The sequence below is a fragment of the Cervus elaphus genome, chromosome 5, assembly GCF_910594005.1.
Source record: "Cervus elaphus chromosome 5, mCerEla1.1, whole genome shotgun sequence".
NCBI classification, from domain to species: domain Eukaryota; kingdom Metazoa; phylum Chordata; class Mammalia; order Artiodactyla; family Cervidae; genus Cervus; species Cervus elaphus.
Genome location: NC_057819.1, coordinates 64,516,047 through 64,576,994, shown reverse-complemented (window position 1 = coordinate 64,576,994; position 60,948 = coordinate 64,516,047). Strand labels below are relative to the sequence as shown.

At 43.8% G+C, this 60,948-nt stretch overlaps 1 protein-coding gene across 1 annotated transcript; it reads left to right on the top strand.

The window, feature by feature from the left end:
• The first annotated feature begins 2,030 nt into the window (after window positions 1–2,030).
• TMEM154 (transmembrane protein 154) lies at window positions 2,031–51,622 on the top strand. Its single transcript, XM_043902613.1, has 7 exons — window positions 2,031–2,217; window positions 26,060–26,317; window positions 26,408–26,446; window positions 34,916–34,943; window positions 36,083–36,168; window positions 38,166–38,226; window positions 48,992–51,622. The coding sequence occupies exons 1-7, from the start codon at window positions 2,130–2,132 to the stop codon at window positions 49,005–49,007; spliced, it is 576 nt and encodes a 191-aa protein (XP_043758548.1). The 5' UTR covers window positions 2,031–2,129; the 3' UTR covers window positions 49,008–51,622.
• The last annotated feature ends 9,326 nt before the right edge of the window (window positions 51,623–60,948 follow it).

Below are 60,948 nucleotides of genomic sequence, written 5' to 3'. Positions count from 1 at the left end.
CTATCTTGTTCTGTTAGGTAGTTAGAATAGGAGAAAGGAGGCCAAAATGGCGGTGGCTAAAAGACAAAGAAAGGGAAAACCCACCTCACACCTGAAGAGTGAGACCCTCCGGTGAAAAACCACGCCCCCTTCCTGGCTGGCCCTGCTTTGCATAGGGAGTGCTAGACAAAGCATGTAAAAAGAGGGAGCCAAATGGGCTGAGGCCTCTCCTTTGGGGTTGGCTGACCCTCACGCCTCAAGGGTGTACTATCTTTTGTTTGCCAAATAAAACTCAGCTGTAACACTAGTCCACCATTTCAAATCTTTGCTGTGGCAAGACAGAACCAAGGAAATTACATCCCCAAGAGTTTGCTGTTAACGACATCTAAGAAAACTGTCATTCAAGTAGGAGGAAAGGTAAAATACAGATTTTTCCCCTCCTGAGAGCATATTCTACTTTGGAAATGGGCCCTTTAAAAGACTGTTTCTCTTTGACTATCAATCCAGCAATCAAGCTGCTTGGTATTCTCCCCAAGGAGTTGAAAATTGATGTCCATGCAAACAGCTGCACAGGGATGTTTCTAGCAGCCTTATGCCTAACTGCCAAAACTTGGAAGCAACCTCAATATCCTTCAGTAGTGTGTGTATGCGTGCTAAGTCGCTTCAGTAGTGCCTGACTGTGCGACCCTGTGGACTGTAGCCTGCCAGCCTCCTCTGCCCATAGGGTTCTTCAGGCAAGAATACTGGAGTGGGCTGCCATGCCCTCCTCCAGGTCCTTTTAGTAGATAAATGGATGAATAAAGTGCAGTACATGCAGCCAATGGAATAGTATTCAGCACTAAAAGGAAATGAGTTATCAAGTTATGAAAAGACATGGAGGAAGCGTAAATGCATATTACTAAATGAAAGAAGCCAATCTGAAAAGGCTATATACTTTGTGAGTCCAACTATCTGTCATTTTGGGAAAGGCAAAACTATGCCAACAATAAAAAGATCAATAGTTATCAGGGGTTGGGAGGGATGAACGAGTGGAGCACAGAGGATTTTTAGGGCAGAGAAACTACCCAATATGATACTATAATGATAATACATGCCATTATTATATATCTGTCCAAACCAATAGAATATATGGCACCGAGAGTGAACCCTAAAGTGAACAATGGGGCTTGGTGTGGTTATGATGTGTCAATGTAAATTTATCAGTTGAAACAAATGTACCACTCTGCGGGGGTATTGATAGTGGAGGAGGCGTTGCAGGTGTTGGGACTTGGGGTTTAGGGATAATCTCTGTCCTTTCCTCTTAACGTTGCTGTGGACTTAAAACTGCTCTAAAAAATAATCTTTATAAAGAAAAAAACCAAACATGAAAAGATAATTTCTCTCTGGAGAAGCAGAGCATGCCCTTCAGGCATGGGTAGAGCTTGGGTATAGTATGCCTTTTCCTTCTGATGAGCTATGGGGGGTGGGGCATGCAGGACCCAGGACCCAGGGAGAAGGGTGTGCCTGACCCAAGAGAAGGGTTGGCCTGTTCCTGGCTGGGCACAGTGCCTGATGGCACAGGTGTCCCTGCTGTCTGGGGTCCAATGTGGTAGCCACTAGCCACCGAGTTACTTAAATTTACATTAATAAAAGTAAAAACTGACAATTAAGTTCTCGCCAGCCCTATTTCGAGTGCTTAGCAACCTATGTAGCTAATGGCTACCGTACTGGACCACACAGATTCAGAACATTCCCATCATTTCATAAAGTTCTGCTGGAGAGCGCTGCTCTAGACTCTAGGCAGAACAGGACGCTGACCTGGGGATGGAGTAAAGTCACAAACCGAGAAGGCGTGTGGTCCACGCCCCCAGCCCCAGATCCTGAGTGACATCAGAGCGCTGGACACTGCTCCCACGGGGGCGATGTCAAAAGATGGGGGCCCACGCGGGCCGGGGTGGGGAAGGCCTTGAGAGGCGTGTTAACTGAATCAGTGCTTGAAGAGCAACTTCTCTTTTGCAATTCTTGCTGGTCTGACAGGCTCCTGCAGAATTACATCACTTCCTAAAAAACAGGCAAACACCTCTCCTTCAAGTTAGCACCGACCCAAACAAGCAGGAAACAGGAAATGTTCACGTTTCAGCGGGACTGAAGCTGCGCGCAGCAGCATCACCATGCCGGGGCGCGCGCCCCCCGAGGCCCCGTGCGCCGCCCTTTTCCTCGCCGTGGTCCTCGCTTCCCTCCCCACCCGCCCGGCGCAGGGTAAGCACCCCTCGGCTTTCCACTCCCGGCGAGGGGGATGAGGAAGGCTTGTCTGGTACCCGAGGCTACAGAACTCTGCCCGGGAGCGTAGCACTTAGAAAAACCTAAGTCTTCCTGTGAAAAAGGGGAGAAAAGTCTAGCTGTCTTTTTGTGGGGGGAAGGAGGGAGGAGGGACCTGGCTTCCTTCGCCGCCGGCTGATCCAGCTGCAATTCGCTCCTTGAATTTAAGCTTCCCGAAGCCTTTGTTTTCTAAGATGTAATTTACCGGTCCCAGTCATTTACCGGCTTTAATGGGCATATTAAGAAAATGATCAACTCTCTGGCAGTTCCTGGAAAAGACCGTTTCAATCAGCTGAAACAGAGAAATCATGAACTAACTTTTAGTAATGTGGGCTGAGAAGTCTGCTGGTTCCAAAAAGTCCTGGAAACACTGGGCTATGGAAATTTAGGACTGGAAAGTAGACTAAAGAAACACCACAAGTTAAAAAAAAAAAAAAAAGAGTAAGCAGGAAATTGTCTGAGGAATCCCCAGGCATCCATTCCAACTTGTAAGGTCTTTCATCAGCTTTCCTTTGATCTTGTTACTTAGGGAGAGATTTTCTTTGCGTTGATTGTGACTAATGAAGCTTTGTTTCTAAAAAGTTATGTGGTTGTAGTGAATCAAAGGTATCAGAAAAGACAAAGTATTAAATCTCATAAGGTTGAGCTAAGAGCCGCAATTGACAGTTGCTACAACCAGCACAGTCTCTCTCCATTACTTCTTACCCTTGTGTGGATTCGCTCTTGGGTAAATAAACTAGGAGCCGTGGTTCCTGTCAGCGGACACCTCCTCCTGCTATTGTAGAACAGTATTGAACCCACACCGAAGGTTCTCAAGATGCGGTTCTTTAAGTAGGATGTGGGGAGGGGCATCAGACACTACCTAACAGAGAAGTAACCTCCTGGAGATTAGTAGTCAGCACACAACCACCCCACCCTACCAATCTCCCTTTCCCTGGGTGTTCTCCACGTGGTTTCTCCAGGGTCCCAGGTGGAGACTGGAAAGGCCGACCATTCCAACTGGAGAGATATTTGGTTGAAATTGAGGTTCATGTTCAACATGAGTTTGGGGGACACTGTGTTTTTTAATGCACTAAGTTTTGGAGCAGATGTGCTGTGTGCTTAGTCGCTCAGTTGTGTCCAACTCTTTGTGAGCCCACGGACTTAGCCCACCAGGCTCCTCTGTCCATGGGAATTCTCCAGGCAAGAATACTGAAGTGGGTTGCCACGCCCTCCTCTGGGGGATCTTCCCAATCCAGGGATCAAACCCAGGTCTCCTGCATTGCAGGCAGATTCTTTACTGTCTGAGCCACACCCTTCCCCATTTGGAGCAGGAAGGGAGCTTAGAGATGATGCTCAAACTGTACTGCGTAGATAGCTGTGTTGGAGGTGCAGATGAAGGAACTGAGAGGAGAAAGGTGAGACCCACTGCCAGTCAGCTTTCCTGACTGGGACTCCAGGGTCCTTCCTCTCCAGCCAGGGAGGGAATCGACATGCCCCCTGCCAAAGCCTCTGGACCACATTCCTTTCCCTGACTGGCATCCGTCAGCACCCATGCAGCAGGGCCCAGCTATCCTTCTTCCCCGTTTAACTCTCTCTGCTACCACACTTGCCTCAAACAGGCTCCTGAGAGGGATATTTAACCTTAGCTGAGTAGTTTTCTTGAGCACCTGAAAATGATGGAATAAAGTGTCTGCAATTGAGGAGCTGCCGGAGGACGAGTGAAGAGACTCAGTGGAAGGTCTCCCCCGGGGTCTGTATGTGACCGGTGACCCTTCCCTTCTCAGAGGTGGCTCCTCACTCACGGCCCCTGGCCACTCCCTGCGGCCTCCTTTCCGCAGCATCTTCTTCCGTCCCTCCTGCTCCCCCGCTGCAGCCCCTGTCACACGAAATGGAGCGTGTGTTCCAGGCCTCTGTGGCTTTGGCTACGAGCAATGACAGGTTCCTTTTTTTTTCCCTACAAGTTGGATGCCTGTATAGCCTTAAAAGGCTCAGACTGAGCGTTGCCTCCTTACTGGTGTCTGTCTCTGCTCCTCCATGGCAGCCTGCCTGTTCTGTCCCGATAGACCTAAACTTCTGCTCACCCAGCTAACCACTCAGAATCACATCCAGGCCTCTCTCCAGGCTGTGAGCACCTCCAGGGAAAAGAAGATTCCCTTTTGTTCATCTCTGATTTCCTCAAATCTTGTAAGGGGTCAGCATAAATTAGGAACTCGGTGGTTGTTGAGAAATACTGAAATCATCCTAGAGTGGGTGTGAGACTGATTGCTAAAACCGATGCGCTTCTGAAGGCAGGTGATGTTAGGATGTCAGGAAAGCACAAGGTGAAAAGCTGCATTTGAGGGGAGCACCGGGATTGTCTGGGTCATCCCACACACTCACTGGGCTCTGTCTCCATTCTCAGTGCCTGAAAATGCAAAAATGCCCACTTGCAAGCAGCTGGATAATCAAAACTTATTACTTTGAGATTAGCCACGGGAAAGGCTGTTCTTAATTAAGGACTGAATATGCATTGTAAAATTACGTAAGATATACATCCTTTTGAGGGGCTTCCCTGTGGCTCAGCAGTAAAGACTCTGCCTGCCAGTGCAGGAGACCCGGGTTCAATTCCTGGGTGGGGAGGATACCCTGGAGAAGGAAATGGCAACCCATGCCAGTATTCTTGCCTGGAGAATTCCATGGACAGAGGAGCCTGGTGGCTACAGTCTAGGGGGTTGCAGAGAATTGGGCACAACTTAGCGACTAAGCAACAATGTATCCTTTTGAGCTAATGGTGTCCAAGTGTCACCTGCATGCATGCTAAGTTGCTTCAGTTTTGTCCAGGTGATCTTCCTGATCCAAGGATCAAACCTGCATCTCTTGGGTTTCCTGCATTTCAGACACGTTCTTTACCACTAGCACCACCTGGGAAGCCAGGTGTCACAGTTGTATCTAAATATCTCCTTGAATTCTTCGAAAAATATCACGGAGGTGTTTGGTAGAAGAATGCAGTCTACCAAACAGCCTGATTCCCCTTCGCAAGCATAATCCAGGTTTATCTCAAATCAAATGGGCGACATTATCTAATACCAACAGTTACCTGAGACCAGCATCATTACTGCTGAGTCAGCATCTTTTAATCTTTTGCTTTATATAGATACAGAGCCTGGTACAGAATGGATTACTATCTCAAGTGAAGTCACCCACTTAGAAGTCACCAGGGGAGAAGTGAGAAAATAGCTTTTCTGGGATTTTGACCAAACATATGAGAACAGTTACAGTATAGCTCTGGGCCTAGGGATCTTGGCCAGTGTAGGATGCTAAGAAAGTTCAGAATCAAGGCAACATTCTGCCTGTGGAAGGAAGGGCCACCTTGTTCCTTATCCTGTGTCCTGCCAGTGTCAGCTCAACACTATCAGAAAGTTCAAAGCAACTTCCTGGATACCAAAAGCATGGGATTTATTAGCTGCTAAAAGCAGAATGGTCTGTAGAAAGAAAGAAGTGAGAGACATGAGGCAGGAATAAGGCAGCTATAAATGTTTTGATGGCCAGAGTTAAACACTGGGTTTGATGGAGAGGAATGGGAGGTTTTCTGGGCTGTTTCAGAAGAGTAAGGATCATATAAAGATTGGATGAACCTTGAGAAGAAGAGAAGGAATAGAAGAAAATACTAGTTGCGCTTTTTGCTTTGGTGCCATCCCTTCGTTCTTTCTGGAGTTGTTTCTCCACTTCTCTCCAGTAGCATATGGGGCACCTACAGACCTGGGGAGTTCAGCTTTCAGTGTCCTATCTTTTTGCCTTTTCATACTGTTCATGTATCACCGACTCGATGGACATGGGTTTGGGTGGACTCCGGGAGTTGATGATGGACAGGGAGGCCTGGCGTGCTGCGGTTCATGGGGTCGCAAAGAGTCGGACATGACTGAGCAACTGAACTGAACTGAACTGAACTAATTGCATAAATGAAACTAAACTTTCTGAAACTGTTATTATTTCAATGACTGTGACCGCCATGTGCTATTTCCTGGGACAGTCCCAGTTTCAAGTACTAATAATGATGATGGCCAACACAGATAGCGCTCAGTAAGTATATGGCTGTTCTGAACACTGTACACATACCAGCTCATCTGATTCTTTTACCAAATGTTATATAGTGGGTACTATTACTGCTGTTTCTCAGAGGAGAAAACTGAGGCACAGAGGGGTTGAGCAACTTGCCCGAGGCCACACAGCTAAGTAGTGCATCTAAATAAGCTTTAGCCTCTGGAGTCCGTGGTCTAACAATACACCATATAGCCTCTGGGTTTTCAGGCTCTGCCAGGCTCTGTGCATAAGTTTCAGGTTTGGAGAAGTCTGTCTCTGGTGCCTTCCTGACTGTGTAGGTGCCTCAGCAACTGTTGGCTGGGCTCTCAGGCTGTCTCACTTGTGGCTGTGTGTGCTTGGTTGGACTGGAGACGGGCTCACAGGAAAAGGGACAGAGGAGCTGGGTTGAACTTTGGCCTGTGGAGAGGAAGGGAGGGGCCGAAAGGTACAGAGTGAGCAGCGGAGCATCTGAAGTTAGTACAGTTAAGACCAGAAGCAGGAAAAACAGAATGCTGAAGTCACCGGGTAAGGCTGCAGGATGTGGGAAGCAGGGAGTGGATGCACAGCCCTCGGCCAGCAAGTTACCGTGGGAGAACCCTGCTGAGATCTGACCCCCAGGAGTCAACCAGCCTCGGGGGCAAAAAGAGGAAAAGCAAGCGGAGAGAGATTTATTAAGGCTTAAAGTCCTTCTGTGTCTAAACCCAGGAGACCAGAGAGGGCAAGACCTTGGCTGGGCTGGGCTCAGTGCTGTAAGGCAGCAGTGCAGCCTGCGATCTGCCCACCTGGGTATGGTTTGCACCACCCTCCACTGTTGGCAAAGGTGGAGAAGCAGGACCCCTGCACCACCCGTGGGAGGGCAGATTAATGCCGTCCTCCCTCGTCCCTGCTGCTGAAGCTTTTCATTTCAAGAAAATTCGAGAATATAGAATGTTCATAAATATATATGTGTGTATATGTATAGTCTTGATTTTATTTTTCTTTATGTTTTTTATTCCTTCTTCTATGTCTTTTAAACATATTATTGACTATTTGATAATTCTTATCTGAAGTTTATGTAGCTCTAATCTTGTTGTATCTGTCAACTCCCATCATGATGGAAATCTTGGGGGCACTGAGGGCAAAACCTAGCACCCAGAGCTGGGCCCACCCGATTTAATAGGACTTCAAATTTTCTGATCCCATCATCAAGCTACTATAAATACTTTCCCAGTACAGTCACAGTCCTGTCACCTCAAAATAGGGTTTGGAAGAAACTCAGACGGGGTGTGCATGGGGCTTGAGGAGAGTGGGGGCTTGGACCTTAGGCTTAAACCCCAGCCCTGGGGTGTGGAGGGAGCTGGCCCCAGGGGTCGATTTCCAAGAGCTGTGTGAGGTGCCAAAACCTCATTAAAGGGGCAAGCTGGTAACCAGAAGCCTGTGACCAAAGAGACTGCCAAGGAGCACGAAGCAGACAGAGCCAAATTCACAGTCGGGCCTTGGGCCAGGGGTCCACAGTGTCAGGATGATGGTGAGGTCAGACTAGGGGAAGCACACCTGACTTTGACCTTTGCCAGAATCATTGAAGCTGCTTTTCTTTTTTCCTTTATTTTTTTACAACCATGACCTGGTGTTTTAGCTTTAACTTTTGACCCAGTGGGTGGACTGGGACCCCTGAAAGCACTACAGAGCCTCTGATATCCCTGTGGGGTTCTGGGAAGTCCCTGTAGGTAGGTAGGGATGGCTGTGAATTTATATTTCCTCTACCAGCTGTTGTTTTGCTTTCTCTCTGTTTTCTGGGCCCTGGGGATTGCCTTCCTTTTTTGTGATTTCTTTATACATTCAAGAAGCTCCTTATATAGTCAGTCCCCTACGTACACACCTTCAAGTTGCGAACTTTCAAAGGTGCAAACTTGTGTTCGGTCGTCGTCAGGCGTGAGTGAAATTGCAGCTTGCTCTCCGTCTCCTGTTGCTGACAGCCCTTCAGCTCCACCATCTTCCACCTCCTCTCCCTCCTCAAGTCAGTAACTCTTCTTGCCTGTTCACTTGATGCCAGCTCATGTGTGCCAGCTTTTGTACTGTACTGTGAGATTAAAACCATTTTCTTTATTTTATGTTTGTTTTTTATGTATTATTTGTGTGAGAAAATATTATAAACTTATTACAGTAAGTACTATATAGCTGTTCATGTTAGTTGGGTACCTCAGCTAACTTTGTTGGACTTGAGAACAAATAGGAGTTATCAATGTGCTCTCAGAATGCTCTTGTTCATATGTAGGGGACTTACTATATTGCATTTGTATCTCTAGGTGTTGCATATTGGGAGAATTTTTCAGGTTACTTACTATGTGAGATTATTGGAAAAGGAAATGTTGCTATACAACCATTCCAGAGAACAATTTGGAAACATTTAGCCAACTGAAGATGTTCATACCCTTACAGCTTCAATAATCCACTACTAGGCATTTACCCCAGACCACTCACACATGCATAGCAAAGAAGTATGGCTAAGAATGTGGAGTGTAGCATTGTTGGTAAAAATGGAAAAAATAGAAACAATCTCAATATCTATTAACAAAAGAAAAATATAAAGAACTTGATATAGAATGAGATATCATAGAGCAGGTAAATTTAATGAACTATAGCCAAATGTATAAAGATAAATCAGTTTCAAATGTACTGTGGACCAAAAAAAAAAAAAAGTTGCAGATTATTATGCACAGAATAATTATATTTATTTAAAGTTTTAAAAACACTCCAAATTCTGCTTCTATGGCTTAGGGACACAGGCATATTTGAAAAGTGTGGGATTGATACGTGCTGACTTGAGGAGAGCAGTTAATTTGAATGAGATCAGGGAAAGGAGGGCTTCAACTATATCTACAATGTTGTGTTTCTTTCAGACAAAACATGGTGGTCTGGGGTCAGCAAACCAGGCCTCAAGGCCCCAGTTCAGCCATCTTCCTGTTTTTTCCCAACCCTCGAGCTAAGGCTGGTTTTCATATTTTTTAATGGTTATATAAAAACAGATAATAGCCTCTATTTGGCCTCTTGACCCACCAGGTCTAAAATCTTTACTCTCTGGCCCACTAATAAAAAGTTTGCCAACCCCTCTTCTAGTCATTATGGGGAAATAGAAGAGAATTGGGGTGGGTCCCCTGTTATTTGTTATATTCATTTCTACTCTCTTTGGTAGGTTAATGTTCATAAGGAAAAGTGAGTTCTTTTCCAGTTCTCCTGGGTCCCTGCTGGCTGTCCGCCCTCTTTCCTTTCCATGGCTTCCAATCTCTTTGAAAGATAGCCAGCACATCTTCATTTTCTCCCTCTTCATTCATCTTTCAGCCCCCTGTGATCTGGCTGCCGTGTCAAGCACAACACTCAGATTGCTCTACCCGAGTCAGCAGTGCCTCCTGATAGCTGAACCCAAAGGGCCCATTTCTGTCTTTATCTTCTGTTTCTCTCTGTAGCCCTTAACATAATTAATCAATTATTGAAACCCTCCTCTTCCTTGGGTCTTATGAGGTCATTTTCTTCTTGGTCTCCTATGAGTCTGGTTGTTCCTTTCAGGTTTGGGGTTGTGATCTTTCTCTTCCACCTGTTCCTTTCATGTTTTTCTTTTCTCGTCTCACTCCTTCCATCATTTCAGGACCATGTCTTCCAATTCTGTGGCTTCCATCTCAGTCCTTGGCTTATGATTTGCCCCGTATCACTTCTAGTTAGGTCTGAAGGCCCAGCCCTGGTCCTGCACTTTCATCATCTGTCCTCCCTGGGGATGTCCCAGGGGCCTTGGGCTCGGCCTGGCCAAAACAGAACTCTTTCTCTGCTCCCTGCTGGTTTAGGCCCTTCTTAGCTCTCACCTAGGGTACTTCATCAACTTCTTAACTAGTCTTCGTGGCTTTGTCTCCTCTCCAACTCCACTTCATATAACCGCCAGAGTGATGGTTCTCTAACAAAAATGTGATGATTTTTCTCTTGTACTTACCCCTTCAGTGGTTTTTCTTTTCCTTTGGATAGACTCCAATCTCCCTGGCATCATCACAAGGCCCTTTATAAGCTGTGCTGAGCTCCTTTCCTGCTAGACCCTTCCCACCACACATCCTGTGATACATGTACTTGAATGTGCCAAGCTCTGTTGGGCCCGGAGTCTTTCCTTAGCTGTGCTTCAGCTGCGATGCCCTTGCTGCCATCATTGCTGGATGAATCCTGAGGTTCAATTCAGTGATCACTTCCTCTGTGAAGATCTTCTGAATCCCCCACCCCTGATGCAATGAGTGTCCTCCCCTCCCGAGTCCTCATGACACTCTGTACCCAAACCTGTTACAGCTTTGATGAAACTGTCATGTGAGTATTGGTTTGGATGCCATTGTCCCTACTTACCCACCACTTCCCAGGGAAGTGGTCTCATTCGCCTTTATGTCCCAGATAGGGCCTGGTATGTAACAGGGACACTGCTGACAGACTAAAGAAGTGAATGACGTGAAATTTATTCTGTCACCCAAGACATACTCGTGTTTCTGACAAAGTTATAATCATTTCAGTAATACAACGTGGTGAAAACTGGAGGAATGTGATTTTTTTGTTAATCCAGTTTTATTTTATTCTAAAATGTTAACTCTCTCAAATCATTTGGTCCGGGAATAGTTTAGTTGTGGCTCCTCAAATCAAACAGGCCACAGCTATTCCTCCTCCTCCTATGGAGAAAGCTACGTGGCTGCATCAGTGAGTACTTCCGAGAATGCCTTCTGTCCACCTCCCTCTCAGAATATGGAGGGAAGTTCAGGAGATAAGCACTGAGTGGCCTGACAATTTGCAGAAAATCCAAGTAGTTACAGAAGTACTTTGGAAAGAAAAATGGAGAATATAAGTTTCATAGACTTGAAATTTCAAGCCAGTAAGAGCTGATTTGAAAACCTGAAAAAAAAAATTATGTAACATAAAAAGGAGCGAAGAGTCTGCCTCAGGTGCTGAGGACAGCACAGAAGGACTTTCTGAGAAGCTAAAGAGGTGGTTGGAAAGGAGAGCTATCCATCAGAGCAGGGTCTGATGCGTGGTAGTATTTTTTTTTTTTTTTCATAAAACAAAAGCAACTAATCTAGTTTGTTTTTGAAATCTGAATTTTTTCTATATTTCTTTATCTTATATGAATCAAAACCATCTTAATTATTTCCCATTTCCCCATTCCATTGTGGTTTTCAGAAACAGGATCCCAGTAATTAGTAGGGTGTGCTGACTTTTTTTCCCCCTGACATCACTGTTGATCAATTTAAAATCTGTTTATTTTTTTCTAAAAATTATGCTTATTTGTCTATGATTAAGATGACGAGCCTAGTGGTAAAAAAAAATCCACCTGCAATGCAGGAGACCTGGATTCAATCCCTGGGTTGGCAGGATCCCCTGGAGAAGGGAATGGCAACCCACTCCAGGATTCTTGCCTAGAGAATCCCATGGACAGAGGGGACGGGCAGGCTACAGTCCAGGTGGTCGCACAGAATCGGACACGACTGAGGCAACTTAACAAGCACACAGGGTGGCCAGAAGGCTTCCCAGGTGGCGGTAGTGGTGAAGAACCTGCTGCCAACGCAGGAGACAGAAGAGACTCAGGTTTGACCCCTGGGTGGGGAAGATCCCCTGGAGGAGGGCATGGCAACCTTCTCCAGTATTCTTGCCTGGAGAATCCCATGGACAGAGGGGACGGGCGGGCTACAGTCCATGGGGTCACATAGAATTGAACATGACTGAGGCGACTTAGCTTGCATGCACGCAAGATGGCCAGATTTAGCAAATAATATAAAACACTCAGATAGGTATAAATTTTAAATAAAAAATTTTAGTATAACTATACCCCATGTAATTTACTGTAACTATACATATAAATATTACATGGAACATATTTATAAAACATTATTTGTTGTTTACCTCATATTAAAATTTAACAGGTGTCCCATATTTTATCTACTCTGTTTATGATTAGATGATCTTTTGCCAAGCAAAGACTGCTCCTCTTTTGGTGCATCACTAAACCCAGAGACATATTGACTATTTAGCCAGTTAACAAATATTAGAAGAATATTTAAACTGAGTCCTAGATCAATCATTCAAATAACAAGAAATTATCACTAAAAAAAAAAATTAAAACCAACAAAAAAACCTTGGTGATGAGGTAGAAGAAATCAGGAATACAAGGGTGGATCAACTTTAGAGAATATTTTGAGGTAATTTGTCTCATTAAAAACAAAGTGAGAAAAAAGCCATAGGGATATATTAATAAATGCAGAAAAGAGGTGGATAGAAGAGAGTGAGGCTAGCACGTCAGAATTTCAACCAGCAGTATAAAAATTCTGAGGGGGGTTTCTCTGGTGGCTCAGTGTAAAGAACCCATTTGCCATTGTGGGAGACACAGGTTCGATCCCTGGTCTGGGGAGATCCCACATACCACAGAGCTACTAAGCCCGTGTGCCGCAGCTATTGAACCTGTGCTCCAGAGCCCAGGAGTCGCAACTTCTGAAGCCTGCCTGCCCTGGAGCCCATGCTCCAAAACAACAGACGCCACCGCAGTGGACAGCTGCAGCGCTGCAAGAAACAGTAGCCCCTGCTCTCTGCAACCAGAGAAAAGCCCGTGCAACAAAGCCCCAGCACAGCCAAAAATACATAAATAAAAGTCTAAGAAAAGAGAAGTAGAGTTGTAATAAAAATAGTAATGATGACTAACCTGAATACTTTCCCATCACTTAAGAATCTTTTAAAAAAGTTTTAAAATACTTTTCACACTAGTGTATATAAAATAGATCATAAGGACCTACTGTGGAGCACAGGGAAGTCTGCTCAGTGCTTGGTAATAATCTATATGGGAAGGAAATCTGAAAAAGAATAGGTGTATGTATACGGATAACTGACCCACTCTGCCGTACACCTGAAACTAACATGACATTGAAATCAGCCAGACTCCAATATAAAATATTTTTTTAAAAGTACTTTTGTATCTATCATTCCACTGAAGATAGGAAGGAATTTTAAATGTTAGAAGCATATTCTGTGTCATATAAATATATACATTTCTTTAAACTGCCAGGTACTGACAGGCCAGGATAAGATTCCAGTGTATGAAAGGTACTCAGATGGTCACAAATGCAGCTTCCCGGGTGAGCCGCTTCAAGCCAGAGACAGCCTTAAAGTCTGGGCACGTCTGCTTAGATACAAGTAAGCTTTCTTTAAAAAAAAAGACACCAAGTGAAAAGTTTAAAATGGAAAAGACATCTGAGCACTGTGGGCCCTATGGTGGGGCATGTTTTCTGTTTTTTCTCTTTTTTGCATTTTGTGGCTCAGACGGTAAAGAGTCTGCCTGCAATGCAGGAGACCTGGGCTCGATCCCTGGGTGGGGCAGATCCCCTGGAGAAGGAAATGGCAACCCACTCCAGTACTCTTGTCCTGAAAATTCCATGGGTGAAGGAGCCTAGTAGGCTCCAGGCCATGGGATGGCAAAGAGTCGGACACGACTGAGCGACTTCACTGGTTCACGTAGTTGATTTACAGTGTTGTGTTGGTTTCAGGGGTACAGCTAAGCAATTCAGTTATGCGTATGCTCATTCTTTGCCAGACGCTTTTCTCATATAGTTTATCACAGAATATCGAGTAGAGTTCCCTGTGCCATACAGTAGGGCCTTGATTATCTCTCTTATGTATAGTAGTGTGCAGATGTTTATGCCAAGCTCCTGATTTATCTCTCACCCACCCTTACTTTCCCCTTTGGTAACCATGTTTGTCTGTGTCTGTTTCATAAAAAAAAAGTTCATTTGTGATACAAAATTAGATTCCACATATGAGCAGGCATGTTGTATATGTAGTTGTATGATAGGATGTTGTAACCTGAGTGTAGATTGCAGTTGCTTCTCAAAGCAACGGGGTAAAACACAGGCCAGCTTCACAGGTGCTTTCCCACAGCAGACTGTCGTGTGAAGGCCTTCGTCAGATGACCTCCTCAGAATAAGCAAAAGTGTTTCTTTCTTTGACGTGAGGCGCTGTAACCTTTGGTCATCCGATGGCTGGAAAGGGTACAGACACTGCTTTACCCAAACTTCGGTGCTTACAATCTGCCACTAACCTTCGCTGATTTTGCATTGAGTCTGTTCAACCAACTATTTGTTCTTCTTCAAGTATAATGTCAGAAAAAACATCCTGAGTGAATATTTCCACTTATTAAAAGTTGTCCAGTATGTAGTGAACAGAGCTTACAGAGGAATTAATAGTCGCTCCACCCCCTAGTCCTGCTCCCCAGAGAGGGTTCAGTCACTCGGACTTTATGTGGGAAACCCTGACACGCCTGACTCCAAAACCAAAACCAGCCAACAGAAAGAAAACCCAAAAAGCTAGAAACATGAAATCTCATTATTAGAGATTCTTGTCTTTTCACTCAGTTCCTCTCATTTCCCAGTGTTTTCTTGAAGATTCAGATAAGTTTCTGAGAAAACCGCTGTAGATCCCTTTTCTCTCTCTGACTAAGAACACGCTGTGTGTGTTCCTGGAAAGGGGTTGATTGAAGAAGAAGATACCAGACTCTTGATAAAAAGGCGTGATGCCTGTCTAGCACTTTGCCTCCGGCTCATCCGGCCTTTCTCCTAAACACCTGTGTAGTGAACGGCATCCACCCAGCAGACGGGGCCCCCTGTGCTGTGGAGAGATGTGGGCAGAATGGTGGGCAGACGGTAAACGAACAGGTAGAGAAGTCACTTCAGATAATCAGCAGTTCACAGTACTATTTCAAAACTAAGTGAACTAGAGAAGGGACTGTGCTCCCAGGGGGATGGTGTCCCAGGGCAGCCTCCGGTCCATGCTGGAGCCCCGACATCAAGGACGTGGTCCGCCCGCTTGGCATCGGTAACCCCTGCCTCAGCACAGCCATCCTCCCCTGCAGCCCGGCTGGGGCCTGGGGTGTCTGGGAATGTTGTTTGTTCCTGTTTTATTCCCATTTTGCCCCTGACCACATCACAGTCAGATGTCACAGATGCTGAACAACTGATTAGAAGAAAAAGACACCAGAGCTGAGCAGATAGACTGTTTGACAAGTACACGCACAGGTGTTTTTATTGTTAAGGTATAGTCGATTTACATTTATATTAGTTTCAGGGGTACAGCTTAATGGTTCAGTATTTTTATAGATTATACTCCAAGTAATTACAAGATAGTGGGCTTCCCTGATAGCTCAGTTGGGAAAGAGTCCGCCTGCAATGCAGGAGACCCCGGTTGGACTCCTGGGTCAGGAAGATCCACTGGAGAAGGGATATGCTACCCACTCCAGGATTTTTCACCTTCCCTGTGGCTCAGCTGGTAAAGAATCTGCCTGCTGCTGGAAACCTGGGTTTGATCCCTGGTTTGGGAAGATCCCCTGGAGAAGGGAAAGGCTACCCACTCCAGTATTCTGGCCTGGGGAATTCCATGGACTCTACAGTCCATGGGGTCGCAAAGAGTCAGACATGACTGAGCCACTTTCCCTTTCTTCACTTTCAGTGGCTATAATTCCCTGTGTTGTACAATATATCTCTGCTGCTTATCTAGTTTATACAAGTAGTCTGCCTCTCCTAACCCCATATCTCTAATTTGTCCCTCCCCACTACGGTCTCCTCACTTGTAACCACTAGTTTGTCTTCTGTATCTGTAAATCTGTTTCTGTTTAGATCCCGCGTATAAGCGATGTCCTACAGTACTCTCTGACTTGTTTCACTAAGCATCATATTCTCTCGGTCCATCCATGTTGCCACAAAAGGCAGAATTCCATTCTTTTATGGCTGAGTAGTGCTGCGCTGTGTATATGGACCACATCTTCTTCACCTGCTCGTCTGTTGATGGACACTTGGATTGCTTCCACATCTTGGCTGTTGTAAATAGTGCTGCTGGGAAGATTGGGATATGTGTATCTTTTTAAATTAGTATTTTCTGAATATACACCCGGGAGTAGGATTGCTGGATCACACGGTAGTTCTATTTTTAGTTTTTTGAGAAAATTTCATACTTTTTTCCACAGTGGCTGCATCAATGTACGTTCCCACCAACAGTGTAGGAGGGTTCCCTTTTTTCCACACCGTCGTCAACATTTGTTATTTGTAGACTTCTTGATGATGGCTATACTGACAGGTGTGAGATAGTATCTCATTTTGGTTTTGATTAGCATTTACCTAATAATTAGTGATATTGAGCATCCTTTCTTGTGCCTGTTGGTCATTGTATGTCTTCTTTGGAAAAATATCTTTAGGTCCACTGCCCATTTTCTGATTGGGTTATTTGTTTTTTGATATTGAGTTGTGTGAGCTGTTTATATACTTTGGATATTAATCTCTTGTCAGTCATATCATTTGCAAATATTTTTGCACATTCTGTAGATTGTCTTTTTGTTTTGTAGGTGGTTTCCTTTGCTGTGCAAAAACTTTTCAGTAATTAGGTCCTATTTGTTTATTTTTATTTCTTTTGCCTTGGGAGACATAAAAATATGTTGTGGTGTATTCTGAAATCTGGGAGGGTTTGCTTCCAACTTTGTTCTTGTTCTTCAGGATTTCTTTCATGATTCTGGGTCTTTTATGGTTCCATAGGAATTGTAGGCTTAGTTGTTCTAGTTCTGTGAAAAATGTCATGGGTATTTTGATAGGAATTGCATTAAACCTGTAGATTATTTTGGGTAGTATGGCCATTTTAATAGTATTAATTCTTCCAATCCAAGAGTATGGGACATCTTTCCATTTCTTTGTATCATCTTCAATTTCTTTCATTGGTGTTTTATAGTTTTCAGTGTATAGGTCTTTAACCTCCTTGGTTAAGTTTATTCCCAGGTATTTCATTCTTTCTGATGCAATTTTAAACAGGATTTTTAAAAACTTTCTGATATTTCATTATTAGTGTATAGAAATACAACAGTTTTCTGTATATTCATCTTGTATCCTGAAACTTTGCTGAATTAATTTATTAGTTCTAACAGTTTGGAGCTGGAGACTTGAGGGTTTTTTATATAAAGTATCATGTGATCTGCAAGTAGTGACAGTTTTATTCTTTCCTTCCAATTTCAACGCCAGAATATAGCTTATTAATTTTGCTTCCAAAGACGTCTTTCTCTGTAGGGTTCTCCAGTCATCTTTGAAGCGAATAAAGACTGTCTTCATGAATAACAGCAAACTAAAGTTAATTGAATTATGATTTAACTCAGTAATTTTCAACCCAGCATAAATACTTAATGGACTCATCTAGGGAGCTTTAAAACATACCGTTGCCCAGGCCACAACGTCAGATGTCCTCAGGAACTGATCTTGAGTGGACCTTAAACAGCACAGGTGCTGTCAGCGCGCAGTGAGCACCATGAGCAACCATGGGTGTGACTGATAGTTAAACGCACCCCCATGAGGTTGTCTGGGCCACTCAAACCCATGGTTCTCAAGGGATGGCCCCCAGACCAGCAGCATGAGCATTTTATTAGAGGGGAGAGCTCCTGGTCCCATCCCAGGCCTGCTAAATCAAAAGCTCTGGGGACAATGCCTGGCCGTGTGTGTGTGAGCCCTCCTGGTGATTCTGGTACACACTAATGTAGGTGGACTGCTGGGTGGGTAGTCCGGCAGTTACTTTTGCTTGAGGTGAGGTTTTAAGCTCTGGCATGATCTCTCTTGTTAATGCCTCTTATTCACATAATAAGGCATGATTGTCACAGCTCTCTCTAATATATCCAGGCCAGAGGCTCTCAGAGGGTCAAGGCTTCAGTGATGCTTTTTAAACGATCATGTTCTTATGACACAGTGGGCAGCTGCTGGGAGCTGGGAATCCACTCCCTACCTTGATTCTCCTCCAGTTCACCAAGAAGGAACATAGAGAAAGAAGTGTAGACTGGGGAAGGTCAGGAGTGGACAGGGTTTGGAGCCCTGGTCCTCAACCTTGGCTGCACACTGGAGTCTGTAAAACATACTGAGACCTGGGTTCAGACCGAATACCACAGGTATTTGGATGTACTGACTTGGGCTGGGCGGAAAGGTCCCCAGGTGACTCTGATATTCAGCCGAGGCTGAGAAGCTGGAGGATGGCCCAGTTTGGTTTGATCCTTCCTTCCTACAAATCTGGCTCTTTTCTGTAGACAGAGGCACAGGGTTAATGGAAAGTGGGCAGGCTTCTTGGGTTGCGTTTCTTGAGCATCCCGAAATCCTAAATCAGGTTTCTCCACCGAGCAGGACGACATTTGAACATCTGACACCTGCTCTGTGTGTGTATGCGTGTTTCGTTTCACTGCCTGAATTATAAGATGGTTTCAACCATCTGCATGTTGGAATCAACATAACTGAAAGAATGGGGCGTCTGACTGAGGTCCAGTATGCTTCCTGACATTCTGAGTTTAATAATATTCTCTGATCAGTGTTATATTTTACATTATAATATGAGTGTGGCAACCTTTCAGTTGCTATTTAACACTTTTGTTTAAACTTTAAAACTAGAGCTTGATTGTGCGTTTGTTCCACTTTCAAAAAGAGAAGTTAGCGAGTTTGCTTCACCAGGAAGCAGAGTCACTTCCACTTGGGGACGAGGTGTGGGCGGTAACAAGGGGACGAGGTGCCTGCTTGGTTGCCGAGCTACCAGGCTCACCTCGCTTTGCCCACATAGGAGGACCCCTCCCAGGGTCCTCGCCAGATGTCTGAGACACACATCCCAGCTGTGTTTGTTTGGATACTGTCAACAGTCTTTTGTGACTCTGTGCACTGTCCGGTTATCTGGTCATTTTAGGATTAAAAGTAAAATGAATATTGCAGCTTAATTTCATTACTCAAATGGCCATTCCCATCATCTCCTATTAATGCTCCACTTTGTGAGCAGAGAGAGAGATGGTGAAAAGATCGCCCTGGGGAGACTTTGCATGGGGCTACAGGAGAGAACACGACCGAGGTCCCTGTGAGAGCAGAGTCCTAGCAGACCCGCCCTGAGTGCCCCCCCGACCCCCCAGCGCTGGCCAGGTTCAAGGTCACGCCCGCAGCCCTGCCCACAGCGCTTCTGGTTTCAACATCAGGTCCAGTTCTTTCTTCCCCTTTCTCCTCTTCTGCACTTTGCCGGAGGCTGCCTCTCTCCCTTCTCAGGCTTGAACCTCTCTCTTTTTTTCTGCAGCTTCTTCAGTTTTACACTCTGCCCCCACCCCCAGGCCACACCCCCCTTCTCTGAAATATGTCCTCTTGTAGATAGAAAGACAGCAATGAAATAAAGAAGTTATACCGGACAGATGAGTCTCCTGGGGAACAGAGAACAGATCAGTCTAGAATGGGAACACTGACTGGGCGGAGGATGAATAGCGAACTCCCAGGGCCGGTGTGAGGGAGGCCCCTTGCGGGACACACAGCATCTTCACGGCTGGGATGCCTTTACTCTTCATGTGATCACTGTGGGCTGGGCCGCGCTGGTGGCCCCCTTTGGGGCCTTTTAGGAAAGGTAGAATTGGAGGAGAAAGAGGCTCTTTCCAGGCCCCACGATCAAGAAGACATCCATCCAGTCGGCACTCAGCGCGGGAACTGGCCCTGTACGTTATGCAGGTGACTCGCTGCGGACTCACTTCCTGAAAGAGTGTGGGTTCGTCCACAGTGGCGGTGGACCTCCGAGTTTCTACAATGGCGCGCTTTTACCCAAGAAGCACAGGATGGTAGGATGGCTCCCACAGGAACTCACCACTGACAGTTATGGGCCTGACCTAGTGTTTCCTAGAAAAGGCAAGGTGCAGGGGGCTGTCTGGGCCACACAGTGACCCACTGGGTTAGGAGTTGCTCACAGGAGGAACTGCTGTCATGCTCTGGAGAAATTCCCGACCTGCCCTCCTTGGCTCCACTCCCGCCCTGCTCTTGTGACCTCTGGATCCTCTCTGGTTTCCACCTCTGATTTTCATGACTCCACCTCTGTCCCCCGTGTGAGCTACTCCTGGCTGGGGACTTGATAAAGTGGCCCACCCCAGGTTTTCAGCTCCCCCTTTGAGGACGTTTGATGCTCTTGGCACAAACTCTTGGGCTGATCCCCAATGTTTTCAACTTTTCCATCACAGATGCCCTGGGTACCAGCCCTTCCCCAATGTAGTTTCTGCCAGTCCTCATTGTGTGGGCACTGGGCTGGTGTTGTTGTGGAATAGATGTGAGGGCAGACCCCCAAGAGTGGTTTGGCATTGCACGCTCACCCTCTCCCCTCTCTGGAGATAACGATGCACAAGAGCAAGCTGACAGGTGTGCTGGCGTGACTGTGGCCACGGGAAACACAAACATCCAAACACAAAGGAAGGACCTAAGTCCCTGTCAACCGGAATAGATTGTGATACATCCAAATAATGGGAGGAAGAGGCAACTCTCCATAGACAGAGACAGAATAATCCTCAAAACCTAATTTTAAATGAAAAAAAAAGACAAGGGACAGCATACTATATAAATTTTGCTACCATTTGTGTTAAAAAAGGAAATGAAATGATACGTATACCAGTATACGCAGAGAGTTTTCTGGAAGGTGGCAGGAAAGAGTGGTTACTTCTGGGGACAACTGAGTGGCTGAGGAAAGGGTATAGTGAAGAATCCTCTCTGAACTTAGCGCTGTGTTTGTAGTGCCTGTCAAAAAGTCAAATGAAAGATAAGATAAATGCTTCAGAATCAACACAGAGATGCAGAAATAGATAGGACCCTGGGGAGATAGAGACTAGATTAGAACATTTAGCCAATCCTTATTTGTACAAATTAAAACATTTAGCCATTATGGGGACTTGTCCAAATTCCCATAATCGCTAAGTGGCTAGAACCCCCACTCCTATTGGCACCCACACTCAAGGGAGGGCAGCTTCAAAACCCTGTGTATCACCTGCACCTCTGTGTTCATGCTAGCACTGTTTACAGTAACCAAGACAAGGAAACAGCCTCAATGCCTGTCACTAATGAATGGATAAAGAAGACATGGAATATTCAGTTCAGTTCAGTCGCTCAGTCGTGTCCAACTCTTTGTGACCCCATGAATCGTAGCACGTCAGGCCTCCCTGTCCATCACCAACTCCCGGAGTTTACTCAAACTCATGGCCATTGAGTCGGTGATGCTATCCAACCATCTCATCCTCTATCGTCCCCTTCTCCTCCCACCTTCAATCTTGCCCAGCATCAGGGCCTTTTCAAATGAGTCAGTTCTTCACATCAGGTGGCCAAGTATTAGAGTTTCAGCTTCAGCATCAGTCCTCTCAATGAATATTCAGGACTGATTTCCTTTAGAATGGACTGGTTGGATCTCTTTGCAGTCCAAGGGACTCTCAAGAGTTTTCTCCAACACCACAGTTCAAAAGCATCAATTCTTCGGCGCTCAGCTTTCTTTCTAGTCCAACTCTCACATCCATACTTGACCACTGGAAAAACCATAGCCTTGACTAGACAGACCTTTGTTGGCAAAGTAATGTCTCTGGTTTTTAATATGCTGTCTAGGTTGGTCATAGCTTTTCTTCCAAGGAGCAAGTGTGTTTTATTTTCATGGCTGCAGTCACCATCTGCAGTGTTTTTGGAGGCCCCCTGCCCCCGCTGCCCCCAAAAAAAACCAATCTGTCACTGTTTCCACTGTTTCCCCATCTATTTGCCATGAAGTGATGGGACTGGATGCCATGATCTTAGTTTTCTGAATGTTGAGTTTTAAGTCAACTTTTTCACTCTCCTTTTTCACTTTCATCAAGAGGCTCTTTAGTTCTTCTTTGCTTTCTGCCATAAGGGTGGTATCATCTGTGTATCTGAGGTTATTGATATTTCTCCTGGCAATCTTGATTCCAGCTTGCATTTCATCCAGCCCGGCATTTCACATGATGTACTCTGCATATAAGTTAAATAAGCACAGTGACAGTATATAGCCTTGATGTACTCTTTCCCCAATTTAGAACCGGTCTGTTGTTCCATGTCCAGTTCTAACTGTTGCTTCTTGACCTGCATACAGATTTCTCAGGAGGCAGGTCAGATGATCTGGTATTCCCATCTCTTGAAGAATTTTCCAGTTTGTCGTGATCCACACAGTCAAAGGCTTTGGCATAGTTAATAAAGCAGAAGTAGATGTTTTTCTGAAACTCTCTTGCTTTTTCAATGATCCAATGGCAATTTGATCTCTGGCTTCTCTGCCTTTTCTAAATCCAGCTTGAACACAGTTCACATAGTGATGAAGCCTGGCTTGGAGAATTTTGAGCATTACTTTGCTAGCATGTGAGATGAGTGCAATTGTGTGGTAGTTTGAGCATTCTTTGGCATTGCCTTTCTTTGGGATTGGAATGAAAACTGACCTTTTCCAGTCCTGTGGCCACTGCTGAGTTTTCCAAATTTGCTGGCATATTGAGTGCAGCACTTCCACAGCATCATCTTTCAGGATTTGAAATAGCTCAGCTGGAATTCTGTCACCTCCACTAGCTTTGTTCCTAGTGATGCTTCCTATGATCACATTTCTTGACTTCACATTCCAGGGCTTCTGGCCCTAGGTGAGTGATCACACCATTGTAGTTATCTGGGTCGTGAAGATCTTTTTTGTATAGTTCTCCTGTGTATTCTTGCCACCTCTTCTTAATATCTTCTGCTTCTGTTAGGTCCATACCATTTCTGTCCTTTATTGAGCCCATCTTTCCATGAAATGTTCCCTTGGTATCTCTAATTTTCTTGAAGAGATCTCTAGTCTTTCCCGTTCTATTGTTTTCCTCTATTTATTTGCCTTGATCTGTGCAGAAGGCTTTCCTATCTCTCCTATCTATTCTTTGTACTTCAATAACAGTTTTTTAAAAAAATCCTGTATATCAGTAGAACTGCCAGCATAAATATCAGGGTTATGCCACAGGGTGAGACATTTGAGACTGTTTCTTTGTTTGTATTGTGAACAATGAACTTGGGAAGATTGTTAGATGGTACATATTTATCCTAGTACTAGCATACTATATCATCATCTAATAAATGACTGTTATTTATTATTTGCAGCTATCACAGTATTGTTTGGGGAGGGAAGTGTATGAAGAATGTTGTCACAGGAGTGTGTGAAGATGAAGACTTGCAGGGTAAAAAAATGAAGCACACACAGAGAACCCTTGACTCATTTATTTAAATAATATCTAAAAATTTGGAGAGAGTAAATGATAGTTAACTTGGAAAACATGTTAGAGTGTGTGTGAGGGGTACTGGCGAGAAAATTTCACTCCAGAATGCCACTAAGAGCCGCTTGTCACCAGCATTGTTACTTGTGGTAAGAAAGAAATGTGCACCACCCAGGACCATCCGTGAGCTTCTCCATTTCTCTTTCATGCCTGATTGTCCAACACCCTCATTATTCTTGCTAGCTTATTTCTTTTCCAGTTCTCTCCTTTTCTGGGGCAACAGGTCAGGTGTGACTCAGAATGCTGAGTATTCTACTGGGAACTTGTTCCCCTTCCGTGGAGAGGCTGGAAGGATCCTGGCATTCTGGGCAGTTCTGCTCACAGCCGCCTGGCCCCAGGAGCCCAGTGAGAGCCCCCCGCTCCCTCTTTGTGCCAGAAATCTGCCCTCTTGTGGGCTGAGGGGCAAGAACGTGAGGCTGCCTCTCTTGGTCACCACTTCATCATTTGTAATCATTCCATTCCTGCCTGATGGGAAGGAAAATACCATGTGAGGGTCCAAGCTCAAGTTCTTCTGTCAGCCCTCCTGGGTTTAAATCTTCACTCCTCCACGATACCTTTGTGGGTGTGGGCTAGTTGTGTAACCTCCCTGCCCCAGTTGCTATCTGAAAAAATGATGGGAACAAAATGAGATAATCTGGGCACAAGGCAGAGCACAAGACTTGGCTTTCAGTAAATTATTTGTAAAAGTTAGTGTGAAAAAGTGGCAGTAGCAATAGCATTAGCAGCAGTAAATAAACAAAAGAAATAAAAAGGAGGTCTGGGTATTGGAGGAAGGTCCATCAGCACTGACTTCAAGGAATGGGGGTCACCAACCCCATGTGTGTACGTGTACATGCCCACCCATTCCCCTTGCGGCATACAGTCTTTGCTGGCCTAGGCTACCAGTGAAGAATGATGTTTGAGTCAATAGTTCTGCAAGCAGGGTGGTATGTCAAATCTTTTAACAAATACATTATTGACTTACCTTATTTCAAAGACATAAATGTAGAACAAGGTCACTTAACCCTGAAGGCAGAAGTCAATAAATGGTTGATATTTTTTGAGTCCTGCTTTTGGTGTATACACATGAGGAATACCAGTTACTTAGCAGTGTGTAATTGATTCTGATCGTTTGGGGTGGCATTGACAGATATGATTACCAAGTGGATCCCCTGGTCTTGGGGAAATTGAAGTGTTTATATAACTGGAAAATTAGGCTGTGATCAAACAAATATTTTTATAAATGATTGTCACGCAGACATGTGGAGAGCTCGGGCCTGAGCTGGCCATGCTGTGGCCAGTCGGTCATTCTCTGGGAGGTGGCCTAACCTGCAGTGCTGAGCGTGGCTTCAGGCAGTAGACATCTTCATTTGAAGAGTGCCTTGCACCTTAGGAAGAACCTGCATATAAATTATCTCCTTGTAGCCTCAGCTCATATGCTCTTTTTCACAATGGGTCTCCTCTGAATGATAGGCATCACTGTAGTACCATGATGCCTGACCATGGTCATGACAGAGCCAGGTGGGGAAGGAGTTTTTCAAATACTAGTATTTGAACAATCCTACTAGTCCTTTCCTGTCCCATGATAAGCCAAAGGATGGTTTTCCAGCACAATCCAAAGTCCCGACAGAATAAACCTATTAATAGGGCAGGTTCTAAAGAGTCACATTATTCAGTAAATTTAAAGGTTGGTGCAGTTTCCTTAGTTTCTAAGGGAACATCCACTTGGGGATTTCACTTTACAAGAAAAATACACATGGTATTTTTAAAAACATTTATTTGTTTATTTTTGTCCGTGTTGGGTCTTTGCTGCTACAAGGGCTTTCTCTAGTTGCAGAAGCAGGGACGCTCTCTAGTTGCCGTGCACAGGTTTCTCACTGCTGTGGCTTCTCTCGTTGCGGAGCGCAGGCTCTAGGGCACAAGGGCATCAGTAGCTGTGGAGGTGGATCAACAGTTGCATCACCAGGGCTTGGTAGCTGTGGTGCTCGGGCTTAGTTGCTCCTTGGCACGTGAGAGACTTCCTGGATCAGGGATCGAACCCGTGTCTCCTGCATTGCCGGGTGGATTCTCTACCCCTGAGCCACCAATGAAACCCCCACACATTGTATTTTTATCTAGATCATTTCAGGATTTCTGTGAGATCATTTCCGATGCAGACTCAGTTCTTTGCAGAACTGAGGCCTGACATTGACATTTGATTAGTTACCCCGATTTGAAAAAATTCCTTTCCATTGGTAGGAAACCTTTTATTAAAAAAAAAAAATTAAGACACAGTCCATTCCCTTTACCTAAAAGTGTTATGTGGTGAGGGCTTAACTCTCAGAAAGTTGGAATTTAGATTTATTCAAAAATATTATTAGGATACCCTATAGGATATCCTGGAATATTGTGCCAGACACCGCAAAGCTTCTCAATGCCCTTTGCTGAAGTGCATCTGAACCTCCTGCCTTTGTGGGAGGTTAATCTCTGGGTTCTGATTCCACGTTGAATGTACTCCCAGCTTGAGCTCCATTTCTGTTCAGTCAATACTTTGTGTCATGCTGAACTTCAAGACCAAATCCAGTGGATAAGTTTCTGTGGGATGCATGGAGGGTAAGTTTCAGATCATTGAAAATATACCACACTAGCTTTGTCTCCATGACAGTCTCAATTTTGTATGTGTTCCCACAGGAGAGGAGGACACAGAACTGTCAGGAGACGTGCCCCCAGGCACGGAAGGCCTCGATGAAGAGTCAGCGGTTCTAAGCACACATGCTGCAGTGACCACAGAAACTTCCATCACCAGTATAAATTCTACCCTTATTGAGGAAGATACAGACCAGTTAGAGTTTATATTAATGGTGTTGATCCCAGTGATTTTACTGTCTGTCCTACTTCTATCAGCGATACTCCTTGTAATATACCATAAAAGAAAAAGGAATAAACAAGGTAAATATTTTGCCTATTCTCATTTCTAGACAACTGCTCCATGTGTTCATGAATAATTGGTAAAACACAATACTTTTTGCTTCCACACAGAGCCCTCTAGCCAAGGATCTCAGAGTGTTTTACAGACACGTGAGTATTATTCCAATACCTGCCTGGAGATGGGATGGGGTGGGAAAAGAAACTGAGATGGTTTTAAGTGAAGCAACTACATAAAATAATGAGTGATGACTTGTTTCGGTGACATTTTCCAGAGTTTAGAAATGTCATATTCCTTTCTATTTAAAAAAAGAAAGAGAGAATGCCTTCAGCCTAAAGTGAAAATTGAAATACACAGCTTCCATCTCTGTATCTAACCTGGATGAGGGCCTTGTGTAATTTGGGCCAGTATTGGTCAGTGTACCCAGTTGTGGATGTGACTGGTGATAGAAGCAAAGTACGATGCTGTAAAGAGCAATATTGCACAGGAACCTGGAATGTTAGGTCCATGAATCAAGGCAAACTGGAAGTGGTCAAACAGGAGATGGCTAGAATGAACGCTGACATTTTAGGAATCAGAGAACTAAAATGGACTGGAATGTGTGTATTTAACTCAGATGACCATTATATCTACTACTGTGGGCAGGAATCCCTTAGAAGAAAGGGAGTAGCCATCATAGTCAACAAAATAGTCTGAAATGCAGTACTTGGATGCAATCTCAAAAACGACAGAATGATCTCTGTTCATTTCCAAGGCAAACCATTCAATATCATGGTAATCCAAGTCTATGCCCCAACCAGTAATGCTGAAGACGCTGAAGTGGAACAGTTCTATGAAGACCTACAAGACATTCTAGAGCTAATACCCCAAAAACATGTCCTTTTCATTAAAGGGGACTGGAATGCAAAAGTAGGAAGTCAAGAAACACCTGGAGTAACAGGCAAATTTGGGCTTGGAGTACGGAATGAAGCAGGGCAAAGGCTAATAAGAGTTTTGCCAAGAGAATGCACTGGCCATAGCAAACACCCTTCTCTAACAACACAAGAGAAGACTCTACACGTGGACATCACCAGATGGCCAACACCGAAATCAGATTGATTATATTTTTTGCAGCCAAAGATGGAGAAGCTCTATACAGTCAGCAAAAACAAGACCGGGAGCTGATTGTGGCTCAGATCATGAACTCCTTACTGCAAAATTCAGACTTAAATTGAAGAAAGTAGGGAAAACCACTAGACCATTCAGGTATGACCTAAATCAAATCCCTTACGATTAGACAGTGGAAGTGAGAAATAGATTGAAGGGATTAGATCTGATAGAGTGCCTGAAGAACTATGGACAGAGGTTCATGGCATTGTACAGGAGACAGGGATCAAGACCATCCCCAAGAAAAAGAAATGCAAAAAAGCAAAATGGCTGTCTGAGGAGGTCTTACAAATAGCTGAAAAAAGAAGAGAAGTGAAAGGCAAAGGAAGAATGGAAAGATATACCCATTTGAATGCAGAGTTCCAAAGAATAGCAAGGAGAGATAAGAAAGCCTTCCTCAGCGATCAATGCAAAGAAATAGAGGGAAACAATAGAATGAGAAAGATGAGAGATCTCATCAAGAAAATTAGAGATACCAAGAGAACATTTCATGCAAAGAAGGGCACAATAAAGGACAGAAATGGTATGGACCTAACAGAAGCAGAAGATATTAAGAAGAGGTGGCAAGAATACACAGAAGAACTGTACAAAAAAGATCTACATGACCCAGATAACCACGATGGTGTGATCACTCACCTAGAGCCAGACATCCTGGAATGTCAAGTCAAGTGGGCCTCAGAAAGCATCACTGGGAACAAAGCTAGTGGAGGTGATGGAATTCCAGTTGAGCTATTTCAAATCCTGAAAGATGATGCTGTGAAAGTGCTGCACTCAGTATGCCAGCAAATTTGGAAAACTCAGCAGTGGCCACAGGACTGGAAAAGGTCAGTTTTCATTCCAATCCCAAAGAAAGGCAATGCCAAAGAATGTTCAAACTACGCCCCATTGCACTCATCTCACATGCTAGTAAAGTAGTGCTCAAAATTCTCCAAGCCAGGCTTCAAGAGTACATGAACTGTGAAATTCCAGATGTTCAACCTGGATTTAGAAAAGGCAGAGGAATCAGAGGTCAAATTGCCAAGATCCCTTGGATCATCAAAAAAGCAAGAGAGTTCCAGAAAAACATCTACTTCTGCTTTATTGACTATGCCAAAGCCTTTGACTGTGTGGATCATTACAAACTATGGAATATTCTTAAAGAGATGGGAAAAGCAGACCACCTGACCTGCCTCTTGAGATATCTATACGTAGGTCAGGAAGCAGCAGTTAGAACTGGACATGGAACAACAGACTGGTCCCAAATAGGGAAAGGAGTACATCAAGGCTGTATATTGTCACCCTGCTTATTTAACTTATATGCAGAGTACATCATGAGAAACAGTGGGCTGGATGAAGCACAAGCTGGAATCAAGATTACCGTGAGAAATATCAATAACATCAGATACACAGATGACACCACGCTTATGGCAGAAAGCAAAGAAGAACTAAAGAGCCTCTTGATGAGAGTAAAAGAGGAAAGTGAAAAAGTTGGCTTAAAGCTCAACATTCAGAAAACTAAGATCATGGCATCCAGTCCCATCACTTCATGGCAAATAGATGGGGAAACAGTGGAAGCAGTATCAGACTTTATTTTTTTGGGCTCCAAAATCACTGCAGATGGTGACTGCAGCCATGAAATTAAAAAACACTTGCTCCTTGGATGAAAAGCTATGATCAACCTAGACAGCATATTAAAAACCAGAGACATTACTTTGCCAACAAAGGTCCATCTAGTCAAAGCTATGGTTTTTCCAGTGGTCAAGTATGGATGTGAGAGTTGGACTAGAAAGAAAGCTGAGCGCCGAAGAATTGATGCTTTTGAACTGTGGTGTTGGAGTAAACTCTTGAGAGTCTCTTGGACTGCAGGGAGATCCAACCAATCCATCCTAAAGGAAATCAGTCCTGAATATTCATTGGAAGGACTGATGCTGAAGCTGACACTCCAGTACTTTGGCCACCTGATGCGAGCAACTGACTTGTTGGAAAGGACCCTGATGCTGGGCAAGATTGAAGGTGGGAGGAGAAGGGGACGATAGAGGATGAGATGGTTGGATGGCATCACTGACTCAATGGCCATGAGTTTGAGTAAACTCCGGGAGTTGGTGATGGACAGGGAGGCCTGGTGTGCTGTAGTCCATGGGGTCTCAAAGAGTCGGACATGACTGAGCGACTGAACTGAACTGAACTGAACTGGTCAATGTAACACTTTCTGACCTTTGGAGGAGCCAGTCGGGCTGGTGAAGGGGTGGGTTAGATGGGGGTGTGGCCACGACTGGAGTCCTTGAGTCATCCCCAGGAGAAGAGGATTGTTCCATCTGTGATTGTCACAGGTGCTGTTTTCTCCACCATGCCATACACCCATTTGATCCTGAAAAGGCCTGGGTATAAGCGTGGTTCTTATTCCTATGAAAGCTGTGCTAACTTTTAAAATGAAATTCCTAATCAGCTAAAGATGTAAATAGTAAACCAATAGTAAAATAGTAAACCATCAGTAGTAAGCCAATCTCATAGATCATTCCCTGGGTCAGTGATACACTCTGAGAGGATTCACTTCTAATGCCCGGACTGTCAAATACAAGGTTTTGGGATGGTTTTGGGTCCAAAGCCAACTTGGGTTCTTTTTGCTTATGCTGCTAAAAATTACTCCAATTAGATTTTCAAGTTGAGCCTTTGGGCATTCCAAAAATCACTCAAGAGTGATAAGATATATATTTGTATGTGCATACAAAACTCACTTTTTGTCTTTCACATCCACTAACAGGGGACCCCAGGCTTTGAGGGCATGCCTTAGGCCTGTGGGTCCCTACACTATCCTTGTACCAGGAGAAGCTTTAAGTTCTTGCAGAGCTGTAAATGGTCATTTTCCCTTATGCCAGCAGGTGACTTAGCAGCAGCAGCAGCAGGGCAAATGTGAACTGGGAAGGAAGCACTGAAGTGCATTACCTTTCATGGCGAGGACTGATGTAATAGATTCCAAGAAAGTAGGAATTTCACGTTTCTCCACTGCTTGCAATTTCAGGGTGACCTAGTAACAGTGATCACGTGGGAGCTCTTTTGTAAGCCAGAGGAAAAGAAAAGGCAAACAGAGATGCTTGGATCTTTTTTTTGCAAAGTCCAGTGGCTAAGACTCCATGCTCCCAACGCACGGGGCCCTGGTTCGATCCCTGGTAAGGGAATTAGAGCCCCACGCTGTAACTAAGACCCAGCACAGCCAAATAAAAACAAAACAAAAAATAGAGTAGGGAAAGTAGAATTTCCTGCCCAAACCGTAGGCTACAGCTGGTCTTACCTAGCAGAGTCCTGGGGTCGGGGGAGTTTGGGGTTGACTAGTCAAATGATCATGCTCTAAGTCACTAGATCCAGAAAGGGATTTTTCACTGAACTCCATTTCGAGACTCTCAAGACTCAGAAGCCGCTACCCAGTGAGCACTGACTTCGGACAGGGTCCAGGCATGTGTGCTGCTCCCTCCCGAAGGCCTCCGTACCTGGTTGATGCTGCGTCTTCTGTCTGGAATTTCCTTCTTGGCTGCTTGGCAGACTGCCACCCCATTCTACAATGCACAATTCTAAGGTTTTTATGAAGAGCTGAGTAGTCAGACCCCAGGCAAAATTAATCACCACCTCTCGACTGTGTTCACACTTACTGTGCACAGTCGTGAATCCTGTCATCAGTTGGTGACTTGCCTTTTTTTGGGTCTCTCTTTCTTACTAGGCGATGTTCTTTAAGGTCCAAAAGAATCAGGAACTTGTCTTATTCATCTTGTGGAATAGTGTGGCAGGAAGGTTATAGGGACAGATTCTGGAATACTCGGCTTAATTGGCTTTTCTCTTTCCTAGTTTTATAACCTCTGGTTCAGTTTCCTCATCTGTTAAACGCGCAAAACTCAGTACCACCTCATAGAGTTGTTGGGAGAATTAAGTGGATTCATCTATGTAAAGCACTTAGAAAAAAAACAGTACCCGGCATATTGTAAGTGGAAACTAATTATTTTCACCCTTTTATCTCACAGAGTGCCTTGCCCAACACATTACTAGCTGCTCAATAAATGTGTATTGCAGAGATGAGTTGATGAAAGAATGTGAGAACTTTTTTTTAGAGAACACAATGTCAGAGGTAAAAGTAAATTTGCACATTATTCTTAAAACAAATTGGCACCTTGCTTTTACTTTAAATGTGCCTCCCCTTAAGAAACCACAAATGGAAATCTTAGAATTTCAAAGCAGTTGCTTATCACCAAAGTTCTAGGTCAAGAGAGCTGTATTTGAATATTTTCTTTTACTCACCATTCCTTTAACATAGATACAGATGGTTAACGATGACTTTCTCTTCAGACAGCTAAAAATTTCACAAACATTGCCCACCAAAATCCACCCATTCATATTTAACATTATAATACAAGGCAGTAAAAGGAGACTATTTAAATGGACAGAATTTGATTTAAATGTATTTTTTATTTAACTTTCCAGGAACAATAAAACTGTCCTACTGGGTCAGAGGGCTGTTTGGTGGCAGGTCATAGAGGATGTCCTGTGTTAGGCATAGACACATTGTCTCTTTCCTTTCTGACTACATCCTGATATAATCTTCGGCACCAAGAAATGTCTTGAAATTTGACAGCTGGGGAGCATTTGGCCAACATCTTTGGAAAGAACAGGTCACCTGCAGAGGAATTACCCTTGTTTCTTTGGCCCCGCCTGTTCTGTGTCCAGGAAAAGGGAAGGCTAGGAGTGACTTGATGTGCAGTGGCCCTTCTCCCCAGACTCGCAGGCATTAGATCCGCAGTTGTTATTATTTAATATTTATTAGGTGCCTTGATGGGCTGCCTCTCTGGGAAAGAGCTGCAGGGGAAACAGCTGGCAGTAAAGCAGCGCTTTAAACAGGCTGTGGCTCCAGGACACCTGGCTCGCTCAGTCTCCAGAAGGATACTCGCGTTGAGCGCGGAAACCAGATGAGCAAGACGGTCTCCTGCTGCGCTCCGGCCCGCGGCCCCACCCTGCACTGCTCCGTCGGGCCCACGGGGAGAGGAGCCGCGAGGGGGCCCCGGGGGCTAAGCGGGGGGCTAAGCGGGCGTCCTGTGGGACCCGACGGAGGGGGACAGGAAATGGCGGGGCTGTAGGAGGCAAAGTGGAGTCAAGGGCAGGTGGGGGGCTGAGTGAGCGCCGCGGGGCGCACAGGGAGTAGGTGGCTGCTAATAAAGAGACGGGCCCGGTGCAGTGGAGCTGGCAGGGCCTGACTGCCGGGACGGCTAATTGGTCTCCCTCGCGGTTTAATGCCCTGCTCCGGGGCGCCCTCCCAGATGCTTTCGCGTTGCCATGGCGGCCGGGGCAGGGGTAATGGCCGAGGAGCAGGGCAGACGAAGCCACAGGAGGCTTTTTGCTCTGTTTGAATACTGATTACAGGAGCTTCGCATTCGTGCATCTGGAACACTTTTGTAATGGGTTTTTAAACTTTTCCATCATCTGCACGCAGGTCTAGCTCCAGCTCACAGCGAAGCCTGCAGGCACCCAGATTAGAAAGATAAATCCACCCCCTCAAGAGTCGGGCTGTGGGGCCATTTGTTCTGAAAGAAATTAGTAAGGGGCTATTAAGCAGAGAAAGAGGGAGAGCAGGGCGGCCGTAGTGACAAAACAGGGGCATTTTTGTGGGTCACCTGTAAAGCAGGTTCGGTTGTATAGGAGCTTTATTTATAGTAAAATCCTTTAAGGAAAGAGCCTGTGAGTGCTAGATGAAAACTGCATGTATATAAAAATAAGGTGAACATCCCTCCCTTTGCCAGAGGAGTCGGGTGTCTGCAGGGAGCTTCAGATACTTGCCCAAGAGTGGGAGGACACAAGCTACAGCCCCTCGAAGGGCAGCAGTGATGGCGGTGAAACTGGCAACCGTTCCCAGCTTCCCGGGGTTAGTGGTGCCATTAAAGCCTGCCAACCCACAGGAAATTACAGCGGCTCCTGGCTGCCAGGAGCTCAGTTCCAGGTGTCTGCTGGTTGTGCTCCCTCGCTGGGGCCTCCCCTCTGCCCCCCAGACAAAGGAGGCCTCTGATGGCTGAGAATCATGACCCTCTGAGTCTTCAGTGGATCTCTGTAAGGCAGTGTTGCTTCTTGGTGGTTCTTCACATCATAGGAGGCGCGGTGGGGCTGTGCTGTCCACTCACTGGCCATCATTGTCTCGTTTCTCTGGGTGCATCTGTCCCCCTGCCAAGCAAAAGAGAGGCTGACCTGGGGCACTTGGCTCTAATTCTTGCCACATGTCCATCTGGAATCTGATCCGCATCCAAGCCATTTTGCAGACTGTCACCTGACTCATGTCAACTAAAGCAACCAAAAGCAAGCCTGTTGGAAGTTTCACTATTATGAGATGCTAAATCCAAAACATTGGGCACGAATTTAAACCCAGCGTTGGACGATCCAGATGAAGACTTGTTCGTTTATTCAATTCATATGGGGTGTTTGTTGGGAACAGTGCAAGCTGGATGAGTGGGGATGTCGCAATGAACAAGGCAGACGTGATCCCGCCCTTTGGGGAGCTATGGTCTAGTGGGAGAGACAGACAATGAAGAGTTAACCAGAGAACCGGATTGACGGCAGATCGTGGCAGACACTGTGAAGAAGCAAAGAGAAGCTGAACTGGCAGAGATGGGCCCTGTCTCAGACAGAGGAGATGGGGGAGGCCTTTCTGAGGAAAGCTGATATAACGGGGCAAAGGACTCTTGTGTCTGCCATACGGGAAGCCAGGCTCTGACAGTGGGAGTCTGCAGCAAAGGAAGGGTTTATTACAGGTTGCCATGAAAGTGGGCAGGAGAGAAGTCTCAGATCCACTCCAACTTGGTGGTTGAGTTTGGGGTGTTTTTAAAGGAGAAGAACAAAGAGGCTGCAATTAATCATCAACTGTGACATTTCTTAATCATGATTTTGGGAGTCAGGGTATCTCTGGTTTACGATTCTCTGGCCAGGTGGGCCATGGCTGGGGGTCCGTGAGCTTCTCTTGTCCTGGAGAGACAACCTGAGTTTGTGCTTTAATGATGACATCTACACAGCCATTTTAGTCATTGGACTCTGGTTGATTAATGTTCAGTTAGCCCAGGATTGAGGTCAGAGGGAACAAGAAAGGAAGAGAGATTAATCAACTGGCAGGGGTCCTTCTGCCTTAGGGGGTTGGTTTCATGGAGACCAGAAGGCTGTGAGGGGTACAGCCTTACAAAGAGCAGGGCTGAGAGGGGGGTGCCCCACGTCCTACTCCGTGACAAGGGACAGGGTCACAGAGTTCAGTTTGCTGTGTCACAGGGAGATCTAAAAGAAAGATTTCACATAGACGGGACCTCATTTCACAATGGCAATCTGCCCTTGATTGACGTAGAAGTTAACTGTAGCCCCTTTCAAGACGTAATCTCTTGGAAGTCATTTCCCCTCTTTGTAGAGGAGATTTCAGCTGATGTGGAAATAAAATGTTCTTACACATACTGAACACTAACATGACTTTTATATTTACTGTCTTTTAGATGAACTGGGAAGTGAAAACGTGAAAGTGTAAGTCCCCCCAGCCCCCAACCCGTGTCCAGTTCAGCTTTGGGGTGGACCAGGATGTTGGTGGAGGGCGGGGTGGTGGTGAGCAGATCAAAGGGCCAGATTTTCAAGAGTTCTGGTTTTGACAGCCCTGGCAGGGCCCTTCTGCTTCCCTAACTCCAAGAGAATGTGCTGGAGTTCCCACACCTTACCACAGGCCAGGGGATCTGACGGGGGAGAAGGTCCTCTGTTCAGAAAAGAACCTTTTTCTGACCACTGTCAATTCCAAATGCATTGATGATTGAGTATTCTGACCCTGGGTGTATTTCAAGGACTTCAGTTCATTTATTCTGATTAAAAAATTTATCACCAGGGAAGAGATTTTAGTTGGTGTTAAAGGAGGGGAACCCTAGTAGAAACCCAGAGTTTTTATGGTGAGAAGATCCTGGTGGGGAGTGGGGCAGGAAAAGAAATGGAGGTGGCAGGAGGGGATGGGGAGAGCGGATTCGGCCTGGAGGGGTGGCCTGGGGCGCGGTCCTGCTTGTTTGGACCCTAGGCTGGCTTCCTTCGCAGGGTGGCAGCCAGTGGATCAGAGCAGGTGGGCCCCTCCCCGATTCCTACCTACATTAACTGGGAACTCTTCCCTCCCCGGGGAGAGCTGAACCCCAGCCAGGGAGGGCCCTGGATTTCTGAGCACAACGGCTCCATTTCTTCCAGGCAGGAAAGCCTGGAAATGGAAGGGCGAGGTGGTGAAAGTGGCCCGTCAGTCAGCCTCCTGACCTGGAGCGCTGATCAAAAATCCCCAAAGATAGGGAAGTGAAATTGAGCAAGGCTAAAATGCTAAATGTGGCAGCTCCCTGGAGGAGCCTCAGACTCATCTCAGTACCTTGTGTGGAGCCAGCTCTCCTGTGCTTCCTCTCAGCCCATCATCAGTAATGGACGAAGGTTTAGTTTTGGTTTTGCTTTTTTTCCTGTTAGAGTTTGGTCCTCTTGAATAGAGCAAACTCCTAGATTACCCTGGAGCATAAGACATTGAATCAAGTTCACCTTCCTCATAGTCAACAGCCTAGGCTGTCCTCAAACAAAATTTAGCACATCACAAAACCTGTTGGTTTTGTCTTTTGTTCTGTTTTTCCAACAAGCTCTTGACTTTCTCTCTCTAGCCCTATTTTTGAGGAAGACACACCCTCTGTGATGGAAATAGAAATGGAAGAGCTTGATAAGTGGATGAACAGCATGAATCGAAACGGTATGTGGTGTGGAATAACCGAAGGTAGCTTTCTCTGTGCTCTCTACTAAGAGAAGGCTGCCCTCTCTTCATAACTATGCCATTGGATCCTGGGTGGGACCCCGGGAGCCCACCTACCTTTCTTCCAGCGCATGCAAGGAGTTAACTGGGGCCTGACCATCCTTAAATATATAGTTTAGTTATTGCATAAGTTGTTGCCACTTATTTGTATTTTTGCACATTTTTTCAAATGAACTTTTTCAAGAAGAAAATGGACTCTTTTTTTTTCAGGTGAGGAAATCTCTTGAGACCAAACTCTCTGGAAAAAGTTAGCATCCAGCATTACCCGAAGTATTATAGAATTTAGAGATCTGTGATTTTAATGTGTGCACAGATGTAAAACTTTATCAAATATAGTTTACATAGATCTGTGCTAATAGGCACTAGCCATCTATGTCTATTTAACTTAAAATTTTAAAAACTAAATAAAAGTTTAAAACTTTATACCTTAGTCACTGCAGCCACCTGTGACTAATGGCCATTATATCAGACTATGCAAATCTAGAACACTCCCTTCATTGTAGAAAGTGCTACTGGATTGTGCTAGCAGAGATAGTAATATGAATATCCCATTATAACTTAATTTCCAGTTGATATCTGACAGTAATTGTAGTATATGTTCCTTGCTGATGGTAGTTTAGTGCTAAATCATGTCTGACTCTTGCAACTCCATGGACTATAGCCCATCAGGCTCCTCTGTCCATGGGATTTCCCAGGCAAGAATACTGGAGTCAGTAGCCATTTTCTTTGCCAGGAGATCTTCCAGACCCAGGGATCGAACCCTGGTCTCCTGCATTGCAGGCAGATTCTTTACTGACTGAGCCACCGAGGAAGCCCATACATTCCTTACTTTTCATTAAATCAATATTTGGACTTAAAAATGATGACAGCTGTTTTTTTTTTCTTCTATTTTTAATTTCTCTAAAAAATCAATAAATTATCTTAATGCTCATGTTAAGTTAATACAATCCACTATTTATATTATCAAACCACTTTTTAAAAAACATTTATCTAAAAAACAAAAACAAAAAACAACCCAGGGATCTATCAGATTCAACAATCTACAATGGAGTTCTCAAAACCAGATACTTGTTATCAGAATTTTTGTACCAGAGGCTCATCAAGATGAACTTTCCAAAAGATGAAAACTACTTAACTAACATGGACAATTTGGGGGAAGAGTGGCTTGGTAAAGCATTTGAGCGTAGGGGTGAGTCATTGAGATAATCCTTAAAATAGTTTCCTTTTGTGGCTTTTAGTTTATAAAAGTAATGTACATACACAGCAGAATTTGGAAAAATGCAAAAAAAAAGGTAGAATGAAGAAAAGATTTCCACCACCCAGAGATAATCTCAATATTTTGGTGTATTTCCTTTTTTGTGGCTGAGATAATTGCAATACAAGTCATGGTCCTGTTACAATCACTAAAACCATTTCCATTTGACAACTAAAGAAGAGAGTTGTTTTGACGCATGGAAATAGATCCAGCAGATTTCCCTCCCTTGAAAACAGCAGACATGTAACGGGAGAAAATTCTGGCTTTAAGAAGGTCGGTTGTTCCCCACTTTACCTGCTTCTTGCTCCCGACTGAAATCATTCTGCAGGCACAGCAGAAGCTCGGTGAAGCTGTTTTATTCCAGTGTCTACCCTGAACTGTGCAGATTCTAGTCTTTGGAGCCCCTGGGGGTTGTTCAGCAGCTGAACAACCAAGCAGTGATGAATTGTGCCCTTTGCTGCTGGGGCCAGAGACACGCTGAAGTCTTGCATCTGCACCATTAGTGCTTTTTCCATTTCAAGAGCCTTGCCATGATTAATCTTTTAACCTCTGAAATTCCCTGGTGAGGCTGTTTCTGCACAAGTAGCAGATCAGAGAGATATGATGTTCAACGGCATAAGTCTTGTGGATAAAAAGTAGAATTTCAGTGACTAATAATGAGCCTGGTTTTCTTCTGTCCTAGCCGACTATGAATGTTTACCTACTTTAGAGGAAGAAAAGGAACCAAACCACAACAACCCAAGGTACTTCTCGTTTCTACCATGGATTCTTTGTGAGTGGGGGAGGGGGGGTTGGAGGCCACAGTTGAGGACTTTCACTCACCTTCTCTGTGCCTATAAATTTTATGTGACCATTTTCATGGGCGTACATTGGTGTCTTGTGGAGAAATGGAAGTGTGAGTTATGGAAAATAGAAAAGTACAATGTAAATATCTTAGTGATTCTTTGTCTTTAGAAATAAATTAGTACTTATGTTTTCTTGCCCATCTAAAGAGACACTGTTGAGTAGGCTTCTGTTTTAGTTCTAAAAGTTTCTGGTTATAACAAACTGTAGGTTTGTTTATCTTGGATGAATAGATGTTTGGTCAGGAAAACAGATGGAGGTGACAGTCTCAACAGGATGACTGGACAAGAGTGAGTAAAAATGAACATATAACAAACAAAAGAAAAGAAAACCCCACTTAGGTTGGATTGTTTTTGGTGTTAGTGGCTCAGTCATGTCCAGCTCTTTGTGACTGCACGGACTGTAGTCCCCCAGGCCCCTCTCTCCTTGGGATTCTCCAGGTAAGAATACCGGAGTGACTTGCTATTCCCTCCTTCAAGGGATCTTCCCAGCCCAGGGATCAAACCCATGTCTCCCACATTGCAGGTGGATTCTTTACCATCTGAGACACCAGGAGAGAGAAATTAAATGAGAATTTAAAAACTCCAATACTTTGGCCACCTGTTGCAAAGAACTGACTCACTGGAAAAGACCCTGATGCTGGGAAAGATTGAAGGCGGGAGGAGAAGGGGACGACAGAGGATGAGATGGTTGGATGACATCACTGACTCAATGGACACGAGTCTAAGTAAACTCCGGGTATTGGTGATGGACAGGGAAGCCTGGCGTGCTGCAGTCCATGGGGTCACAAAGAGTCAAACAATACTGAGACTGAACTGACCTGAACTGAAAAAAAAAAAAACAAACAAAAAAAACAAACATATTCTGTTCTACCACTAGGTGGCTCTGCTCGATAGAAAATTTTAGTGCACCAGGGCAGGCGTGTTCTTCAGCCCTGCACAATTTTATTAAATTATATTCTCTTTTGTGAGGATAGAAATGACCATGTTTGGGTGTTTTTGATCAGAGAATTCTCAGTCAGGACTTGGGACGTGCTGGTAGGAAGTAGGATTGATGATTCAGCAAGTCAGGGACTCCCTCTGTAGAGCAGGGCTGTGGTTCGGTGGGGCGGGGGCGCTGGATTGTCGATGGGGTGACTCAGATGACCAGTGAGCAGGGAACTGAACTGAGCCCGTAACTGAGATGTCACACTTGCATAAGAATACATTTTCAAAGCAGCATAAATACCCACCCCCTCTCCCTCCAGGTTAACCAGAGGGCCTACACTAGTCACCTTAATTGTGTCCAGAGTGTAGTCACTTTTCATAAGCAGTTCCTGAAGCCAGCATGTAGCAGGGAAAGACTGGTTACTAGACTGACTGAGGCAGTCAGATGTTTGTCTGACTTGTTCTGCTTCTTCCGCTAAACTTTGCCTGGGAAGTCAGGCCACCACAGTCCTACTGGGTCAAACTTCCGCTCTGATGCAGAATCTACATCTTATTGTAGATGTCAGTCATTGTTACCTCTGTAGGTGCTTGCATATTAAAACTCATCACTGGTTCAGGAAAGAGTCTATCCTATTTAAATGGGTTATCAGACATTAACAAGCAGATAAAAGAAAATATGCTAGCGAGATTATCACAAAGCATATTACCAAGAAATATTTTCCTTGCATTTTTACCTAAAATGAACATCTATGTGTGTTCAGCATGGGGCTCAGATCACCACTAAACGCCTATAAGTATCTTATTATTGAATCTCTGATGGGCACCCTCTAAAGATGTGAAATGTCATTGGTTTTTATATACCTGCCTCTTGTTCTTTGAAATTATTGGCAACATAGGAGAGGCTTAATGTTAGAAATTATATGATGGTAAAAACTTTTTAGAAGTCACACTTCTTTGAAATATTGAGAGGCTGGTCTCTGAAATAAGTTCTACCACATTTCACCTGTAAGGCAAAAGGCCTTAACCTATTTGGAGAGCTGGTTTATACTCAATTACTGTTTTTAAAGGGAATGTCTACATTCCTCTGTTGGTCCAGAGCTTTCTGTTTTAATTCACAAGACAGCTCTCAGGCCATCACTTCATTCTTTCTTGATGAAACCAGGCCCAGAGTTATAGAACTGAAAGTGGCAAGTCCCCAGTCTTTGGAGTTGGAGACACTGTCTGATTACTCCAAAGGGTATCTTGATATTGCAAAGCAAATTTAGTTTTTATTTACTAAAACTCTTAACAGTACAAAGCACTTAGAACAAATCTTGGTACAAAATTAGCTCTTAGTTAATATTATTTTTAATTAGTTAGAACTGATGTACATAAACTCACTGCCTTCTGGGTTAATGCACCTGTGTCCCAAGGCCGAGGCTCATCCACTACATGAAGCATTATTTTTGTCCCTGGTCTCCCTGGGGACTTCTTTTTGGAGCTTGCCAATCCTGAGAAATCATGAATTTGTTTAATTCCCTAGGAATGATCTGGAGACTTTAAGTTCCCCGTCCACTATCAGCATAGGTTCCATTCATGTTGATGATTTCAGAATAGCCATTTTAGAAGTTTGGAGGCTCTGAAAGGGTACGTAGTGTGGATTATCTCACAGTTTGTATAATCTTCTTTTCCATCATGATTTTGTTTACATCTCTTTTTTTAAATTGCCTTCATTACATTGATAATTGAGGAAACATTTATTTGGAATATCTAATCCAGGACAGAAAGAAGGTCCTTTTTTCTCTGACAGCTTGTGAATCTTTAGAGACATATGTGGCAACTGCATTGGTCTTTGGGCTTAGAATCAGATGGCTGGTTTTAAGACCTGATTTGGATGCTCATCTGTTCTTTGTGCTAAGACAAGTCACCTGAACTTTGTAAGGTTCGATCTTCTTATCTTGAAAAATGGATATAATGCCACCTGTCCTCCTAGTTTCACAGAATCTTAAGAGAGAAAAAACATCTTGGAAGTTTCAAAGCACCACGCAGATGAGACGATTTCTTTTATGCTCTGCAATAGTTCTCTCCATCCCTTCCAGTCAGCTTTTTTTTTTTTAATCTTCTATTTTGAGCAAATTTAGGTTCACAGCAAAATCGAACAGAAGTTCAGAGGAATCCCGTACACCCCTGTCCCCAGCCTTCCCCACTGTGACATCCCCCGCCAGAGTGGGACCTTTCTTACAGTCAGCCTCTTCTGACACACCAGTACCTCGAGTCCCACCGGCTTCTTTCTTTACCATCTCAGCAACATACAGGTGATTCTGCTGCTTCAGATACCCAACTAACACAATCACCTATATACCACTGCTTTTGCATTTGCTTCCTGACATCCTAGGCTTGACGGAAGGATCCGTACCACTCTACTCTGTGTGGTACCGTACAATAATGGGCACAGAAGCACAGCCTCCTGTTGCACATATTTGACAGTATGCACCAGATATGTGAACTAATTATGTGATTAGACACTCGAATGTGTGCTCACATCTTTGAAAGTTTGCATCTTGAAGCTTTGTATGTAGGGGATTTGCTGTACATAGAAGTCACTGGAGATTGAAGTTACAGATGGAAAGAGTGATGGAAAGTACACTTTTCCATCCTGCTTAGATTAGCAGGAGGATGAGCAACTAAGACTTCTGGAGTCCATTTACTTGATGCTAGGGAGACACCCTGACACAGAGCCTCTGTTATCCATGAAGTCCACTGTGCTCCTGGGAGAGAGGATTTGATCTGGTCACCAGCCTACACTTCATACTCTATGTTGTGCATTAAAGACTTCAACCCTTCAACCTTCTCTGTTTGGGTCCGTAATCTGAGGTCTTCCAGAACTTTTCCCATTATTGCCTTGTCCTCACTGAGTGGACATTTTCTTTGAGCTGTGGAATCTAAAATTTAGCACAGGATTTTGGTAAGGGCCAGAGATGTACAAAGTACAATGGGAATTTTGCAGTATGGCTTTCATGTTTTCAAAAAAATCAATGGGTAAAGACAGCAAAGGAATTATGGGGGAAGGAGGATTCTAGATTCTTATTTCCCACCTTAGCATGTTCTCCTATAGTTCATACTTGTTATGTGCCAGGCCATGTCTGAGGAACTGGGAACAGCATCAGTGGAACAGAGTCCAAGGGGTGGGCAGGGCTGAGCAGAGGTCTGCGCTGGAGTTGAAGAGAATTTCATCCCTGACATTGTTCAACCTTGTCAGTGCATGGTAAAAACACAAACAGATCCACTGAGTTGGTTTTATTATTGTTTAAACTCTCTGTAAAGAATTCACTCCCTTATTGTCTACCCCCACCCTTACCATACCTTTTCGGATACCTCTGGATAGTGGCAAAAGCAAGATAGAATTCCTTTCATCCTGGTGCTTTTAGTCTAGGCAGCCTCTTCCTTCTTCCCGAGGCCTTTGTAACCAGACAATTTCCTGAAAGCTTGGTGTTTCTGTCTCTGTAAGCTTAAGTGAATAATCTCAGAGAAGGAATTGCAAATATTAGCCAAGTGCCTGTCTTCTTTCCCTTTATGCCTGTTGGCCACAGTGATGATTTTATGTTGAATAACAGCATTGAGAAAGATTAGGGGGAAATTAGATTTGGTTTCATTGAAGCAGATTTATAATTTTGAAAGTACAATAATAACAAAATAATGAGACATTTATTCTAGATGTCGGATGCCTGGGTAGTACTGCCTAGGAAATTAACCAAGTCAGAGAAGGTAGGTAACAATATTCTGGTTTTGAAATAATTCTGTTATTCATTTTATGATTCATGTCTGAGCTCAATAATGTAAAAATGTATCACTTCAGTATTTTTCAGGAAAATCCAGGTTAGCTTAATAGAGAATTTTTAAAATTTTTCCTGTTTCTTCCCTTCTCTTTGTTTTTCTTTCTTTCTTTCTTTTTTTTTTTTTTTGAGAAAGTACAATCATGGCTGTAGTTTTTCACGATACATTTATTGAGTGCCTAATATTTGCCTGGCATAGTCCACATCATGTCAAGACAACCAGCTAAAGATGAAATAAGCCATCTGAGTAAACCTGGAACTCAGAGAGGTTAAGTAATTTGTCCAAGTTTACACAGCAAGTTTATGATGAAGCACTATCTAGAGAAGAATTTCTTTGAAAATTGCATTTTCATTTTCTTTAATTAACTAGTAAAACAAAAGAGATATTCCAAAAATGAAAAGACAAATTAGAGGTTTTTTTTTTAAAGAACCTTTAGCAACAAGAAAGCCAGCCACCGTGAGACTGATCTATGAAAGTCTTTGGTGGCCAACGAGTCCATCATGCAGTGTGGTCATTGACAAGAGTGAACCATGAATTGCCAGAAAGCAGCAGTTTTGTGTGAACTCTTTTGGGCTCTCCACTGCAGTAAATCTCTGTGGCCACTTCCAATTACTTTATGGGTTTCTTCCCTCTTTTTCTCTCTAGTCCCAAAAGTCATTTAAAAATCAACAAGTATTAAACACTAAGTATATTAAGCGCCAACTGATTTCCCTCAAATCCAAGCTCAGTATCATGAGGGGTACAAAGTAGCAGTTTATAATCCTGCAGCATGCCAACCTCCAGTGAGATGGCTGACCTGCGGGTGTGTGTGCGTCTCATACATGTGTGTGCGGGGTGAGAGGAGATGTGCTAAATCCAATCAACCACAGCCTTGCTTGAACAGTGGCCCAGATTGTGTCTACACTGTGGGCATGATCTATGTGTCTTGGACCAGTTCTAGGTCTGGCTCTGATGTCAGCCAGATGCGTGTCTCTATAATTCCACCCGGGCCAGGCCTCTTACGGGAAGGAGAAGGGATGTGCTACTGATGAAAAGGAAGAGAGCATGAGCTAACTGTTACATGATTTCGTGCTAAATTGAACTCTGCACTCCCTCAAAGCCAAGTGAGAGAGCATCATAACTAGAGAAAGGTTTAGCATAGGTTTATTGCATCTTGGAAGACAGAACATTGGCTGCTGTCAGAAAGAGGGACTGTTACAAGATAAACTGGTCAGAAGGGCAGAGATGGCTTAACAGATCCTGACTGCAACGAAGGGACAGTTAGGAAACAAGGTGTCAGAATTGCGCTTCCTCATTTGACTGGTGGCGTTCCATTAAATACTTTCTTAAAAATCACCAGATGATGCTTTTTAATCAGTTCAATTGGTTTTTAGAGTTTGGAGGCCTGTTACTATACAGCTTTGGGGAAAGCTGTCCCACATTCTTAAAATACCTATCTAACACTCCGAGAAAAATCACTCACTCATGCCACTGTCACAGATAAGTGACTAAAACCGTACGAATTACCATCAAGGCAAGCAATAGAGGTTTGAAGCAGGATCACTGGTTTTGTTTGTTGCAATTCCATGGCAGTCTGCCAAGATATTTTTAACAGGGAACTCTAGGATTTGCCAGAACTGAAAACGCCTGGGCTGATTCGATCATTTCACAGAGATGATAAATAGCCACAAAGACAGCAGGGAACACATTTAAAGGAATGAGCAGGAGAGAGAATAATGCCTCCAGGCTCGGATGTGGGTGGGGGCCAGGTCTGGGTTGCTGAGGCGCTAACAGGCCTGATGGCCCTCACACCACCTGCAGCCATCCCGTGTGAGAGCTGCGACCCTAGGAATGACCTGATGCCCCGCAGCTGAAGCAACTTGTATCCCCACTGGGACTGTCTCTGGTGTGGCGAGGCTGGGACGCTGTCACAATGCCCAGATCCATAAGCACGTGAGCACCACATGTAAATATCATGCATGGAGTCTTGTGCTCTCTGATGCTTTAAATGAAAGTGTTCTGGTTGGTAGACAGTCTCACATGCTAAGCCTTCATGATCCTTGTAGCATGTTCTGAAGAAATCACGGTGAAGTACATTCTCTTCAGAAATTGCAAGTTTGGGGGCTTCCTTGGTGGCTCAGTGGTAAAGAACCTTCTTGTCAATGCAGGAGACACAGGTTCGAATCCTGGTCTGGGAAGACCCCACATGCCGCAAAGCAACTCAATGGGTGTGCCACAGCTGATTTACTGAGCCTCTGCTCTGGAGCTTGTGAGCCATAATGACTAACCCTGAGCGCCGCATGTGGAAACCCTCGTGCCCTACAGCCCATGCTCTGCAACAAGAGGAGCCACTACAGCGAGAAGCCCATGCCTTGCAGCTGGGGAGGAGCCCCTGCTCGCCACCGTTAGAGAAAACAGCAATGAAGGCCCGCAAAACCCAAAATAAAAAAATAAATAAGATAAAATTATTTTTTTAAAAAAGAAATTGAGTTTGTTTTGGAAGATAGTTTCTTAAAGCCTTTGGATATGTGAAACAACGTTCAAGGTCAGGTTTGATGGATGAACGTTCACTAGTGTAGAATCTTCACCATCAGAGCATAGGTTCCTGTGTCTGGAGGTCAGGCCCTTGGTATTGAGCTTTACTTACTTTTCCTCATTGATTTTTTTTCCAGTACCCCACTAAGGTACATGGTATTATTAGGTATGCTTTGCAGACAAGATGAGAACAGAACATTTGAGCTGAGGAATGTTTGCTTGCCCAAGGTCACACAGCCAAGGAAGTGGCTGAGCCCTGATTCAAGCTCTGGTCACCTGACCCCGTGCACAAAAAGCCCCCGTGAGCACGTGCCAGCATTGGCTCAACCAGGAAAGAGGCCCACGAAGAGGAATCCCCAGGCAAAAGCTTAATCAAGAGATGTATGGGGTACTAGAAAAAGAAAGTGTTCAGATTTTTATGGAGGAACATAAACGATTTAAACAAATAGAGACATACTGTGTCTGAATGAAAGACTCAACATTTAAAAAATCTACATTTAGATTCAACTTAGTGTCTTAAAGAGCCCAATGGGCATTTCATCTGGAAGGATACTTGGGCACAAATAGCCAGGGTAATTCTAAAAGAAGAAAAAAGAACAATCCTGTATAGGTGGGTGGATTTGCAGGGAAAATGTCCAATAATTAAAACTGTGTACACTCAGAGCTAAATAAGAAGTTTTAGTGGAATAGAGTATTCAAAACAGCCTCAAGTATGTGTAAACATTTAATATACTCTAAAAGTAACAAATCATAGCAAGTGGAGTATTCAATAACTAATCTTAAGACAACTGACTAACATTTGGAGGGAAAATTTAGAACTCACACTTTAGATTAAAATAGACTCCAGATAAGTTTAAATGTGAAAAAGAAAGGAAAAATTCAGAAAAATTATAGATAAATATTATTATAATTGTTAAGCAAGGACTGGCTGAAAAGTCAGAAACTGTATCAGAAAAGAATAGACTTAACTACATTAAAAACTCAAATTTTCTGTACTTCAAAAAACACAAATAAATGTGTCAAAATTGCAAGAAGAGAATTTAACATACTTAAAATTTCCTGGCTCTTTGAATGACATTACTTTAAGATAAACAGATATGCTCAATGCTCTTTATTTCTGTAGCCAGTCTTTTTAAAAATCATAAAGATTAGTTTTTGAAAAATTTCTAAAAAGCACAATAAATAAAAGTAAGAGGAAAATGACAAACTAGGGGAAAGCATGTGCAGTATGTGTGATGAAGAAAAATGACTGCTGTTGCTAATACATAAATCAATAAGAAGGCAATTGTCCCATATGAGCAAAGAATGGTAATAAGCAATTTGGCAGAAGAAGAAGTTAAAATTACCAACAGAGCCTTGAAAAAATCTTTAGTCTTCCTAGTAACACAAAAAGTAACACAAGAGGACATTAAGGTAAATATTATATTATTTTCACCTATTAAGTTTACAAAAACTGAAAATAATAATATTAGAGAGAATGTTGGGGAAAGGATATTTCCCTAAAGGAAAGTGTCAGGAGAAGGTAAATTTTTAGGGAAGGGGGGGTCACAATGGACTGGCTAAGCTTTAAAACTGCATACATTTTAACCTAGTAATTCCTCTTAGATATTTATGCAAAGCTAACAACTGGAAGCATGCAAAGATGTAGCAATTTTTATAATAAATGAAAACTAAAAATTGGAAATAGCTTAAATGTTTAACAATAAGGATATGCCTAATTTTTTTTTAATCTAGTGAGACAATGGTGTGCTCTGTAGTCACTAAAAGATGTGGCATATTTATTAGCCAGGAAAGAGGTCTGTAGATGAATGAGAGTGAAAAAAGCAGATTATATTTCAATATGCATAATATGATTCCATTTTTGTACAAGAATATATATATCATTATCACAGAAAAAAATTTTGAAAAGTAAACACCAAAATGTTAACTGCAGTGAGATTGTTAGTACTTTTATATTGCTTATTTGTATTTTCTATTTTCAACAATGAATATGGATTGGTTTTATAGTAATATATTAGTTATAATAATATAATTAATTTCAAAAATCACTTTTCTTGTAACTGCTGGACACAGATCAGCCTTGTGGACAAAAGAGGGATTGTGCCTCTGGCTGTACAGCCCTGTGTTTGGGTCTGCTTAGAGTAGCTGGGATGTCAAGATAAGGCCACAAAAGAAAAACATGCAATTCAGAGACTTATGCTCTGTAGAGATGAACTCCTGGATCTTAGAAATATTATCTTGCTCCCACCCAATTTCCAAGAAATGAAGTCTCCTTGCCTAGTTTAAGAGGTGTGCAGGGTGACTTGTGAAATGGGTTGTTAGGTCTGCTCTTCAGATAAAGAATGTCTTCATTTTCAATCAGGTTTCCATGAAATAAGTTTTGCTATAGAGGTTGCTATAGAAGTTGTCCTTTTCTTCACGTCCGCCTTGCCCCTTCTTTCCCATCAATCAGACGACCTGGTCACAAGCTTCCTCCCTGCCTTCACTACACAGACCCAGACACAAGTAGACACGTCTCCCCTTCCCTTTCTTGGTTAGATCTGTGTACCTATCCATCTATCTGTCTATCATCTATCAAGTTGCTCCACTGACCTTTTGGAAACACCTGGTGAGCACTGAACAGGTGAGCACTGAAGTAGGAGTCTGGAGAGCACAATCTATTGCAGCCTCCCACGCCTCTGAGCAAAGGTGACACTGGACCCTGATAATCATCATTCAGACACAGGTCACTTTAAGTAGAGATATGCTACAAAGAAAAGAAGGGAGTGAGGAGATCGAATGGTCTGCTTTCCAGGAGACTTGGGTTGGGTAGGAGCGTGGTCTCACAGGGAAAGAGCCACAGAGCCAGACGTGTGGCCAAGGTAGCCACGTTAGAAACACGAGCAGAAATGAGTCTGCCGGTTCGCTATGTGCAGATACCACGTCCATAGCTTGTGTCTCCTCATGCCCCAGGACGCCTGGTGATTGAATTCTAAATGGCGCCGAGAAGGTCCCTCCAGATCTTCTGTGGATGTGCACAAAACGGGCTTTTGAAACCATGCCAGGACCACAAGCTCTGGGAGAAAATAACACATGGAAATTTTTTTTTTCTAAAGGAAGAAAAAGGCAGTTTGGCATCTATTCATAGAAATGGGATTAGATTTAATTAAAGGGGGAACCCCAGCTCCATCTGGTTCTCTCTGTGTCAGCCCTGGGGAGGGATATTACTGCAAGAGCTAGGGATTATGTCTTGGCTTTTCTAGATTTCCTCCTCAGGGTTCAGATGAAAAATCCAAACTGACCTTTGTTTGGGAAATTGTAATCTGGACACCGTTGGCTCCCTGACTGTTTATACTCTCCTGATCACCTCCATAGCTGAGTGACCAGCTCTTGGGAACCTCTTGGAAATATACTGTTGTTCTGTTTTTTACAGTGACAATGAATCCTGAAACTGAATGTGCTAAAGCTTTCCAAGAGAAGCAGCCCCGGAGGAAGCCCGCGGGGCCTGCCAACAGAGGATGAAGAGGATCCGAATTTAATTAACTTCAAATCAATGTAAACACAAGAACCTTTTGCTGTCGCTTCCAACGCCCACTCTTCCGACGCCCAACGCATCACCTTTACTTGGAAGAATGCTTGATTGAGAAGTGCTGGGAAAAGCCTGGATGCCACCCATCGCTGAGGGTGGAGGAGCTGCGAGGTGCGGTCAGGGCTCATCACGGGGTGCTCCCTCCGCTCAGCTGACCTCTGAGTGACTGGACCCCCACTCTGACCATGCTGAGTCCCTGTTACCTTTCTGCTTCATTCCTTCGAGTACAAAACTGGAAACTGTCTTATCTCTGGTTTCCTTCTGGGTCACTTTGGGTCACCTTACAACCTAAATAGCTAGATAATTTCTCCTGATTAGTCAAGTCCTCTGATAGGTCAGTTACGTTCAGCAGGAACTTTGCTCAAGGTGAGTTATGTCATGGAAAAGACAGCAAACAAAGCAAGTGTTTCAATGTGCACGCCATCCCAGGGGGGTGGTAAGCTTGTTCCTGCCTGCTGTGAGACGCAGGGTGAGATACACAGTCAAAGGGAGGCTATTTGGTGACGTGTGGACTAAGTTGGCCAGGTGACAGAGAAATGGGAATTTTCCATGAAAGATCAACTGTTTTCCTTCTCAGCTAAAATCAGCTGCTTATTTCCACTTCCCCATGGCTCTTTCTTGTCCTCGCCACACCTCCCTGGCGTGTGATATGTGGGTAGATGGGAGCAGCTGGGCCTCTTCTGTCACCTTCTGTGTCCCGGAGATCTTTAAGGTCAGCTGGAACAAACAGAACAGCATCGGGCTCCCTCTGTGCGGGTGGTGGGGCCTCTCCCCGCACTCAGGACCTCTCCTGCCCCCTGGCACAGGTCTGATGTGCTCAACACCACTCCCCAGGAGGCCAGCACCTGTCCGTCAGAGATGACATTCTACGTGGTATTTGTTGACATCCTCCTGCTAGAAGTGATGGCACAAAATCAGAAGGGCCTATTTATCACTCCCACTCACGTAAAATCAATCTCCATTTAATCCTTAATTTTCCAATTCTGACCTTTAAAGCAGTCTAGCAAATTAGGACTCCTCAGCTCTTCCACAGCACCCAATATTTTATTCCAGGAAAGAAAGAAAGAATGAAAACTGTCTTTTACTCCCCATACTGAGGAGTATGGGTATATACTTTTATGGGGTATACTTTTACACCCATAAACTGAGGCAGGGGTGGGGTGGGGTGGTTGAGGTTCACCAAACATTTGCTGCTGAATTTGGGGTCTTGTGTTTGAAAGGCTGCCTTAATGCATGAGACAAACTGCCCTCCCCCTTTTCCAAATCCCTTACCTTCTGAACTCTGCCCACAATTTTAAAGGCAGAACTCCAGGCTAAGGAGATTTTTCTGTTCCACTGAAAAATAGAACTATCCGGCTGTGTTTAACCACTGCTCTTATGCCATCCTGGGACTGTGCAGAGCTTTGGCCAAAAAACAGTCTTCATGGTACAGAACCACAACAGATCTGTCTGTTGTATTCTTTTTAGCACACCCTAATATGGCATTTTTGTTTTGCATATTTTCTGAAGTCTTTTTCTGATGTGCACCATTTGTTAAAGTCTTTATTGAATTTGTTACAACATTGCTTCTGTTTTATGCTTTTGGTTGGGGGGCGTGGTTGGCCAAGAGGCATGTGAAATCTTAGTTCCCAACCGGGCTCAAACCTGCAGCCCCTGCATTGGAAGGTGAAGTCTTAACCACTGGACTGCCAGGGAAGTCCCCTGTTTCGTGTATTCGTATTCAACTTGTGGTCCACAATGACTCTCAGATATTTATGCCAGAATTGCCATTTTACCAAGTCGTCATTTCTGCCTCTTTCATTTCTTTGTTTCTCATCAACATTTTGACTCTCTGAAGAGTCTTTTCTCTCCTAGCTAGCTGTGTAAGACTTTTGCTGAATGCTTAGGTGGCAAACATCACCCAACCCTGTCAAATAATGGACGTTAGCAGTTCAGAGAAGGACAGGGGTTCTTGGAATCTCACTTGATGAAGCAATATTTCATAATATGGTAAAAATATTCTTATTCAGTATGTGAAATTACTTCAAATTCCAAAAGAAGCCAACTTCAGCAATATGTCATTGAATTTATATCTGAAAAAAGTACTAACCCCTCTAATTGCACAATGTGCAAAGCAGTTTTAAAAACAGTTTATTCTGGCAAGATATATGACGTTAGTATGGGTCAGAACCGCCAAGGGTCGCTTCTAGTGCTCTGTATATTTTATTTTTTATCCAGTCAAAAGGCATCATAGGTTATGGTCCTTCTGAGAACTGTTTTTTAACCCAAACTAAATTTTTATGTTTTAGATTATTGTTACTAAAAATCTTAATAATTTGCCCTAATTAGGCCAATCAGAGCATAATGTGGCTTTAGAATATTTTCAAGATGTTTACATGTTATTGCAGTTTTGAACATCTTAAGCAAGCTAGGTTAACAACATTGCCTCGTTGAACTCCTCAGGAAACTTGTGGTAATAAACGTATGAAAACCTCAGTCTGAACTCAGTGATGTGACTCCTTTCTCTGGGAAGCACACAGCGCACGTCAGTCTTGACATCCAAGAGGCGACGGGCCCCTCTCATCATCCTCACAGCTCTGACAATGTAGAGGGGCACTTTAAAAATACATCTGTCTAGTTGTTCGTTTTGGTTGTTTAAACTCTCAGTTTTCACCATCTCTGGAAGAAGTCCCTTATGCTGAGTCAACATATAGTGTACACATTAGTTTCAACTCTATCAGAATTGTACAAATTCTGAATATAGTAGAGAGAGAAGATGTAGCTTCACGCTGGGAGGATGGCTGCAATTCTCACTGTGAGGAAAACAGTGACATTTTCTGCTGAAGTACATTTATACATGCTGCTTTTTCACACTCAGGATGAAATCTGGGTTTTCCATTTAGATCTACAATAAGCACTCCAGAGTAGCTTCATAGACTGTATTTCTTCTCTCTTTCGATAACCAGAAGATCATGGTATATTAATGTGGCATAGAAGTAATCAAATTGGTTGTTCATAATTACATAACCCCACCAACCAATTGCCTGAATTATTTATTTTTTTGAACAGCTCTTTGACACTGTCTTGTCTGACACCCTAATTTTACTTTCCTTTTAGTCCTTTTGGGGGTGGTTATTTTGGGGGTGTTATATTAGATATCTGGTAGGAGGTTTCTAGTTTGTTTTGGTTTTTGCCCTTTTCTAAATAATATATCATGTTCACGAGATGGCAATCCATACAAGTATATAAAATAAACCTTTTTAATCAACTCAATAGATGCTCTAAGCCCTTTTTGAAATTATATTTTAAGAAGTTAAATTCTTAAGGCAAAGTGTTAACGGTCACATGAAGGCTTTAATCTCATTGCTCTACAAGATTAGAAATATATGTTGAACCATTTATGACAAGCAAAGGTGGATGGAGTCCCTTGCCAGTTGGACTCCAGGTGGAGAAGCCTCACTTAATCGTCCTCATTCGTTCCCATCATATTACTATCACTGGCCTCTGGTGTCTGCATGCTGAGTTGCTTCAGTCGTGTCCAACTCTCTGTGACCCCATGGACTATAGCCCACCAGGCTCCTCTGTCTATGGGATTCTCCAGGCAGAAATACTGGAGTGGGTTGCCATTTCCTACTCCAGAGGATCTTCCTGACCCAGGGACTGAACCCATGTCTCCTGTGTTTCCTGCCTTGCAGGTGGATTCTTTACCCACTGAGCCACCTGGGAAGCCAAATTATAGGTAAATAACTGGACTTTTTTTTTTTTTTACAAAAAGCCTATTCACATTTTTTATTTCTTTGGTCTGCGTGGACTCAGTTAATAGTCTCTAGATACTGCAAACAGTAAGCACCATCTTTTCCAGTGTAAAGACCAGTAGAAATTGATCTCTATTCCTCTGACTTAGGTGAAATCCCTGAAATTACAAATAACTAAGGAACATGGGAAAACGGCATGTTTAATAAATGTCAGTTTTCAGAAAGAGCAGGAATTGTAGTGATTCAACAATTTTAAACAACTTTAAAAACAATTGTTTAAAAACAATCTGATAGACTTAGCAATAATTACAGAGAAGGAAATGGCAACCCACTCCAGTGTTCTTGCCCGGAGAATCCCAGGGATGGGGGAGCCTAGTGGGCTGCAGTCTATGAGATCGCACAGAGTCAGACACGACTGATGTGACTTAGCAGCAGCAGCAGCAGCAATAATTAATATATGTGTATCCTGCTTTTAAAATTAAAAATGAGATTAATGTTAAAAAAAATTCTGTTGGATGCTCTCACAAGCAGTGTAAAGTATTTTCTCAAGAGGTCAGTAAGATCATCATATATCATATTTATCACTTGGCATTTGTCCCAGCAATAAGTAAATTCTACCTTGTAAGCCTCATATAAGAAATGGACCCATTACTACTGAACAGAACTGATTTGCAAAGCTATCAAAGTTTTACAACTGATTGAGGGTTTCAGGCTTTTTCTCCCACTTTGCATGCTGAGAATGATATTTTATAATATTTTTTCTTTATGGCTTTACAAACATCAGGTATACATGGTTAAATATGTATGTATAGATTATTCTACCCTCAGCTGCATAGTTTTTGATAAAAATAAGTACATACAGTGTATAATCCAAATTGCTCATTTAGCAGTGATATACTGAAAAGTATTTCTAAATTTAATTGAAAAGCACAAGATAGAAGGAAAGAATATTTTCTACATTAATTTCTATATAATTAATGTATACCAATATTTAGAATAAACATTTATTTACAATGAAATCTTTACTAAAATGTTGATGACTAAGTGTAAAGAGGTGAATTATGCCTCTTTCTAAAGGAAAATCCTTTTAACTTCCACGACTATTAAAAAGGTTTCTTACCTTCATAATCATATTCTTTTGCTCCATATACCTCTTAAAATAAAGGAAGCCATATCAATTCAAAAAGTTCTTACAGAGTTGAACCCGTTTCACCTGAAATTGTCTAGACTAAAAATTAATTGGATTCTCTGAGTATCTAAAAGGTATTATCACACATTTTTGTCCTTTTCTTTCTGACAAAATATTTTTAAATTGAATGAAAGTTTAACTATCCATGGGAATGTAATTTTTAAGAGTATTTTTTAGTAAAAATGGAGAAATTCTAGAGATGAAACTGTCTGTTTTTCCTGATTGCTCACTTTTCTTCATCGCTTTAATTCTAATTGTGACAGAGTGGGGCTGACTGGCAGGTTCATAATATGTAGATAGCATGAAGACTTCCTTGAATGAGGGTGCATTCTTGCAGGTCACAAAAAGTAGTCAGTACATTGACAAATGCTGAGCAAAGGTTGCTCCTCATGGTCTCACCCAGAGTAAAACATGGTCAGTTATGGCATTGATCAGCCTCTGAAGTCGGCTGGCGTGTGAATTTCCAACTTGCTTTAACCAGAATGACTGAGCAGCTAAAGTGGTGGGACAGATCAGCCTGGAAATGACTTGGCCCCAAAGAGCACAGAGTTTCACAGCGTTAGAGAAAGGATGCTAAGAGAGAACATACCAGCTTGCCTCTGTACTCCTTCATGTGTGAAGGAAAAATAATAGATCTTGTCAAAAACAATTTTATGCATCTCTAGAATTAGAGGCTGGACTTAATTCCTCCCTGATACACAGGTGCCTCAGCTCTGGGATTCTCTTCTTTGCCCTCTGGGCAGGGGATTTCATGGAGAAAACAAATACGAGTTTTATTAACGAAAGAGTAAATAATTTATTTAAGGTGATGATACAAGTGCAAAACATGGATTGTTTCTTCTCCAGCCAGCACTGAATGTCGGTGAAGCCAGCTTAGCTGTTTATTTTGAACCTCCATGAATCTGTTCAGAAATGTCCCCATCTTGTTCCAAGTGGTGACGGGTGACTTCCCACCGGATGTGAGTGTACCCACCCCTGCTCCATCCCAGATGGCCCGCCATTCGTGGTCTGTGCTTGTACCGCCCAGTTTCCACCTCAGGGGGCTGAGTAGGTATCCCTGAGGAAGCAGCCGCACAGACTTTTGTCAAGATGCCTGTTCAGAGTGGGGCTGAAGTGAGCAATGAGAACTCAGTGGGCCGGGGGTGGCGGCGGGGGGAAACGTGAGGAAAAATTCTTAGGGAGCTCTCTGGTTAAACGGGAGAAGCCAAGATTAGTGGTGAGGATCCAAAGGGCAAGAGAGAAAACCAAAACCAAAACAACCCAGACAAAGAAAGGGCCGGAGAGGAGCCACAGTCTGGGACACGGATTGGCGGCCGCCGTCAGCAGCGGACAGGGAGGCGCGGGGTGAGGTGAAGGCTCCGGGTGACCCCAGGGCGGGCCCGCGCTGCGCACAGCGGCCTCTGCTGGCCCCGGCGCGCGCGAGCGGCGGCCGGCCTGGCCTGACGCGGGGGCACACCCTCCCGCCGGCGCCGTCCCTTCGTCAGAGCCGCCCTTCAGTCCTGCTAAGTCGGGAACTCCGGGTCCAGGGCGACAGCGTCCACAGCAGACCCTGGGCGAGGGCTCGTGTTCTCGCCACCCAGGGCGCGTCCCCTGACTTCCGTCAGAGCTGACGGGGAGCTGAGGGAGGCGGCAGGTCACCTGCGCCTCTGGCCAGATCGAGAGTGGGGACGTGAGGTGTGAACAGGATCAGGCCCAGAAATAAATAAGGAAGCTTCTCCCGGAAAGAAAGAAATATACTTCTCCTAGTTTCCTTAAATGCTGGTGTGTTTGTTTAAGTGAGACTCTTGGTTCCAGTTAGAAGATGTCCCACTCAGACCAGGAAGCTTATGGACTCCTGATCCAAACTGGGGAAGGCAGGACAGACAGGTGTTGGTGGGATGAGGCACACCCGCAGGGGGACTCCAGCACAACCAGGCTTCTGCTTTCCTATCTTTCCTTCATTCTGAGACCCACTTTCTCCACAGCTAGTGGCTCCAGGGCTCATCCTTCCATTTTTACCATCAGAGCAGAAGGGAGTCTCTTTCCTTGCATCTGATTACTCCAGAGGGAATTAGACTGGGCCCTTGGGGTTTTATGTCTAACCCTGTGAAAATGGGGGTTGGAACTGACTGGGGTGGACAGGTTTTCTCTTGACATGGCTTGGAGTGTGTGCATGTGTGTACATGTACTGTTGCTTAGTTGAACGAGTAGATGGGTAGGGGGGTGGTTGACTGGTGAGTTGGTTGGTTGGGGAAAGAGGATGTGGGGGAGGCCGTTTCCAAGGGGAACCCGAGTTCTGTGACCAGACTGGGGCATTCCGGCCCGCCAAGGACGCGGTTATTCACCACTGGCTGTGTTCCTCTTTCCTGACCCACTTACCCAGGCAGAGTCAGAGCTCCAGAACCATCCAGGTTCTCAGGATGGGATTCACTGATGCTTTTCACATTCTTTGGGCATTTAAAATATTTCCTAACTATTTTGCAGCAAATATCCATTACCTTTGTAATATAAGGTTTTGTTTTGTTTTTTAAAGAACAGAATGGGTAAGTTTTTAGTAATCAAGGCAGAAATATTAAGAACCAAAATATAGAAAAATTCTAATTTTAGGTTGATGTTCTTGCAGTATGTCTTTTGAAACTTAGTTGCAAAGCTGACAATATATTTAGGTGTACTGACCAGGACTATTTCTTTTCTAGGTAGGGGAAAGGATACTGAAAAACAAGCAAACATAAAAAGTAAGAGACCCTCAAAGCTTTGCTCTATAAGGCAGAATAAATAGATTTTTCTACATCTTATGTAGGTAGTTTATTTTAACCCCTTTCTCTTTGGAGACTATGAGAGAAGCAAGAAAACTTCTGGATATCTGTATATACCTTGTGGATGAAGTCACTGTTTAGGACAAGATCAGTGGGGGTTAAAGCAGTTGTCAGGACTCTTATAAACTAAATGAGAATAAGACAGAACAGAAAATATCTTCTCTTCCCATAATGCATAATATCTAATTACTCAGGTTCTTTTCATTTTCTTGCCCTAAGGATCATTTAACATTAAAGAAGATTTTGAATAAAGAGCAAAAATATTCTCCATTTAAAATTCTCTTTCTCATGTATTTTTGTCACTGTCAAAGTTTCCACAATGAATACACACAACTTTGACAAAGGAAAAAGCTATTGAAAATAAATTGCAGTTAAAATCTGCTTTCTAAGAAAGAAGTGAGAAGAGGGCTGGGGGTGGACCTCGGTGGGGTGTCCATGGGGTGACTCCCTAGAGACGGCCAGCAGGAGCGAGTTTTCCTTAAAAGGGCAGGTACACTTACCAGCTCCTGTTGGAGAGTTTAGAAGGGTCAGTGAGAGAGGAAGCCAGTCAGAAATTTTGGATAGAGAAAATACTGGAAGTCTTCCCTGAAGATGCCGCTGGGATTCATTCATTCAGCAAACATGTGTTGAGTGTCTATTATGAAAGGGGAGGTAGAGCAGCAAGATAAAGCCCAGAGCCCTTGGAGCCAGCTGCCTGGGTTGAAATGCTGGCTCTGTGCCTCTGGGCAGGTCACTTAACATCCCTGTGCTCTTGTTGCTTCATGAGATTTTGGGAAGACCGCACTAGATGATCCACATGAATGCTCTGAACAGTGAATGCCTGCTGCTGAGTGTTCAGAATTGTATATTGCTGGCTGGCACACTTATGGTCTCTGTCCTTAAGGAGGAGGCTGAAACAACACAAACTGGAAGTCTATGAAGCAAGATGAAAGACTTGCCAGGTTCATTTTGTCAGGTCACAGAATTGCTGGGAGGCTCCCCAGCTGAATGGCTTATGGGGAATTGTGCTGCTCAGGGCTCCTGCCCCAGGCACCCTTTTGTAGGTCACTGGGTCACAGAAGGCATTTCTCATGAAGGGAGTTTCATTCTAAGTCAGCATGACAGGGTGATGATGAAGACTTTTACTGAGAATTTCCTCTGTAACAGGTACTTTTCTAAGTGTTCGTGGGAGTTAACTCCCTCACCTGCCCAGGCAGGTATATTATTACCCCCATTTTACAGATGCAGAAACTGAGGCACAGAAGGAGAAGATAACTTGCTCATGGTCACACAGGTGGTGTATGGTAGAGCTGGGATTTGAACCCAGGTCATCTATCTCCAAAATTAGCCTGAAGGTCACCATGGTCACCCTGGAGATGTACCATTTTTATTGACTTCATAGAAATTTTACATAGTGTGACTCTGGAAGCTATTTGCACACTTACTTGAGTTTCATTCATCTGTTCCTTCAGTTGACGTTCACTGAGCTCCTTGCTCTAAATGGGGCACGGTGTAACCTATTAGGTGCAGAAAGGAAGCCAGAATCCTCCCATCAAGCTGTTTCAGGAGATAAGGCTTGTGTCCAAAGGCAGAAAGTGATGTGTTTCTGGTGAGAAGTGGCAGATCAGGGCTCAGGGACACAGGAGCAAAGATGGTTTGGGGATGGCAGAACAGGCAACACCTCAGCTCACTCAGAGCAGAGTCTTGAAGGACAAAAATTTTGCCAGATGATCATTCAAGAAAATGTCATTGCAGTCAATGAGAATTTCTTGGTTTGACAAATGTATCATGGTCATGTGTCATTTTCTCATGTGTAAGCTCTTTACACTATATTTGCAACTTTTCTGAAAGTTGAAATTTTTTCCAAACTAAAAAGAAAATTATTAAAAAAGTAAAGCAGTAGAATATGAAAGTCTATAATAAGTTTTTGGATACATTAAATGTCCATTGAATACTGTTTACACATGAGACAGTGAATCTCCATATGATATATTTATTTACTGCAGGGCAGTGCCAAGATTACATCTGTACTATAACATTTTAATCAACATATAACAAACTATGACTTTGAATGTATGACTACTAACTTGCTAAATTAACATCACACAATTTTACCTATCAGGCAATAATATCTATACTAATTTCATAATTATTTAAATGTCCTAGTAAAATCTTCATGTTGATTTATCAAATTATTTTTCATTTTTGTTTAAAAGCACATTTTGCATCTTCAGTATATTATGTCTCATACATTATCATACAGGCGATCTCAGGAGTATGTAACAACTTAGATATAATGGGTGTTTAATAAATAGTTAAATAAATTTAATAAATAGGCTGAGTCAATTTTAAAAAGTTCAGGAAGAGAAGCATGTGTCACAGCAGAAGGAATTCAGAAAAGAGGAGGAAAGAACTAGGAAGGACACCACCAACGTGGACAGGTCAATGTCCTCCCTTTCTTTGCCCTTAAAACCCTGTGGATGGCTTCCTGTGAGAATGAGGCTCTAAGTCCTTGTCATGCCTGCTTTCTGTCTTGCCTCTTGGATCCCTTGAGGCTTCTAGTGCCTCAGCCAACAGCCTTCTTTCCACTCATGGACTAGAGGCTGCTCTTTCTTCCTTGGGGCCCCATCCCCCTCTCTGCTCTTTGTCACAGTAGGTCCCATGCATCCTTAAGGTTTCAGCTCGGTTGAAACCTTCCCTGGCCCCCACTGTGTGTTGTCAGCACACTTTTTTTTTTTTTTTTGTAGCACTTGCTTGTTTGTGTGATTAGTCAACTAACACTTGCTTTGATGATAAGTGCCATGAAAACAGATAAATGCTTGCCCTTGATTGTACACATCATAAGAACAGATAAATATCTGTTTGGCTTACTCTCATACCCCGGCACTGAGCATTCTTGAGATAATATGTCCTCAAAACATTAGATCAGTGAATGGAGAAACTACCAGATTTGATAACTGATTAAGAGGAGTGCAGGTTTTTGAACACTAATGACAGAAAAAGTGGAGCTACCATTTGCTACGGAAGGGAATATAGGATCAAAGGTTTCCAGGAGTTATTTATGAACCCAGCATCGTACATACTGATTTGGAGGGCCCGAAGGTCATGAATTTGTCCAGCAGGACATAGCAAATTTAACACTTAAGGGGAATGTTACAGCTAAGGAAAGAAAGAAAGGATGAAGAGTTTGTAGGTATATTAGTGAGAATTAGTTTAGAACAGCAAATAACTCCAAAAGAACAGCAAAAAAAATCCAAAAGACAGAGATTTAAATTTGTAAGGACTTCTTTTTGCCTCCCCTAAAAGAGTCTTTGGCGGAAAGTCCCAGGCTGTTCTGGTGGCTTCATGCTCCCGGAGCCTCTCTCTCCCTCTCTTCTCTGTGCCACCATTCTTAGTGTGTGGATTCGATCCTCAAAGTTGCCTTTGGCCCCAGATGTCTGCTGGCGCTCCAGTCATCAAAGCTGTCTTTCTGGCAGCAGGAAGGAAGGAGGAGGAGGTGAAACAGACTCCCCTGAAAGCTCAATCCACTTCCGTCTCACTGGCCAAAGCTTAGACAAGAGGTGACTCTTGCTTTAAGTTAAGCTGGGGATGTAGCCTTTGAGATGTGTGCATTGCTACCTGGAAGAAAGTCAGTGATTCTTTTACTAAGAATAGCAATGTTTCTCAGGTGAGTGAGGGCTGATTGTACTACAGCCCAGAGGAGACAGTCGAGAGAAATGTAGTTTCATAAATACTCCCCCCTGCTGAGAGGCACAAGTCTCCAGTAACAGATGTATGGAATGTTAGCCCAGCAGGGAAACTCAGGAGTCCCCTGGTCAGTACCCGCATGTTGCTGTTGAAGAGACTTGACCCCAGAGATGAGGAGACTTAACAACATCACACAGCAAGTGGAAGGCAGAGCTGGGCAGAACCAGAGTTCCTGGAGGAAGTCAGGGAACATTTGACAGGGAGTTTGTGGCAGCTCCATCTGAACCTACCCAAATAAGGGCTCACTTTGCACAATTTTACAGTCACTCAAAGGAGACCTGGCAGGGGGCGGGCTTGGATCTGCATCTCAGCTGACCTCTGAGCCTCAGACCCTCTGCTGTGTGAAGGGGCAATGCA

Coding starts and splice junctions, on each gene's coding strand:
- TMEM154 (XM_043902613.1), top strand. CDS start 2,130: ATGCCGGGGCGCGCGCCCCCCGAGGCCCCGTGCGCCGCCCTTTTCCTC. Junction 2,218..26,059: donor CCCCACCCGCCCGGCGCAGG/GTAAGCACCCCT, acceptor GTGTTCCCACAG/GAGAGGAGGACACAGAACTG. Junction 26,447..34,915: donor TCAGAGTGTTTTACAGACAC/GTGAGTATTATT, acceptor ACTGTCTTTTAG/ATGAACTGGGAAGTGAAAAC.